The 72,089-nt window shown below is 29.7% G+C and overlaps 2 protein-coding genes, 1 long non-coding RNA gene, 1 other non-coding gene and 1 pseudogene across 4 annotated transcripts; 1 reads left to right on the top strand and 4 right to left on the bottom strand.

Moving 5' to 3' along the window:
* Positions 1 to 18,939: 18,939 nt before the first annotated feature.
* LOC140955216 (uncharacterized) lies at positions 18,940 to 20,259 on the bottom strand (annotated as a pseudogene).
* A 4,916-nt stretch (positions 20,260 to 25,175) lies between these two features.
* On the bottom strand, positions 25,176 to 26,794 carry LOC118055270 (uncharacterized). The gene is made up of 3 exons (XR_004688631.2): positions 26,605 to 26,794; positions 25,929 to 25,985; positions 25,176 to 25,366 (listed from the first exon to the last, which is right to left on the bottom strand). It is a non-coding gene; the product is annotated as an uncharacterized lncRNA (long non-coding RNA).
* A 7,355-nt stretch (positions 26,795 to 34,149) lies between these two features.
* Positions 34,150 to 35,976, bottom strand: LOC118055266 (7-deoxyloganetin glucosyltransferase-like). The gene is made up of 2 exons (XM_035067114.2): positions 35,416 to 35,976; positions 34,150 to 35,261 (listed from the first exon to the last, which is right to left on the bottom strand). Exons 1-2 carry the CDS (start codon positions 35,930 to 35,932, stop codon positions 34,327 to 34,329), a joined length of 1,452 nt encoding a protein of 483 aa, XP_034923005.1. The 5' UTR covers positions 35,933 to 35,976; the 3' UTR covers positions 34,150 to 34,326.
* A 6,987-nt stretch (positions 35,977 to 42,963) lies between these two features.
* On the top strand, positions 42,964 to 45,716 carry LOC118055395 (paired amphipathic helix protein Sin3-like 2). Its single transcript, XM_035067291.1, has 4 exons — positions 42,964 to 43,596; positions 43,907 to 45,023; positions 45,112 to 45,186; positions 45,622 to 45,716. The coding sequence occupies exons 1-4, from the start codon at positions 42,964 to 42,966 to the stop codon at positions 45,714 to 45,716; spliced, it is 1,920 nt and encodes a 639-aa protein (XP_034923182.1).
* A 9,865-nt stretch (positions 45,717 to 55,581) lies between these two features.
* Positions 55,582 to 55,662, bottom strand: TRNAL-AAG (transfer RNA leucine (anticodon AAG)). Its single transcript has one exon. It is a non-coding gene; the product is annotated as a tRNA-Leu (tRNA).
* Positions 55,663 to 72,089: the final 16,427 nt, after the last annotated feature.

The raw sequence follows: 72,089 nt of genomic DNA, 5'->3' as shown, positions 1-72,089 counted from the left end.
TTGAATATATCTATGTGTTAGAAATATTACTTTATAGTAGCACATAAAGTCAATAATTAGAATTGAAGTATGCAATGCAATTTATCATGGTATTAAAGTGCTTTTATGCATTATGCAAAAAACCAATTATTTTGTAATGGTTAAGATGAAGAAAGAAATGGACGCTTTATCTCTATTTTCTTCAAGGTTTTCTTCTTTTCTCAACTAATTCTCCTTGATGGAACTTGCAAAGGACATATGTACAGATTTGCCGAAACTACCTAGGATTATGAATCCAGATGAAGAAAGAAATGACTACAACTGATATGCTTGCAAAGGACATATACAGATTTGCAGAAACTACCTAGGATTTGACCATCTATTTCCTTGCAATGGTTTGGAGGGAATTAGCTTAGACATGTTCATAATCATCCAATTAGAATGATATGCTAGGGGTATGTTTATATTTAAATTATTATATATGAAATATATATATGTTATGTCATGTTTTGAATAAAATATGTTTAATTGATAATAAATCCATCATTAATATATTAAGTACATGTTGAGAATATGAATAATCGTCTTTTAATTTTATATGTATAAAACTAGAGTTCTATTCATGAATAATATGTTGAGTCATTCAAGATTATCATTAATCGAATATGTTTAATACTATAAAATTGGGTCTTACTTAACTAACTTATATAATTTGGATGTGTTACTTATGATTGTCACACGTGTGTAGTGTCGTAAGCAAAAAATCCACTCTCATAACCTATATTATCCGGTATCTATCTAGTAAATATGGAGAGACAAGGAATTCTTGTCTTTTATCTGTGGAAAAATAGAATTGGAGTCACCACCTAGTATTTTGGTAACTAGGAACTGTAATTGGTTTCAAAGATCGGGTATGGGGACTAGTTACGTAAAGAAAAGGTATTAACACCCTAAATACACCCTACCTAAGGTAGGTTGCATTGTTTAATTGTCTGATAAAATCTAAGGTCTTATCGTGTTTTTTAGTTGTTGGTATGTCTATGGTTTAACAAAAGTTCTTCTCAGTAAGGAGATCCTTATTTTATCGGGTAAAACCTAACCGTTTTGACGTCAACAAAAAAATTTAATATTCAAAATACGTCTTATGTATAAGGTTGTAACCCCAGTTATTAAAAGAAAACAAAATAATTTTTTTTGAATTTTTGAAAATATTGGCCTAGTTCTCGTGACTTAAATAAACTAATTATTAAAACCAAAATGCATGCTAATACATATTTTTGAAATTTTCTTTGTTATATGAAAATACAATATGATTCTTTTTTTCTTTTATTTTTGAGAGACTTGACCATATACATGAAAACAACTTTTTTTCCAGTGTTTTCACGAAAACCAGGTATTTTAATATTATATTTGTATCTTCACAGTATAAAAATGCAAACCAATTTTAATCAAAATGTTGTTAAAAATTTACACAGGAAAATCAAAAATTTCAAAATGAGTTTTTTGAATTTGTTTATGGGCCAGGCCTAGCCCAAAAGAAAATTGAGCCGAAATCTGCCAAAAATAAATTCAGGCCAGAATCGGCCGTAAAAGAACCTACTTGTGGCTGGACTCAACCCAGTTGCGTGGGCTGGGCTGATGTTCCAGCCCGAAGAACCAATATATTAGTTGCTGGTTACTGTGCTGAGCACAGTAAACAGTGAATTATAATTAGGTGATTACTGTGCTCTACACAGTAACCACCTAATAATATTTCATTTGCTGCAGAATGTGAATTGCTCACATTCTGCATGGAAATGAAGACGAACAAAAAAATAGACAGAGGAGCGGGGGCCTGACCTGCGGTGGCTGCTGTGGAGCTCACGGTGGTGCTCGCTGGTGGCGGTGGTTCCAGGTGGCGCTGCTGCAGTTTCTTTTTTCTTCTTCCCTGTGCAGAGGCACCAGCCTCTGTTTTTCCTCCTCCCCGTCTGCTTCGATTTGTTTCTCTCTTTTTCACTTCCTATACTTCTGTTTGGCTTTTCCTCTGGTTCTTTCTTTTCTTTTGCTTTCTCTAGCTACTGGTATATTTGTTTTTCTTCCCAGTTCCTCTGAGTTTGCTTTCGGAATGTTGGAGTTTTGAAGGAGGTTCTACAGTCCCTCTCCTCTGTTTCCGTCTCCCTGTGTTGCCCAGTTCTTCCTCACGTCTCCCTCTGCTTTTTTATTCTCCTTTACTCCCTCTGTTTTTCGTTCGTCTCAAAACCCCCCTGCCATGTCTGTCTCTCCTCTGCTATCCTCTCCTTCCTTACGCTCTCCCCCCTCTCTATTTCGCGTCCTCCCTCTTTGTCTCCTCTTTTCTCCCCCTTTCCCTTATTCTGCTCTCTTCTTTTTCTTTCTACCTTTTTTTTTTCTGTGTTTCCCTTTCCTCCCCCCCCCCCTCGTGTTTTTTTTAGTTCTTCCCCCTTCTCTGTCTTGTGTCTCCCCCTTTTCTTGTTCGTTCTCCTCTCTGCTTTTATAGCCAAAACTGCATGCGTTTTTTATAACAAAGACGTTCGGGACCATTATTGCAGTGGTAACGGTTGGCGATGGTAACGGTGTGTAGAGATATAGTAGCTGTGAAACGTTCCCATAACTGAAGCAATCTGCGGCATTTGTTGCTAAAACGGTTCCTGTCTGCTGAATGAGCGAAGAAGAATAGTGCCTTTGAAACGACACCGTTTTGCAACTTTAAATGATATTTCTGATTTGGTCCTTAGATGTTTTTTACAATTTTGTAATCAATCCTCCCAGATAAATTGTAATTGGATCCCTTGATTTTAGCATATTTTCGGTTTGGTCCTTGGTTTCAGATTGTTTCAATCAAGTCCTTAATTGGCCATCAAACTTCAATAATTATCCAATTAAGCCCCTAATTTGACCAAATCAACTCTTCAAAATTATATTTGGACCCCAGAACTTTTAATTTCTTCCAATAAAAGCCTAAATTGACTTAAAAATTTTGTCTTGTAATCAAACCCTCCATAAATTCAATTAAACCTTGGATAAAATTAAATTGAATCCATAAACATTTGATTTTGGACTTTTCTTCCTCAAATTGAATTTTCCTTGTTAACAAGGCTTTCACTAGTTACAAATATACTGTCAAATTTCAAGTTATGTATTTTTTAACCTCCCCAACCAATTTCTAGCCATTTTATGGGCGTTTTAGCATTCTCTTCTCACTCCTATTATTTTTTTGAATTCCTTCTAAATATAGTTTTTATATATGTATTACTTTGTTATATATTTTTTATTTTTTGTGTGGGAACACAAAAATGGGTAACAACAATGATTATATGAAGTTAGAGGCATGAGTTAGACAAAACATATAAGATATGTTTAGACAAAAAGTTTTCACCTAATTGATATAGGAGTCACATAAAGATGTGATTGATAAATTATGTTATCCATCTAATTTAATTTATTTTGAATTTTTGAGTCACTCAAAGTTGAATGAATCAAATGAGATCCTAACCTATTAGGAAAATATAATTGAGATTTCTTAATAGGAAGGGCTATTAATTTATATGAATATAGTGAGAGACCAAATTAGGATTGCATGCCTTGTCTAAATTTGGTTTTAAATATCTATGCATGAAACTTATCTTTATATAAATTGGTTGGTAGATGAAAATAAGTAGTAACATATCCCTGCGAAGCAAACTTGATACTAACAAATTGACTGGACCAAATTTCTTGGATTGACATCAAAATGTGATAATTATTCTAAAGCAAGAAAAGAGGTTTTATGTTCTTGAAAATCCAATTTCAAATGCCTATTTTTTTGCTTCAAAATAATGAAGAATAAGTTAAGAATGAACATCAACATCATATTGATAACAATGATTATGTTGCATATGTGATGTTAGAAAGTATATCACTTGAACTTCAAAGGCAACACGGAAATATGGATGCTTATATTAAGATTATGCATCTCAAAGAATTTTTTATAATGCTAGTATGACTAAAAGGTATGAGACCTCTAAGAAATTGTTTTGTTGTAAGATAACAAAAAGTTTTTCAGTGAACACTCATGTTTTGAAAATAAATGGCTATATCAAGAAATTAGGCCAAATAAGTTTTGTCATGGACCATGTTTCAAGTGTTGATTTGTTCTTAGAGTCATTACCCCAAAGCTTTTTACAATTCATTATGAAATATCAAATGAACAAGTTGGATAGTACATTGCCAAAATTGATTAATATGCTTAAAACTGTTAAGGGACCCTTAAGAAGGAAAACAACACAGTTCTTCTAGTTTGGTCTTCTAGAATTTCTAAAAAGAAGGATAGGAATAGTAAGGGTGCCTATCTCTAAAGCAAACAAACCTATTGAAGGCAACAAAAAAGACAAGGGCATTTGTCATCATTATGGTAAGCAAAGACATTGGAGAAGGAATTATAAGAAATACATTGCAACCATGAAGGAAAATAACCTTAATGAAGTGTCTACTTTAGGTATGTTTATAATTGAAAACTATCTTACTAATTTGTATTGTAGTTCGTAAGTATTGGATACCAAATCTGATTTTCACATTTGCAATTACATGCAAGAACTAAAGAAAAGTACTAGATTAGTTGAAGGCAAAGGGGACCTACGACTTAGTAATAAAGCGAGGGTTATTGTATTAGTTGTAGAAACTAGTTATGCATTAGTTGGAGGACCTAGTTATTTTATTTTGCCTAATAGGTTAATACTATAACTTAATAATTGTTATTTTGTTCTAGTATTTTAAGACAGTGTTTCCATTTTATTTAGTATTAAATGGATTTAAATTTATTATTGAGGACAAATGTTGTTTTTTATAATAATGATGTTTTTATGGATCCGATAATTAAATTAATGGTTTGTATATACCTGAATTTAAAATACTCATATTCAATATAAACTGTAATAAAATTGAAATACATATTGGATTAAGTATTAAGAAACTCCAATTGGATCGAGGTGATTAATATTTGACCAAATATTTCAAGGATTATCTAAGAAAGAATAAGATTCTTCTCTACATCTCTTATAACACTACATCCATATGAAATGTCAAACCTGCGACATCGCAGTGACCGATTAAATAATATCTCATGAAAAGAAAACAGTATCTGACATCTTATTCTTTGAGGGAAAATGTTTAGTTCAATGAGTCGTTACCTAGTGTTATGGTCACTAGGAACCCTACTTGGTCAACATTGATTCTTTGGCATGAGACTGGTTAGGCGAAAGGAAAAATACTATCACCTTTTAAGCGTCCTATTTGAGACAAACTACATTGCTGGTTTTCTCTTAAATTGCTACGAGTTTGTTGAATCATGCTACCGATGGTCTGCTTAGAATATTTCTGACTCTAACGCCAATGAATATTAACATATGAATATTTCTAAACCTGACATTAATAAATATTGCGTAACCCAAAAGGTGCGATGCTTTTAACTCTAGAGTTAGTGAATAAATCCGTAAAATTTTATTTTTACTTTGTGAAACTATTTTTTTAATTTTATAAGTTTTTTTATATTTTTTTGGGTCAGATCTAACCCAACCGTATGGGCTGGGCTGGATCCAGTGACTCAACCTAGTTACTGGATTAAACCAGAAACCTAATTGGCTAGTAGGAGAGCTGCATAAATGAACAGTTATTAGTGAATAAAGTTTATGCATGCATAGAGACGAGAAGAGCTTACCTAGTGTAGGGATGAAGCTGGTGCTCGGGGATGAAGATGATGGGTGGTGTCGACCGGGAATGAAGTTGGTCGTACCATTGGGCTGATGCTTTGACTAATACCTGCTCCCAATGGTCGAAGGGTTGCACGTCAGTGATGGCTGTCAGGGCTGAAGACAACTCCATAATTATAGCCAGTGCAAGACAACTGGGTTGTTAAGAAGCACTAGTGACGAGATTGCTGTGTTGAAAAAGAAGAAGAAGAAGTTGCATCGTTGGTCTATTGGTATGGACACCGCTGATGCATAAGGAGGAGGTGTTGTTATTGCTTTACAGAGCTCACCGTGCCTATGGAAGAAAAAGTTGCACCGTTAGGGGAAAAGAAACTACACCACATGACTTTTATGTGGTGGCTGGTCGTTAGGGAGGAGCCGAATGATGAGAGGACGGGGTGATGCTATCTGCAGGACTTCCACAATAGCAGGAAGAATAAAGTGCAACATCAAGTCCTTTATGGTTTTTTTTTTTTTTGGTCTAGGGGTGGGGATGTCCTTTAGATGATTGATGCTGAAAGGTTAAGTTAAACCACTAATAACTTTTCTAATATTTAGGGGATTATGACATATTGCTAGGCAAAGTACTTGATCTTCAAATATAAATTAATCAATAATTGAATTGATAATAAATTAAATTGTTTAATTTATTTAATTAGAATTTATATTTGAGCCAGCAAATTGGGAACCTAATTGGTCGCATATTAGGTATGACTTGATTAAAATATATTTTAGAAATTAAGGACTACAATATAATTAATACATAAATTATATCTATAGACCTAGAAAAATCAAGTAAGAACTTGATTGAGTTAATTTTTAAAATTATCATGAATTAATAAATGAATATTATCCAATGTGCAAATTGATATTTTGTCAGCTTATAGGGTTTTTAAGATTTTTCTATAAATAGTAAGTTACACCTCTTTTTTGTGGTTGTCTATGAGACATAAAAACTACCTAAGTCACAAAATAGAGAGCTAGCACTCAAGGCACAACAATATCTTTGTTCCAAATAGAGATAGTGATTCATGTTAATCACAGGTGCAAGCTGGATAATTGAAAGACTTGTGATTTGCGATAACCCAATCTTTAAAGAACTATTCAAAACTGAAGATCTTCAGTATCAAAGAACCATCTCAACCTAATAGTTTAAGCTATTAGATGAGGTCTTAGAATATGATTTATATTATTCTCTAACACATCCCCTCAAGTGAAAGCCCTTTGGGCTTGAAACTTGCATAGGCCCACGTTACCTTGTGCTTAATTTTTTTTTATCAAATAAATAGGAATGGTGAGATTCGAACTCGTGACCGCTTGGTCATTAAGGCTATGATACCATATCAAAGAGCCATCTCAACCCAATAGCTTAAGCTGTTAGGTGAGGTCATAGAATATAATTTATATTATTCTCCAACATTCAGGTAATAAATCCCTCAACAACTCTAGTCTATTTAACGGATTCTAAAAACTTCTAAAATTTTTTATTTTATTATTTCCAATGCGTTTATGTTATTTGGGAAATCCAATAATAGTACTATAGTTAAAAGCCTAAATTTAACTATGAATATTAATCTTAATGTATGGGTTGAATGGCTTATGCTTTTACACACACACACACATATATATATATATATATATATATATATATATATATATATATATATATATATATATATGTCTCATGTGTTGTTAATATAGAAACTATACTTATAGACATTGTTTAAAAGAAAAATAGTGTAAAAAAAGTCGGAAAGTGTCTGTGGTCAAATCTATACTCATAGACTATATAGGGATATGCTAATTAGTATATGATTTTTAATAGAGATTACATCCAAGTATTGGGATAGAGAAAACAAAAATGGCTTTGTTTTTTTGCATGTATTGTTATGAAAGCATTAAGGGATGTTATATAATTAATTTAGTTAATATTCAGTCTTAAAAATACATTAACCAAAAACATTTAAAAATAATACTTTGATGCAAAAAAAAAAAAAAAAACCTTATAATTATAATAATTTTATAATTTTTTTTATAAAATATTTTTATCCCTAAACTTTATTTTTTTTATAGATCCATTAATCAAATATAATTATTAAAAATAAATTTTTATTAATAATTAAATATATTTATATAGATAAATTTAATATCACATGTAAATAATTAATCGATTACAAGACTTACACAATCAAACATGATCCATGCGATGTCATCCATTGAATCATTGTTGGACCGGAGAAGTTTGCAGGAAGAGATTGCCAAATGCCAAGCATGATTGTAATATTACAAACATTAGCTGTAGTTTGTTTTATGTCACTAAATATATTTAAAAATGTATGCATGATTGTAAAAATATATATTTAAAAATATATTCATGGCAAAGTAAAAAAATATTTTTTTTTCGGTCAATAGTTCTACAATAAGAAAAGGAGATCCTTCTATCAGCACTTATGTCACTTTAAACTAATTGTTTTTTTATAAATCTGTTTTTTTTAAAAGATTTATTTTTATGATGTATTTAAATAATCCAATTTGAATCTACAAAAATTAAAAAATGAAATGATATCCCTGGTCAATCTGTTAGAATTATATATATTTTTTTATTTAATATTGAATATACGTGATGGGTTTCTTCCGGCGGTGGCCACCAATGTGACCAGATATCGTGGGATAGCGAAGATCATACATCTTTATCATTTTATTTAAAATATTAAGAGTTCCGGGCCTCCAGGGTTTTAATTTAATGGATATTTAATTTTAAATTCTATTCTTTAAAAAATGAATTATTCTCGGTTTGACCAATTCATAAAAATAAATCTATACAACCACGATTGTATGATCTAAGTGTCCAGTGCATTTATTGTTTGTCCAACGAAATCCTTTTAAATTTTTTTTTTGATAGTTACCCGTGTTGAATTGTTATTTTTTTTTTATTAATTATTTTCTGAACTTCATTATATATTATTATTGATTATAAATTAAATTTTATATTTTTTTTATTGTTTTCTTAGAGTTATTTCAAGTTTGGTAAGTTAACTTAAGTTGACTTAAATTATTTTTTGTCTTTTAGTTTTTATTTTTTTTCAATTCAATCCTTTAATATTAGATTAATTGAAAAATTATGCTTCATAATTATAATTTTTTATTTGTTTTTTATTGGGTTATTATGATCTGATGACTCATGTCACGGGTTAAGCCGTTGACTCGGGTTTTTTATCCTTTTTTAGATGATTTGTTTTTTAATTTTATCTTTTTATATTGGGTTAATTAGGAAATTAAACTTCATAATTTATTTTAAGTTTTTATTTTATGAGATTATCTTGATCTCATGATCTTTGTCACCTTCAACGTTAGGTTCTTTAAGATTTGAGCTTTCGTAAATTATTTCAATTTTTTTTTTATAGAGTTGACTTGGTCTCATAGCCCCGGTTTGATAAGTTAATCTTAATTGATTTGGATCATTTTTTTTTGTTAAATTTTATTTTTAATTTTCATCCTTTAATATATTGAGTTAATTAAGAATTGAGTTTAATATTTTTTTTATTAATTTTTTTCATTAAGATTACGAGAGTTTCATAATCTAGATAGTGGATTTGGCAGAGTAACTTAAGTTAATCTATAATGTTGTTATTTTAATATTTAAAAAAGATGTTATTTTGATTTTTTTAATTAAATCATATTTTTATTGGTTATTTGGGTTGTTTTTAAATTTGTTAAGTAGATCAGGTCAGATCAGGTTAATCTTTTTATATTAAAAAGAAATATTTTCACTAAAAAACAATTTAACAACATTTAAATATTTTTTTATATGAAAAAATAATAACTGATTCTATACACAATGTAGCACAGTCAACAACGTAGTTGCATACCTGGAACGTCGACAAGCACACAAAGACAAAAACTATGTTAGAAATAATTAAATAACATGACAGTATGTAATTGACGTTTATAAATTTAATAATGTGGATATCAAATGAATTGTAAAGATATACCATCATATTATTTAAAAAGTATTATGAGAAGAACATGTCATATCACTTAATAACAAAGTTTATTTTTTCTTTTTATTTTTCTTTTTTTTTTATATAAAAAAACCCAACTCTTTCAAGTATTCTCAACATTACCCCAAAAGAAATTAAAATGTTTGACGTTCATGAGTAACGCCCCACAATTCAGGTTTGAATCGAGATAACAATCTTCTAAAAATCATAACATTTTAAAATACATTTAACAATCCAGTCTATTCTTGTCTTCATTATATACACACATAAACACATAAAAAATTGTATACCATAATCTTTTTAAGTAAATAGATTTAATGATTATTTAAGTTTTTTTTTTATATAAAAAAAGACGGGTTGTAAAGTTGTTACTATCATTATTAATCATAATTCATTATTTATATTTTAACTTTTAAGTGAAGTCGTTTTTTTTATTGATAATTTTTATTAAGGTAGAAAAGTCAAAGAATTAACTATCCGTGATTCAATTATGCATTAGGAAGCATAGTTTTAAAATCTAAATCAGCAGGTATCCGTATCAAAACTTGAACCATTTCTAGTTAAAAAAATTGATAAGGTTGAAAATCTAGATTTACATGTGATATCATGGGCTTGAATAAAACCTGATGAAATAACTATAGATTTTTTTAATAATCAAAATAAATTTATTTTTAATTTTTTTTCTAATTTATCTAGAATGATGAGTCCTTTTTTTTATTATTCAAGTACCTTTATATAGTTCATATTATACCCAATGTTTATTATATCATTACATTGATTAAGATAATATGTAATAAAACCAAATCATAATATTTTTTTATATAAAATAACTTAATGATTTCAAGTTAAAAATCACTTACACAACCATCACGTGAGTCTTTCCATAGATGTAAGTGATATCTCTATATAGAATTCTCATGCGGTCAATGTAGGGCAGTGGCGGATCCATGAAAATTTAAATGAGGGGGAAAATTATAAACGCTTGATATTATATATTATATAAATATGTATTATAGAATATTTTTAAAATAAAAAAAACTTATATTATAAGTATTATTTTTTGTTTTCATATTTTAAAATTGCTTAATAATGACTTCATTATTAATTTTATTAAAGATATTCTTTTTTAATATATAAAATTAAAATTTTATTCATCTATTTCTAAATCTTCTAGGGACTAGTAAAATTATTGGCAACAATTATTTGTTGATTTGATGTTTTATACAAGTGGATTAAATATAAATATTAGTATATTTTTTTAATTTTTTTTATTGTATCCATAATTTTTTAAGTTGTTTAGTACTTCATTTTTAATTACTAATAAGTTGATTACTATCATTTTTTATATGAAATTCATAACAAAATACATATTAATTCATTACAACTCATTTCAATTCATATTCATATAATACTATACATACACGTATTAATTTAACCAATTCATAAATTATCATAAACTCTAATATTTTTAATAACTAATTATTAAGGAATATAACTAAAATTAAACAATGAAATAAATAGAAAAAAATAAAGGAAACTTATCTAAAATATAAAATATAAAGCATAAAAAATTATTTACTTATCTAATTAATAGTTTAGGACTTAAAGAAAAATTATGAAGAAGGAAAAGAGGTAGGAACAATAATTCAAAAAAGAAGAAGAAAACCTTGTTAAATTATTATATTAAAATTCCAATATAAAAATTATTTAAAAAAAAAAAACGATTAAGGGGGCAATTGTCCCCTTAATCCCCATTGTGGCTCTGCCACTGATGTAGGGTACGTGTTTTATGACAAGCATCTACATATTAGTTTTAGATATCCCTTATACCTTAACTTATAAGAATTGTTACTTCCTTTCATAAATGAAGGAGCAAAATTAATATATATTAATCTCCATGGCTCTAATGAATATCTCGTATTTAAAAGAGTATTAATCAGAAACATTTTAGAAACAAAACTTTGATGCAATATAAATTTTATAATTATAATAACTTTATAATTTTCTTTGTAAAACATTTTGTTTCATAAACTTTATCTCTACTATAAATTAATTAATCTAATATTATATGAATATTAAAAATAAATTAAATCTTTATTATTAACACTTTATTCCTTACAACGAGCCATTATTTTTCATATTACCATTTGAAATCTGATCAGCGACCAATTGAAGAGGACCAACAAGTGTAAATTGGAGGAAACATGGTGGAGAGAACATCCAAAACATCTTGTTCGAACGAGTAGAACGTGTTCAAAATCATGCCATTAGCTCTTGAAGCTCTCTAAATTTGCCTTATGAAGTAGCTGACCATGATATCATTTGGGTCTGTAGTTCGAATGAAAGTTGGAAGATCCTTCAGACGAATATTGTTTAAACATGGGATCCAGTCAATAATAGTTTCGAGGTACTCATTGATTAGGTAGCTGTCTTCTGCAAATCATAAGAAAACTAGTGTACTTCCCATATCTAAATTTTGAAGTTCAAGAACGATTTTTAATTTTCACACCTTTGGGAGGTGTCAAGCCTCTTTCTACTAGAGCATGTACAGTGTATAGCTTAAAAGATCACTGGCACTAGGAGTTCAGAAGAGTACTTTCAGAATTCCAAATTCTTCAGCAGCTTCAAGAGTGAAGGACATGGAACCATCAGAGACAATGAAGGTCACTGGAGGGATTTTGGAAGAGGGAGTACTGTTATTGAGCCTGTAAAGTAAATTGCGAAATGGGACTATGTACTTGTTTGAGGTGGAATTAATCAGCTCGAGAAGGGATGTCTTGAGTGACATCAGAATAATCTGTCCGAGGAAGGCCATCAGGTATAGCTTCAAACCGAAAGTCCGGCAAGCCATCCAGGGAGTTGGACCCTCTGGATTTGAGTAATCTTTTATGGTTGTACTCCGGCAAGCCATCCAAGGTTATGTGAAGTCTTTGTAATGTAGGAGTTTTGCTAGATTTAGCATTGGAGTTATTTATTTATTTATAATAGTCGAAATTTTATTAAGAAAAAGGCTACAAAGATCATAGCCTAACTTATATTAGATGAACAAGTAGGGGAAAGGAAAGCACAAAAGTTGTTGCATGAAACAGGGTAGAGCAACAAATGGGGGGAACAAACAAATCATAAGAAACCAAATCCTTCCTACCAAACGTTCTCTATATTAAGCTCTAAAGAGCTGGAATCAAGCCTCAGCCATAAAGCAATACTTTAGCGCACCATGGAGAAATAAATTTGGAGGTTAGGGGTTGCGTCATTAAAAATGACATCATTTCAGTGAAGCCAAAGATTCCAAATAACACACGAGAAAAGAAGTTGCCATGAGAGACTCTGCTGCTTGCCTTTAACCATGTAAGACCATTGGTAACACATATCATCAATAGATTTTGGAAAAACACTACAAAAGCCCCGATTAAAAAGCAGTTTCATCCATATATTCCAAGTGAAGTGGCAGTGGATGAAGAGGTGACTAGACGATTCCAAGCTTTTATTACAGAAAGCGCATCTTGACTCTTAAAGGGTGAGGTAGTCATGCTGGAATAGAAAATATCTTGTGGTTACTTTCACTACAAAAAAAAAAGCCTATTAGCAACAAACAAGTTCGTTGCAGATAATATTAAAATCTGTTGCTGATAAAATACAGCAACAGAATTAGTTCATATGCAAATAATAGATGCTAATTTTTTAGCAATGGATTATCCATTGCTGATTTTTTAGTAACAGATTATTCGTTGCTGAAATTTGGTTGCTGATTATATAAATTAGCAATGGATATTCCGTTGCTGATCCATTGCTGATCAGCAACAAATATTTCGTTGCTGATCCGTTGCTAATCAACAATGAAAACTTTGTTGCTGACTCGTTTCTGATTTGTATGAATTTTTTAAATTATTTTTCCCATCTATTGAATTTTTTTAAAAATTATTTGTGGATATTTAAAAAATTATAGATAAATATATAAAGAACATAAATTAATACTAGAAATTATTTTATAAAAAATAACAATGCAGATAAAAATAAATGTTATAATAAATTTCTAAATCTCATTAAACCTACATCAAAATAGATAAGTCACAATTTAATAAATATGTTCTATCATAAAGGTGGTGACTGGGGTGGTGGTTGAAACAAATCAAAACAATGCTGACCATCATAAGGTGGGATCGGTATATGGTGGTCGAGGCCTAGGTCGATATACTGGATTAGACGGGAGATACATAGATGTCATCATTTGTGAAGCCACATGTGACGGCATAAATGAAGCCATAGATGCCAACATACTTTGGTCCATATTTGATGCCCAAGCTTGGTATCCCATATTACTAAGAAATTTTTTGATTGAGGTCATCTCTTGTTGTAATGATAAAATATGACCATCTCTTTCCTTTATTTGCTCTTTCAATGCCTGAATTGATGAGCTAGAAGGTGTTGACTCCATTATATAGGATTGTGATGAAGTACTCGTACTAACCATGGATTTTGGCATACCAGGTGCACCATATATTCTACCCTTTGTAACTCCTCATATAGCCACACACCAAGCTGCTCCATTAAATGAAGGATGAATTTCCTGATCAGCTCCATATCTTGAAATCATCTCTTTTTTGTAATTCTCCTACAATACAATTAAATATAATAATAAATTCATTTAAATTTTAAATAATATTAAATTACATAAAAAAAATACTTACAACAACTTTTTTAGACTTGTTATCTATGAATGTTTCAAGTTGCTTGGTACTATGATACAACACCGAAAACACATCATCCCATAGGTTCTTTTCCACCTGCTTTTTCTTGCTATCAACAAACAAAAAATATTAGAAAATATAAATATAAAATTTGAAGTCCATTATAACAAATATAAACAATCGTCACCATGCTAGCTCGATATGATGCAAATGACACCGTACCTCTAGAATGAGTGCTTAATTTACCATCTGTTTCAATTAGCCGATTATTTTTTGTAGATTTTGATCTCCTTTGAAATTCCGGGGTGGACCAAATTTCTTTAATCATTTGATTCCAATCGTCATTGTGTATCCAAACTGGACCTTTATCAATGCATTCCATAATATTTGTGGTATTTCTGTCAGACATAGCTCTTTTACGAGCTCATGTCAATTGCTGGTTCAAAGGAATTCTAGTCTTATCTTCCCAAATCTTATGAACAATTGGTTCATCATCCTTAGAAAATATATATTTTTTCTATATATATAAATATAAAAAAAAAACAAACAAAGCTCAACATAGTTGTTAACTAGCCTATATAATTACAATCAGAAGTAAAAAAGATGAACAAAAAATATTGATAAAATAAAAACTTCTAAACTACATCATAAAATGTAATTTAATGTCTTATATTCTAATTATTATAATATGTTTTTTGGTATATACCTTACCATTTCTTAATATATTCCTAAAATATAATTAATTTGTCTTAAATCATAGTAACATGACATGTTCTAACCTAATTGAAGTCGTTAGAGATGCAAAAAAAATTATTTATTAATTTATGTCTTCAATCAATAAAAAACTATTCTTTATATTAACTGTATCTAAGAGGTTCGTATTTTATTTTGGTCTTCACTTCCATAAAAAAACTATTTTTTACTATAGTAATAATCCTTGCATCTAAGATATGGTGTGCATAGAAAAAAAAAATGTAACATCCTCAAATATAATATCATGAAATCTCAAATATTTCTTTACTAATGTCAACTATTGAATGATGTCTAAAATTATGAAATTTTAAAAACATTTCAGCAGAGTCTCCTCTATTTTTATTGGTACCAAGTATCGAACAACACTTCTATTATATGTCATTACAACTCCCATCTTGATCCAATCATCCTGGATCATATCCCATGGATCATATCCCATCCATCAAACAATCTCTCAATACATATATTTATTAATATATTCAAGTCTCATAATATTAATTAATAAGTCAACATAATTATGTCTAAAATAAAAATGTATAATCTCATACCTTAAACTTTTTAAAGAGTTCATCCTTATAAGTTGAACCAACTTTTTCCCAATTGTGCCATGGTCCTTTAAAATTTGATCTCAAAATAAGTCCGATCTCACGCCCACATGATGAGTTATTGAAGCTTAAAAAAATGACAAAAATTCATTAAATTAATAAAGCTTAAAAAATAATAAAAAAACACAATAACCTTATAAATTTCAACTTACTCTGTTGTTCCATATAAATGAAACTCTCTTTTTTTGGTAATTGGATCCTTATGTGTGTCAAAACCCTTCTTTTGAACTCGTTGCTCATGATGCATTGGAGAAGATGTTGAACCATGGATTGAAGGGATGTCATCTTGATCCTCTGAATCTCTAACATTACAATCATCCTCCTCATCACCTAATCCTCTTGCATTATCATCATCTCTCTCATCTTCATCATTATCACCATCTACTCTCTCATATTGTTCTTCTCCATCTTCCTCAACTCTCTCACATCTCCTCTAACATCCTTGCCCCTTCAAATATAATAACCCCCATCAACATTATATCCCCTAAAAGTATATGGGTGATATCGAGGGAAACCTTCTTGAGTTTGAAGTAAATCTTGAAAGCGAAAACCCTCGTACAATTGATAATCATCCCTCCACCCATAATCTTGCCGAGTAGGATTATAGCAATCATGTAACTCATGATGAAAAGGTTGATGAGAAATGGATGCTTGGCTATTCGGCCCAGATGAAGGGCCATTTGATCTAGATGAAGTGGTCTTATTACTCCTGGAAGCTAATATAGAACCACGTCAAGGCATGCTAGATACCTGAAATAGAATAAAAAATTAACATCAATAAAAACATTATATGAATAAATATAACTGAATTATTTTTAATTATTGAATATGAACTAATTAATACAATAAAAAATAAAAATGAACAAAATAATTAATTTTAATTAATACCATTAATACAAACACAACTTACATCATTTAAAAATAAGTCCAAATACAATAAATAAAAATAAATTTTACAATATATCATCATCATGTTGCTCATCATTATCATCACTCATAACCACATCATCATCATTGTAATCACCATTAACATCATCATCAAATTCTTCATCTAAAGCCCTTTCAACTTCTACCGAATTTGCTTGTAACTGAAGGAAATCACAATGGTTGATTTCTGTATAATATGATGCTTCAACAACCATATTTGGATCATCAAGTGTTTGAGTAGGAAGGACACGACATGGTTGAGAAATCTCATATGACTGAGCGACATCAAATGATCTCATATTGTTATCATCTTCAATAAATTCACTCATGTCAACATTATAGCGACTTCTAGCAATTGTCTTAATTACTGCCCACTATTTAGAAGATTTATTATCAGGTGGACATGTATAGTAGACTTGTGGACATTGTTGTGCTAGTACAAAATCTTCATTTCCATATAGTCGAGAAGTATGCTTGATTTCAACCAAACCATTTGAACGATGCATTCTAATTCCTCTTCTTGTATCATACCAATGTCATTTAAACATGAATACTTTGCACTTACTCCCCAAATATTTTAGCTGAACAACTTCTTCAAGCATTCCATAATAATCACATTCATTGTCATCATAGCAACATCCTTTCACACAAACCCCGCTATTCATCGTCTTTTTAAATCGACCATAACTTTGAGTGTGAAATTTGAAACCATTCACATAATACCCATTATAGCATTTAATTAAATTTGAAGGGCCCATAGCAAGTGCAAAGATTTGATTCCCAATTCCATTTGATTGATATTCAACCTACCATAACATTTAACACCATAATAAATATTTTTTTCAAAAATAAAATAATTTATTTAAAGAATAAAATTGCATCAAAAAATCATTATATAAAACTACTTACATTATTTTTTAACCAAACTGGAAAGATCTCTTTGCATAATTTTTCTATTTCAGCATCGCTCGCATGTGTTGTTGTGACTTTATCTCTTGAAGACATTGCCTAAATTATAAATAGTTTATTTTTAAAATTAAATTATTAAGAATAAAGTATATAAAAAAAATCCATACTTACTCTAAATAGGGCTTCAATTCTTCACAGTTGAAACAAATATAGTTATGTGCAATTTTCATTTCAGCATGTGACAATTGTCTTCTATACGATCTTCTGGACAATTTTTTCCTCGGGTAAGAAGAAATTAAAAGTTGTCCACCAAGACTTTTAAGGCCACCGTCATCATTCCTTGGAACTCGATTCCATATTGTTTGCACATCATCACAAAAATAATAAGATGCAAAATTGGTAATTTCATCAATCAAATATGCTTCACATATGGAACCCTCAACTTTAGCTTTATTGGTCACTTTTTTCTTCAAATAAAACATATACCTATATCATTGATATCAATTAGTTGGAGAAAAATGGAAAAGAATAAAAAATAATATGACATGAAAACATATTGTTTCAAATGGATACATCCATCGAATATTGAACGGAATCCTCTGAACTTTTACCTCATAAGGTAAATGTATTATCAAGTGTTCCATACAGTCAAAGAAGGATGGAGGAAAAATCTTTTCAAGTTTGCAAATAATTTCAATGATATTCATCTGCAACAACTCCATGTGTTGGACATTTAAACTTGTAGCACTAATGTCCCGAAAAAATACTAACAATTCAGTTAATAACTCCCACAGTAGCTTAGGCAAGTAAGGTCGAAAAGCAATTGGAAGAAGTCTCTGCATGAAAACATGACAATCATGACTTTTCATGCCTAAAACCTTACATTGTGCCTCTTTTACACACCGTGAGATGTTTGAAGCATAACCATCAGGAAAGGACAATTCTTTCATCCATGACAACACTTCTTGTTATTGTTTCTTGAAGATATAATAAGTGCCTTTAGGTTTGTAAACCCGACCACTTGCATCTTGTTGCAAATGTAAGTTAGGCTTCTTACAATACAACTGAATATCCAACCTAGCCTTTACATTGTCCTTGCTTCTATGAGGACAATCCATTACTACATAAAAAATATTGTCAAAGAAATTTTTTTCAATGTGCATGACATCAAGATACGAATCAAATTTGTATGCCAATATGGAAGCTCCCAGAAAATGTTTTTCTTCACCCAATTGTGTTTAACACCAAAGCCTGATATTTTGTCATTGTGAAATGAACTTCTAATATGCCCCTCCATAAAATTAGACACTTCAAATAACATTTCTGAACCAGATTGACAAGGTAAAGAAGGGAGCCATTATGTTACTCCTTTTAAAAACTTGTCTGATTGATATCTATATGGGTGATCCATAGGTAAGAATTGTCGATGACAGTCAAAAAATGTTATTTTCCCCCCATGCTTTAATCTAAAAGCTTTGCTATGCTCCATACAATAAGGACAATACAACTTGCCATGAGTACTCCAACCCGATAACATACCATAAGCTGGAAAATCACTAATGGTCCACATCAAAGCTGCCCTTAATTGAAAATATTTCTTCCTATATATATTATAGGTATTAACACCATCAAGCCATAGCTTTTTCAACTCATCAATTAATGGTCGTAGGAAAACATCAAGCTTTTTCCCCGGATTCTTCGGCCTAGGAATAATCATTGACAAAAACATGAATGGTCATGTCATGAACTTTCAAGGAGGAAAATTATAAACAGTCACAATTACTGGCCAACAAGAGTAGACATTTGAAGACATGTTAAATGGACTAAAACCATCAGTGCATAATCCTAATCAAATATTTCGTGGATCTGATGCAAAGTCTTGATGGTCTTGATTAAACTTCTTCCATGCCTCCCCATCAGATGGATGCACCATAACTCCATCATCGGACTTATGAAAATGATGCCATGTCATATCTTTGGCATGATGTGGAGACATGAATAGCCTTTGAAGTCTTGGTGTCAGGGGAAAGTATCAGAGTTGTTTCTCTGACTTATTAGAACCTTTACTAGTGGGATTTCTAGGTTTGTATCGTAAACTTCCACAAAAGTCACAATTTGTTTTCATTGCATCTACCCCATAGTACAACATACAATAATTAGGACACACATCATATTTATCATAACCAAGTCCAAGTGGCCGTATAAATTTCTTGGCATCATAGAAACTTGAAACTAAATTTCCATTATCAAGCATGCAACTTTTTGTAAATTTAGTAAATTTGTTGAAAGCAGTCTGAGTCAAATTTAGAGTTGACTTCATATTAAGCAATTGTACACAAGCAAATAATTTAGATTGCTTGGTACACCCATCCCATAAAGACTCTGCAACTTTAAGTAATTTATAAAATTTATCTGCCTCTAGATTTGGAAGTTCTTCTGCTACCATAGGACTAGAAACCTTATCATTAGAGTATGTATCACCAACCCCCATTGCATGCAGAACTATATTCCTATATGAATTTTCTTCAAAAACATCATTCACAAAATGACTGCACCCAACTAATGAAGGTCCAGCAATTATTGGTTCTGAAACATAAGGCTCTCCATGTACAGTCCAATTTTCATAATCAGGTAAAAATCCTCTTGAAAATAGGTGCTTATAAACATCTTCTTCCATTAAAAACTTCTGATTTTTGCACCTAACACAAGGACATCTAATTTTACCTCCAAATACATTTTCATCAATTGAAAATGCAAAATTGAAAAATCTTCATACACCCGCAATACATTTCGAACAAATATGACCATCCCTACGACGACGATACATCCATGATCGATCGTCCATATTAATCTATTTAACATAATTAAAACAAAAAAAAAAGAATATTATTTAATATATTTCTTAATCTATATTTAAAACTTTTATAACAAATTATCAAAATAACTTAATTAATATCTAGCTAATAATTTAAAAAATGAAAAACTTTTACAATACATCTTTTATTGCTAATTGTTTTTTTCATTCTCTAATTGAGAGATCATAAGATGTGATTTAATTTAACATTAACTAAAATATTAACTAAATTTGAGAAAAATCCAGTGTAAGCATTGTTAATAAAATTATCAATTGAGATATTTTTTTTGTTTGAGATGAAACACCGATATATTATTTTATTTTAAATTTATTAATTGTTGGTTGATGAAAATCTATGGATATTATGAATGTTTGTATTAAAATTTTAAATTATTTAAATTTTTACTTAAATCTATTAATTTATGTTTGCGTATGATTTTGGAGTTTCATATATACCTAGTTGTTAACTTCTCATCTCATGCACTACTCCCATATAGATTTTTTACAAGAGGATTATCCAAGAAGTTGTGTATGTATTTGCTTGCTTCTAGAAAATAAGGTTTTATTTATGGTCTGACTATGACTATATACTGGCAGTGAAATATACTAGATTTTATTGACCAACATTACTGTATGAAGAAATAATAAAACATGCTAAATTGTTGTGATGAATCTTATGTTATATTTTATATGTAACAACATTATTTAAGCATTGTGATCCAAGTAAGAGTAAATATTGCATTAGCATGTATGTGTTTAAGCATTTTTGCATTATGAACCAATATGCCAGGATAATGTTTAAAATACCGTAGCTATGTGACACTTCCACTTCCCCAATATTTTTAGCAAAGACTGTAGCAACACCAAATTAAGTAAGGGCTTCAAATATGCCAGGAAATTTTGTTTACAGGAAAAGGGGTATTGCCTCCCTCTTATAAGAAAGGCAAGCTGATTCTGACCCTTTGGAACTCAGAGACTTCTAGAGGTCCTGCCAAACTTGCAACCTGTAAAAGGTAGGATACAGGTTGTTTCCATATTCCACTTTAGAAATGCGAGAAATGTTAGGTAGTAGCCTCGATGCAATGCTTTTCTTTATCTGCATAACCTGTCCTATTGAGCTAGCTTTGGATTTGTGAATTGACCATGGCGTTGCCTTATGGCTTAGCAATTACTGCTGTATTAAGCATGGCCAGGTTCAGGCTAGATTATAAGCACATCAGCACATGGACGCGGAGATGAACCACCTCGACAGACAACATGCGCTATGAAAAGTTGATGGCATGTCTGTTGGAAAACTTAGTTAAAAATATGATTAAATATTGGTATATTAGAGGATAAATTAAAAATAAAGTCTATTTATTTTTAGGATTGTCATAACCTAATTTTTGATCATTTTATTTTAATTATTATTATTATTTTATTTACTGAAAGGATAAAAAAAAAATGATGATAAAAAATAATAATAATTGATAGAAAAACAAGTAAAATGAAATAAATGAAGAATTAATTAAAATTTGGATTAAGGGCAACATGATTGGAAGTTTTGGGGTTTAATTAAACTTTAGAATTAATCTAATTAAGCTTGGAATTAATTTAATTAATCCAATTAAAGGTTTAATTGGAGAATTGATAAATTTTTAGACTTAATTGAGCTTGGAATTAATTTAATTAATCCAATCAAGGGTTTAATTGGAGAATTTATTAAGTTTTGAGACTTAATTAAGCTTGAAATTAATTTAATTCATCCAATCAAGGGTTTAATTGAAGAATTGATAAGTTTTGAGACTTAATTAAGCTTGAAATTAATTTAATTAATCCAATCAGGGCCTTAATTAGAGAATTGATAAGTTTTCGACTTAATTGAACTTCGGATTTAATTAAATTAATGATATCAGGGACTTAATTGAGAGGAGAATCGGTTCTGCCATTGCTTTCATCCCTGCAGAAAACAACCCAAAAATCAGTAGAAGCCGGCACCTTCTTTCTCGGTTCCTTCATCATCTCAAAATCTATTGGAAGATGAAAGCAGACCGGACATAGGAACAAAAGGAAAAAACAGAAGGAAAGGTCTTAAGCAGGCGAGAGGCATCACCGCACTGCAAGTTTCTTCTCTGTTTCTAGAAGCAGGTACGTCGTTCCCCTCCATTTTTGTTCTTCATTCAAAGAAGAGTTGCAAGAACATTGTGCGAAGGTAATTTAATTACCTTCACACAGTTCAAGGCATGCGTGTGCTTTGACGCAGCCCAGCCGGGCCGGTTGGGTCCAGCCCACCCATGTGGGCTGAGCTGGGCCCAGCCCCAAAAAAATAAAAAATAAAAAACAGAAAAATAAAAAAATAAAAAATGTGTAATCATGAATAAAAATAATGTAAATTTATTGGTTTATTCACTGACGCTAGAGTCATGAATAAAAATACCGGTTTAAATTTATATTATTTTTATTCGTTGTATTTTATTTTATTTAGCTAGAAAAATAAAAAATATGTGCATGCATAAAAAAAAAAAATTATTCACTGACACTAGAGTAGTGAATAAAAAATATTGATCTAATTTTTTTTTCTTATAGCTACAAATTTTTACCAACACCAGAGTTGGAATTATTTGAGCTTGAATATTCAGTGGCGCCATAGTCAGGAATATTATGAACAAATCATCATAGCATAAACTAATAAACATTTAGCAATTTAAGACAAAACCAGCAATGCAGTCTGCCTTAGGCAAAACGTTTAAGGGGTGATAATATCTTCCATTTTATGTAACCAATCCCGAGCCATAGAATCTCTGTTGACTAGTTAGGGTTCCTAGTGACCATAATACTAGGTGGGGACTCTTCAAACAAGATTTTTTTTTCCTAAAGGAACAAGATGCCATAAATCTGTTCTTTTCCCATAATTCAAGAGAATTATTTTTAGGACCGTCGCGATGTCGGGTGCGAGAAGGATTATGATTTTATTGGAATTTAATCTCTCTTTAATATGAAATATTAACATGTTTTTCTTAGTTGGCATATTTTGGTTAAACCCAAAACCTCTAAAACAAACTTTATCTTACATAGAAAAGAAAAGAAAAAATCTTGGAGTTTATAAAATGAAAAGTTAAAAAGAATTTTAACTTGAGTCTGATCTATGAAAAATTATTTTTGATTTGTCCGGTTGATAAAAGGAAGAATTAGATTAGTTTTTCCAAGAATTATTTCAATGTTTTTGAGTTAAAAAATCACTTAATTTAAAGAAGAAAAAATCCATAGTTAATTCTGATTTCTTATAGGTAATCAAAGTTGTTAATGGGGAAAGTTCATCAACTTTTAATTCCTAAAATTCTCAATAAAAAGGAGCTAAAGAAAATTGTTTGGGTTTGGTTGATTCTGTATTTTTGGACATAATTTGACACTCTTTCTTCACATTTTTCTTATTTTTCTGCAATGATCTTCTAATTTTAAATCATTGTTTCTTCTCAAAAGTGCTCTTAATCCAGAGCTTATAATCAGTGCTTTAGAGGGATTCTTGAGTCCTATTTCCTTCATCTCCAAGAGCCAATGCAGCAACATATCCAAAGAATTAACAATACCCCCAGTAGCAATTACAAGTATATCACGATCATAGTTTTAAAACCCCGTCAGGCCCAGCGGGTCAACACGGGACCCGGCTAACCTGGGGCTGGAACCGGGCTGGGTTGATGAACAACCCGAAAAGGGAATTGGCCCGGAAAAACCCGGTCGAACCGGGTAAACCCAACTAAGACCCCGCTATTTTTTTTTTATATATATAAGTAAAATGACGTCGTTTTTGGCTTTAGCTTTTTACTATCAATTAATCAAACCATCTGCAACACGAAGACAAAATAAACCCAATCTCTTCAATCTTTGAAGCCATATCAGTTGCAAAGAAGAGCAAACAAATTTAAGCCACATGCAAAAGACTTGAAGGCAAGTCATACCAGATTTTGTCCCCATCTCTCTTTTGGCCCTCAACAAATACTAGATATGTTTTTGCAGGGTGTTTGTTTCTTTTTTTGATTTGGCTCTCTTTAGTTCAGATCTGCAAATCAAGGTTAGATGAAGTTTCTGTTACTTATTTCTCTAGTGGAAATAGAGAGATCAATAACCGGGATTCCTTCTTTGACACAACTTTAAACATTGAACATGGATAGTTTCTGTTGATTACAAGAGTGGAGTAAAAAAAGGGGGGAAAGAGAGGAAAGGGTGAAGGGAGGTGAGCAAGACAATTTCTGCAGCTTTTGAATGTAGAGAGAATTTCTCAATATTGTGGGGTAAGGTGCCGTGTGAGATTTTAAGAACAGGGATAAGAGGGAGGCATGGGCGTGAGTATAACACCCTTAAATTATGATGTCATGAAATCTCAACCATTTCTTTACTAATATCAAGTATTGCATAATATGTCGAAGATTGTGGGAATTTTTATTTTTTAAAAAACATTTCGGCAGAGTTTCCTTTGTTTTTTGATGTTACCAAGTTATCGACTATACTTCATTCAATCACAATACTCAAAACTTTCATTTTAATCCAAGCATCCTGGATCATATCTCATCTCATCTCATCATACAATATTCCACATAGCTATACTTCATTGTATTTTCTCAACCTTACATCATCAACATATAAAACATTAATTACAAACAATTATAAATTCAAAAGATTCATATTGAACTAATTATCACATTAACATGCATCCATCTTTTAAACATGCATGATTATAATTAATAAATATTCTTTTCGAGTAGTTTAATAATATTGATTCCTTACTCATACTTTTTAAATGTATAAGTACCAAAAGCAAACATCTTCATGACACATATATTACAATCTATGTATAATACAAATTACATATAAAGCAAATATATTACATCCCACAAAATAAACAGATTAAAACACAAAGCCTATATCTAACGCTCTGCATCACTTCGTGAACAAACTATATACATAACATTAATAAGAAATAAGGAAGATAACACATTAAAAATGATAAAGCTATTATGTGCACAAGTCTTCAAAATATATCAACATTAATAACCCATTTATGATTTATTAATCTTATACTTATAAGACCTCTGTAACCAACACTCATTGTTTAATATATATATATATATATATATATTTTGGTAATTCATAAATTTTACCTCAAACCCGACTAACCCTCTTAAATGGCCAACATCCGGCTATTCTCTATCAATAGCCAATATAACTGATAATTCCATACGAATTACCCAACATCTGGTAATTCTATACGAATTACCCAACATCCGGCTATTCTTTATAATAGTCAATCTAACCGGTAACTCCATATGAACCGGTAATTCCATACTATTCTATACTAACCGGTAATCCATGCTAACTGGTAATCTATACGAACCACCCGACATCCCCATTATAATACCAATAGTTTCTTCTTCTACTTCTTCCATATCAACATATCATAAACAACTCATAACTACTAATGAAACTTTGAATTTTAAAGAAAGAGACGAATCACCTACCGTCTGCTCGTGATGGCCCGACTCCTCCTGCCTGATGCCCTACTCCCGAAACAACTCCTGAATAAATCAAATTGCACTACATTATTATTTCTCCTACGTGCCTAAATTTGAAGCACGTAATATATATATATATATATATATATATATATATATATATATATTTTAATTGGGGTTTACACCAAAATTTTCATTCATTTATCACTTCATTTTCAACATATAGTTTTAATCAATTTTCTTCTTTTAATTCACTTAAAGAATTCTCCCATAAACTATTCCACCATTTATTTATTCCTTCTTTTCACATTCTCATGATGTTTCTTCACTTGTTCATATTTTGAATACTTCACATAAGATAAAGAACATCATTTCTCAAACATAAAACAATCAAAACTTCATCCCTATATTTCCTCATCCTTAATTACAAGTTCTTTTCTTCAAAATTATTCAATTTCTTTCTTAATTGCTACTTACATTCACTATTTCTATACTATTCTACCTCAATTCCATCATGTTTACTACTTTTCTCAAAACCCCCAAATTCTCATAAGAACCCTAATTTAACAAAAATCAAGAATATAAGAAATTAAATCAAATTTTATTGTCATTATTTGATAACTTACTCAAATAAACCCAAAAACACTTCATTCAAGTAATAATCTAACTTTTTCATGCTTACCAAGCTAAGTTCTCCCAACTTTTCTTCTCCTCCTAGTGTGGCCAGCCCTCCTCACCTTTCTTATGTCTTCCTTCACTTGATTCTTCCTAAATTTAATGTTCTAAGTCTTTCAATCTTACAAGTTTCAAAGCTCTCTCTAACTTTTTCTTGTTTTTCTCTTGATTTCTCACGTCCTTCTCTTATTTTTTTTTTTCTTTCCACTTTTGTTACTGCCCAGTCGGCAGTTCATAATAAAAAGGGGCTGCCTTGTATTAGTTTTAATGAAAAATTACCATTTTACCCTTAATGAGCCTTTTTGCTTCCATTTGACAGTCCTTATTCTTTGCTAGCACTACCGAGCTCCGTTCATCCTAAAATTTTAACCAGATTTTATTCAATATATTTTAAGGTTCCTCATAAAATTTCAGCTCAATCTGATGGCCATATTTAAAATTACGCTCAATAATGTAAGACTAGTCAAATTGTAATTTTTCGTCAACTTTTCCGAATTTCTCTAAAAATTCTGAAATTTTAACCAAAGCTAAGGAATCATATTAGAAGGCTCCAAGAAAAGTTTTAGAATTTTCTGATAACCCGATCGAGAGTTATGAATTTTTTTCTTTTTGTTTTACATGAAACTAGTCAATTTATAATTTTTTGCCTAGAGGTTTTACAGTGAGAGTAAAACAACCAAAGAGAGCCAAATTAAGTGGCTGTTTGGTAGTGTGGTGCGGGTGAGGTTCACCCGCAACCACACTACCAGGTGTTTGGTAAAGAAGAAAAAATGTGGTTGCCCACTAATTTTAGAAGGTTGTGAGAAGCAGCAAAATGCTGCTTCTCATGCTGAGTGCGCTTTTAAATTTTTGATCTTTGATCGCAATTAATTATGTTTTAGTTAAAAAAAAATTTAGTTTTTCTACCAAAAAATTAAAAGAAAATCACTTGATGACGTAATAAAGATTCACGGCAATATTTAAATTAAAATCGCAACTTTTTTCAAACACCTTGAAAAGAGCTGTTTAGAAAAGTAAATCATGCTCTGACAATTAATGAAAATTTCACCGGAAATATTTCTTTTTTTTTGTTGACCCAAGTTAACCCGAGTCAACCCATCTGACCCATGACCGAATCATTCTAAAACTACCGGGTCGGGTTTTAAAACTATGATCACGATATCTATTCCCCTAGGAAATAGTGAAATTAAACCTTCCTTAAAGTATATGAACAAGAAATTCACAAGTGATTCGACATTCCCGAACAGTCAATTGTAAACAGTAATCAACATTTCAAGATTATTTAGCAGCAGGAGAGGATATCAGAATGAAGAAAAACATAATAGCAGACTCAAAATTATATACAAAATGGTGTTATAGGTTGTTTTTTAGATGGAGTATGCACAGATTTTTGCCATGGGAGATCTACAATTGTTTTGGGCAAATAAAAAGCTATTATAGGCTTAGAAAAGAAACTAGGTATTAGACATTGTTTTCTAGCCATTAGAAGAACCAGCTAACTGTTTTATAATCGGTCTAATCGTTTTGAGAATCGATCAGATCTTTTTAAAATCGGTTTGATCGTTTAAAAGAATCCCAAGAAAAAAAAAATCAATGATCAAAACCAGAAAAAAAAAGGGATCAAAATTAACTCCAATTTTTAAAACAATCCTACCATTATTTCTTTGTTTCAATTTTGGTCCCCTCACTTTCAATTTCTTACAAACAACAAAATTGAGTTCTTTCTCATGAAATTGAGAACAAACTTGATGCCAACATGTTTTTTCAAGATAACTCTAGCCACATAAAAGGAAAATCAAAATAAACCATCAACTCTAAATCTTAATTAACATAATATCAAAGGATGAAATTTAAAATGAAAAAAATTAGATTACCAAAGAAAAAAATAGAAAAAAAAAACATTGTGCAAATCCACAATGTTTGTTCTTAGAGGTCACATTGTTTTCATGGTGAAACATTAGTTTTTTTTTTTTTTTTTAATTTTTATACTAGATAGGTGGCCTGTGTTACGCTGCGAGCCTTGCCAAACTTTTTCCAATGCTAAAATAGATGTTTAAACAACGATAGTCTTAGACAACCCAAGTTAAATTAACTAAAATGCAGCCTGGGATATAAGCCTGAAAGAACCCAAAAAAAAAAAACAAAAAAAAGTTGTAAAGTTTAAGGCCTAATAACTTAATGTCAAAGATGAAAAAAAAACCTTCAAAAAATACAAGGCCGAAGAAGAAAATCGGAGTCAGCTTGTGGTAACTTGACAAACCAACCACACATGATATGAGATCGGGAAAAAAAATTCAAAAGGATGACCTAGTAAGAAAACCAAAATTAAATAAAAAAAAAAACATCAAAAAAAAACACTAAGCCAATACGGGTTAACTTTACCAACCCACTTTTGGAATAACCCAACAATAAGAAAAGTGAAAAAATAACGAAGCTCAAGGGAAAATAATTTAATGCAGAATGATGGAATTGAAAAAAAACATCTAGGGAAAAATTCAATCAAGTCAAGTTAATTGGACTAACCCACCACACATGACATTAGATCGGGATAAAAAAATAGATCTCCAAAAGAAGGGCCTCACAAAAAAGGCCTAAGTTAAATAAAAAAAAATTGTGAATGAAAGCAAGATAAGTCAGGTTAGCTTGACCAACCCACTCTCGAGATAACGAAACAGAAAGAGAAGCGGAAAAATAACAAAGCTCAAGGAAAATTATTTAATGCAAAATGATGAAATTAAAAAAAAAAAGTCATAAAAAAAGAAGGAAAAAATCTAAGGCAATCATGGTTAATTTGACTAACTTATTACCCGCGATATGAGATTGTGATAACTCAACAAAAAAAAAAAACACAAAAAACAATGAAAGCTAAGGGTTTAATAACCAAATATCAAATGATGAATTTGAAAATAATAATCAATTTTGAATAAAGGACTGCATTGTTGAAAGGCAACCATGAAAAAATAACAAAGTAAAATATCCAACCGAAAAGCAATTTAAACCAAAACAATGCAGACAAAACATGACTTAAAAAAATTACAAAAAATAATTAGGGGATAAATTGAAAAACAAAAAAAAAAACCCCAAGAGTATATAAAAAAACATTATTGAAAGCATAAGGACTAAAATTGGATAAAAATTACCAAATGAAATTAAATGTTGATGGATAAATTTGAAAAAAAGATAAATCAAGAAAAGAATAAGAATATAGCAATTAAAAGAATGAGGATAAAAAATGAATTAAAAAAAAATGCAATAAAATCAAAAGGAAAAATTGCAAAAAAAAAATAATCAAGAACAGTATAAAGCACAACAATAGAGAATTTAAAAGAAGGACTAAACCCGATAAAAAAATCAAATTGAATAAAATGCTCAATGATGAAGTTGAAAAAATCCAAACTTAAAAAAGCATCAAAAGCCAAATAAACAATAATTAAAAGGTGGACCAAAATTACAAACTGGAGGATGCCATTGTTTTTTTGGAAGTTCAGGTGTGTTTTTCTAGGAAATGAGAGAAAAAAAAGAAAATAGAAAGAATCTCCATTGCAGCCCAACCAAACCTCATTTATGAGCAAACACCATATTGCTTGAAAGAGGACGACGTGTTGCTTCCAACATCATGGTGGAAGCAGGACTTTGACCACTACAGGGTCCCTCACGCGTCACTTGAATGGAGCGAAGGCCATGAAGCGCTGATGCGTGAAATGTGCATCAACTAATTTTTTTTAATAATATTTAAAAACTTAAAATTACCAAGCCGCTTTGACAAAACCTAAAAATAACAACAAAAGCAATTGAAAAGGATCAAAATACTCTCTCAAAGAGCCTTTGTTTTTTAAAATTGCAAGGTTAATTCTAATACTTTTATTGTTTTTTTTTTAAAGAAAAAGATGGAGAAGCCCTTTTATGCATGTATATTTGTTTTTTCTTCTAAAGGCATGACTATAACTTTATTGTTCAATTTTTTAAAAAGACAAAAAAACCCTTTACCCAAAGAATTTTTTTTTTTTGCTTTTGATGGCATAATATTCATTGTACCGTAACAAAAAAAAAAAAACATTTAGATTATTTTGTCCTCAATCAATTTTGCAATGACAAATGTATCTCATGGAAATGACATTTCTACCCCAATTATAGGCTTAATTAGCTTTTTTTTGGCAATGAAAAAAATTATATTTATATTGTTTCAATCTATAGTTTTTTGTATTTAGGACCATAGTAAGAGATGAGCTCATTTAGTTTTTTTTTTTTTTTTTTTTTTGTAATAATAATGAAAAGAGAATTATGATAACAAATCAAAATTAAATTATAATAATATAATTGATATTGATAATTTCCTCCAATGATTTTGTGGGATTTCTTAATTAATTTTAATTTTTTTATAATCATCTTTATATTATATTTTTCAATATTCTTAATTAGTATATGTGGGTCCATAACACTGCTATTGATGAAAACTGTGATTAAGGCCTCGTTTGTTCGAGCAGAAAGTGGTTTCTTAGAAATTATTTTTCAAACTTTTATGTGTTTGTTTGCTATTAGAAAAAATAGATCAACAGAAAAGACTTTCTAGTCAAAGAAAAATTTGACTTGGTTTCTAGGAAAGTGTTTTCTTTTTATTTTAGGAAGAAAACACTTTTCTAGAAGTTGTGAAAAATTTAAAAATATCATATTATTCGGTGATTATAAAACATTTGGTCTTCAAACTTTTAATTTCTATATATTTTCTTTTAAACCTTTTTTTTTTTCAATTTCACTACGTAACATTTGATTTAATTTGATTTTTATTTTAATTTTGGTCCTCATTTAATTTTATGATTGTTATTTGCTTTTCTCTTATTATTTTTTTTAATTGAAATTTTTTATCTATCAAATTTGGTCCTTATTATTTTGATGGTTACTTATTTTACTTGAAATAATTTATGAAATTGTAATTATTATTATTTTAATTTCATCATTTTTTAATTTTTTTTATCTTTAGATTTGATCTCAATTCTTTTGATTATTATTTATTTTATTTGATATAATTTATGAAATTAATTCTTTTTTTTCAATTTCATTCTCATTCAACCTTTTAATTTTTAATATTTGTTCCTTATTATTTTAATAACTTGAAAAAAAAATATTAATAAGTTTTTTTTGCAGCTCATTTTCCATGACATAACCAAACACTAAAAAGTATTTTTCAACTTATTTTTTATGACACTATCAAATATAAAAATAATTTATTTTTTTAGAAATTCATTTTCCAAAAAAAATTATTTTTTTAAAAAATTATTTTTCAGTTTAAAAAAGGGTGTAAGATGAAAAGGTAGCAAATGGTCACAGCTTCATTTGAAACTACAGTGAACAAATTTGCATGGACGGCTAGGAACAAAACGTGGATTGAATAATTGTTTTTGCATGTTAGAATAGAATAATTCACAATCAATTGACAATTTTATATGGAAGAAATGTCAACGCTTGAAGCAGGTATTTTTTATTATATCATGTTTCGTGCATTCTTAGTATTTTATTTATTGGTTAAAATTTTTGGATGGTTCTTTAATATAATATTTATTTATTTATTTTAATTGAAATGATTTTTCAATTTTTAATTTTGTCATACCCGGACTCACTCAACCCGTGATTTGACTTGATAGTAAACACTTGTGCTATGGCTGATAATTTATTGTGGTTTGTGCAGTCATCCCATAATAGTTCGTCAGAATCTTTCAACAAATCAAAAAACCTAGCTACATCTGGATTTGGTTCTTCTTCTATAATTGGACATTGACTGACATTACCTTGATTCATTCTCATTGCATCCATAACCATATTTATGTAAGGATTAGTGTTGTCATTTGACGCTTCATGCACGTTGCTAGCACCAGAAGTTGACCCAACCACCGTTTCTCCCATTCTCCTCTTACTAACAAATATATTAACACTGGTAATTCTCCATAAACCCTTTGTGTAGAAGATGCATCATTACAACATCTGGATGAAGATATTTTTTATTTTGACACTTCCTGCATGGACACCTAATATCGCCTCCAGTAAAATTTCTGGGAATAGATGTTGCGAAATTAATAAAACCCTAAACCTCGTTACAATAATCCATCCTCCGCAATCCTTGGGGTGAATATTGATACATCCATGAACAATCATCCATGACTTATATCAAACCTCTATAAAATTATAATGACATCATGTATTAATTAACTAAGTTAGGTAAATAAACTTGCAAAAAATATTAGTTTACCTCGAGATTATCCAACAAACCAATCACAACTTCTCATAAATATTAAATATTCATTATCATTTATTAACGTCCATACAAATTAATATATATAAATTTACAAAAATTAACACACCACAATACCATTGATAAAATTTAAAATGGACCCATTAAGCAAGCTATTAATTAATTCAAAACAACACATATAATTCGATAATCCCATAAAGTTTTAACAATTTACAAACAAATACAATCTTACAAAATCTAAAACAAACCATAACAGGTATAAAATTATACATTCATATACTACAAGTTTGTTTGAGAAATAACAATAAAACATGTACATCTACTAACAAAATACTTATACTAAAAAAATGACATTTAAATGTTAAAATTTAAAAAGATAGAATTACTTACAAAAATTGATAAGATCCGTCGGCAAATCAGAACACGGATGCTGTGACCATAAAACTTCAAGAAATATAACTTGTTGTGCTGAGATGAGGGAGATTTTTGTTTGGGGGCTTGTTGTTTGCAGATGGGAAGAGTTGGGATTAGGAAGAAGAAGGAGAAATAGACGAGGAGAGGGTCGACAGGTAGGGAATTATATTAACTTTTTTCGACGGTTTCACCAACGGATTATTTCGTCGGTGATTCCATCGGATATTCTGATAAAAAAAATCAACACGTCACCGTACGGATCCACCATTTCAAATTTGTCGGTGATTATGTCGATGTTTTTTAACGGTGAAACTAGTCACGTCACTGTAGGGAACCTGTTGTTTTGAATTCGTCAGTGATTCCGTCGGAAAAAACCACCCGCCAAAACCTCCACATAAGTGACTCACCTTTTTTTTTTAATTCTGAACTTTCCGTCCGTAATTCAGTCGATAACTATTGATGGATAGTCAGTCGATAACTATCGATGGATAGTGTCTGTCAGTAATTACTGACTGAATTACAGACATAAAAAATTCTATCGGTAAATCCGTTGCTATTAAATAAATTTCTGGTAGCGATGAAAGCTAGCAAATGGTCACAGCTTCATTTGAAACTACGGTCGACAAATTTGCATGGACGGCTAGGAACAAAACGTGGATTGAATAATTGATTTTGCAAGTTAGAATAGAATAATTCACAATCAATTGACAATTTTATATTGAAGAAATGTCAACGCTTGAAGCAGGAATTTTTTTATTATATCATGTTTCTTGCATTCTTAGTATTTTATTTATTAGTTAAAATTTTTGGATGGTTCTTTAATATAATATTTGTTTAATTTTTTAATTGAAATGACTTTTCAATATATTAAAAGCAAAAATTTTTAAAGAAACATTATAAATAAAAATCCATTTATTAGCACAAGAATTACTATTTTTTAATTATATAGCTCGATACATCGCCAATCAAAAGAAAGATACAAAGGAAATTGCTTCAACCAAAGTAAAATAATACTAATTTAGTAGGATTATCGATACTTGAAATTGCTTGCCATGCATTCGGGCTTCTAACTTATTTTTTTTTGTTAGAAAGAGTTTTTACCAATTGATCCAGGTTCCGATGAGAACCATTACCGTCCAAAGCTGCCTCCTCTGCCTTGGTTTTCCATTCCATTGCCTTCTTTTTCATTGCTTTTCCCTTCTCTCCCTCCATTAATTCTCTCACAAGTTTCTCCACTTCATCTCTTTTCACATTGTTGTCTATCTCCATGCCAATGCCCCATTGATCGGTACAGGCAAGCCTACAGTTGGTCTGTTGCTCAGCGAAAAATGGCCAACAAACCATTGGTACGCCACCACAGATACTGTCCAACGTTGAATTCCACCCCATGTGACTTAGAAACCCTCCTATGGAAGGATGCTTCAACACTTGTTCTTGGGGACACCAGCTTACAAGCATGCCTCTATCCTTTGTTTCAGATAAAAATTCAGGTGGCAACATTGCGGCTTCACCTACAACAATATCAGGTCTTATTATCCATAAAAAAGTTTGGTTGCTGTTGGCTAGTCCCCAAGCAAATTCTATCATTTGTTGGGGTGTTATTACAGTGATGCTACCAAAATTTACGTACACCACAGATTTTGGTTCTTTGGAATCAAGCCATTCAATACACTCTGGCTGTTCTTTCCAAAGATTGGAGCCAATATTTTTCAGATCACCATTTGGAATCTGATCAACAAGCAATTGAAGAGGACCGACAGTGTAAATTGGAGGAAACATTGGGGAGAGAGCATCCAAAACATCTTGTTCGAAGGAGTCGAATGTGTTAAGAATGACAGCAGAAGCTCTCGAAGTTCTGTCTATTTCTCTTTTCACGAATTGCAGCATGACGTCGTTTACGTCTGTAGTTCTGATAAAAGTTGGAAGATCCTTCAAACGAATATCTTTCATTCCAGGAATCCAGTCTACTGGTGTTTCTAAGTAGCCATTTGTTAGATCCCTCGAATCTGCAAATAATAAGTTAAGATTAATTTCATCAGCATATTTAATAGGAAATAGGTAGGTAAATTAATTATGCAAAAACTATAACTTATACTGCACTATCAAAAACAATTTATCGTAAATTCATGCACCAATTAATGTCTTAAGAAAGTTGTTTACCTTTCAGAGGTATTAAGCCTCTTTCGATGAGAGGACGATACTGCGAGTAGCCCAAAACACCACAGGCGCTAGGTGTCCAAAACACTGCTTCAGGAATTCCAAATTCTTCAGCTGCATCAAGACTGAAACTCATGCAAGCATCAGCGACAATACATGTCACCTGGGGCACAACACCTGAGGAGTTGAGTTTGGCAAGAAGATCACATAGTGGGGCTAAAGCAGTTTGGGAGGTGTATTTGCAAATAGATGGGATATCTTGAGTGGCATCAGCAATATCTGACGATGGAAGACCGTCAGGGATAGTCTCAAACTGGAAGTCTGGGAAGCCATCAAGGGAGTTGGTGCCTCTAGACTTGAGCAAGCGTTTGTGATTATACTCTGTATTAACAAAGGTTACGTGAAAGCCTTTGAAGTGGAGTAGTTTTGCTAGTTTGAGCATAGGGTTTATGTGACCCTGAGCTGGAAAAGGGACGCACACAGCATGAGGTTTAACGTCAGCCGGAACTAAGGAACCCATCTCTCTGTGTTTTCCTAATCACACAAAAGGATTGGATGGCTATTAAAAGTGGAAATACATGGCCTTTTATAGAAAAGAAGGGTTCATACTCCCCTTGTCTTCGAGTATTATTTTTTTTTTCATAAGAATATTAAAAATTGTTGTGTTAATAATATAATTATCATTTCTAGTAGAGTTGGGAAAGCGGGAAGGATCATGCATAGTTGTCATATATATATATATATATATATATATATATATATATATATATATTCAGATCAAATTAAGTATATTAACCTTCCCATACCGACGACACATGGTCCATTCAAGGGTTCTGAATTGGAGTCAAAATATATAAATGAAAGGAAAATCAAACTATAATTCAATATATCAATTAGGGAAAGATAAAAAAAAAGAAAAAAAGAAGGTGAATTGAACTTGGACTTCAGCTGGAATCCAACCTGTCGGTTCTAGTTGAAGCTGAATGTTTGGTAACTATAAATTGAACTAAACTTGCAAACACCAATAGTAACTCTTTGGTTTTCGAAAGAAAAAAAAAAAAGGATAGAGATTCTGGTCCGGCAAGCGCTATATAGAGATAAAAAATTGATGGGACATGTCTAATATAAATTAAAAATCTGGAAATAAATTGAACGTCATTTTATTTATGGCCGGCATGTGCTATATATATATATATATATATATATATAATACACCACTTCTTAGCATTTACTCAAAGCTCTAGGTTTGACTTAAGGATATCTCCTCCGCCGTACTCAACGGTTGCCCTTTCTAATAAATATTCTATTAGCAGGCTTGGCTTGTCATGCTTATCTGTTCGTCGACGTTCCTAGAGGCAAAGAAAGCAAAACGAGATGCTTATGTAATCAATGGTCACATATACAGTAACAGAAAACATATTATACTAAATACTATTATATTCATCATCGCTCCGCTGCTGCGGGTCAGACTGCTATAAAAAAAGTTAAGAGTTTGAAGATTTATTTGGCAGCAGTATGAAATATAATTAAGCGTTCAATCTTGAAATTGTTAAATTGATTTTTAATTTAGTCTAACAACTGTAACAACTGTTAAAAGTGAATTATTTAATTTAATGGATCTGAAACTAACTTGAATGACCAGTAAAAATATCTAATAATTTTAGAATAAACTTTAAGATATATATATAGAGCTAATTTCAAATTGAAGCGATCTTGGTTACTCTACGACCTAGATCATGGATTTTAATAGGTTTAATAACTTGTTTTTATAATTTATTTTTATTTAATTTTATGATAACATTAACTACTTTAAAAAACGAGCACTAACTCTAAAAGAAATTATTTGAGATTATGATAACCCTATAAAAAATAAAAATAAAAATAAACCATGAATTTCACTTCTCAACCAATCCAATATTAAAAAAGAGAAAAAAAATTAGAAAAATTAAAGGATCAAAAACTTAAATAAAAAACATATTAGGTTTAATAGGTAAATCCTCTAAATTTGTAAATTAGATAACCCAGGTTAATATGTCAAATCTGCAAACTGAGGAATAGATTTGACGGGGTTAATAACTTGTTTTGTTTCCTAAAATACTGTTTATTTAACTATATAATACAAAAAAATAGATGATTGCAAAATCGAGCTTCAAACACATACTAGAACTACTTTTTAAGAGTATGATAACCTCATAGAAATTAAAAGGAAATAAATCATGAAAATGAATTCTTAATTAGTCCAATATTTAATGGTGAAATTGAAAAAAAAAATGAAAAGTTAAACTTGTCATACCTGTCAACAAACCCATGGACTTTCTAAAATTTAATAAGTTTTTTTTTTCAAAACTATTTTTTTTTAATTATATGATACAAAGAAAAATAGATAATCACATAATCTAGTTCAATTAGAAAAAAAAAAAAAAAAAAAAAAAAGGTACCCTGCTAAACTCACAAACCGGGATAATCAGAGTTGCCTTGCCAATCTCGCAAATCGGGTCATTAACTTCACAAAATTTAATAACCTAGTTTTTAAAAAATATATATTTTTATTTAACTAAACTTTGTAAAAAACAAATAGACTATATCGCGATTCTGAGATAGTTTTCTGATACCAACCTAATGCTGAGATATCTTTTTGATACTACGATAACCATATGAAAGACAAATTAAAATAAATTATCAACTCTCAATTACCATAAACACATCATATAAAGACTAAATTAAAAAGAAAATCAATAACAAAAAATATAAAGAGGGGTCAAAATAAAATAAAAATAAAAATATTATGGATTACTATTGTAATCCCCAATACTAATGTGTGTGGGGAAATATTGTTTTCCTCACACCTTTTAACTTTATACTTAATTAAAACATGTGGGATATTCACTAGAGATGCGAACACTATTCACGCACACACAGATCATTGTGAAGGGCCATGTTTATTTTTTGACAATTTATTTTATTCCTTAAATTTTTATTTTAGGTGATTTGATCCTAATTTAAGACCAATTGCTTCAAATTTCTTAGTCAATGGTTATATTGGAAGAATAGGGACATAAATGAAAAATGGTGGCATTCTAGAAGTTTTAGGAAAGATACATTTTGGTCCTCTAACTTTCAAAATAACATAAATTATACGAATATCATGCTTCATTTTTTTTTCGAATATAATTTTGATACAAAAATTTATTTTTGTTATTTTAGTCCTGGTTGAGAGAGAAGAGAGAGAGGTTGTTGGATTCCTGGAAAAAGAAAAATATCATTGACACCGATTTATGCCATCAAAATAGTCGATGTTTTTTTGTCAAATGATTACATTTCATAATAAGAGTTCATATAGGTGGTTTTTTTTTAACCTTTATAGTTCATGAAAATAAACATATATGAGTTCAATTTGATTTTTGGTTTTAGTTTAATTTTGATTTTTGGGAAGATGTTTTGGTTTTTCTCGAGGCCAGGGATAGGTTTATAACAATTCAAAATGTGTTTTGGGTAAAAATGAGTTGAAAAAATAGTTTTTTTTGGTAAAAAAACATTAAGTCCCGGTTTTTAGCTACCATAATGATCAAAATTTGAGCAAATCAAATGAGGCGTTGTCTATTTTTTTTTTCAAAATAAACATCCACCGTAGTTGCAACTAAAAAAAGGCCTCGCTATGCGGGCCTTGACAAAACAGGTTAGACCCAACAACGTTTGGTGTTTGCTTTATTCTTCTTTTTTTTCTAAAATATTTTATTTCTAAGTATTTTTTTATATGGTTTTTTTTCTCTAAATTGTTTTATTTGTATTTACATTAATACTCATTCTCACTTTCATTTTGTTTAGAGAGCATATTTTAAATGACAATTATTATTTTTTTTGTTATACATTTAAATTTTAAAGACATTTTATGATTCATCTATAATTTGTTTTTATCTTTTGTATAGATGAACTTTATTTAAAAAAAAAAAATTATTTCCAAACAATATTTATAATATGTGCAACATTGCATAGTATTTGTTTTTTCTTTTATTTTATTCAATGAATTTAATTTATTTCCATATTTCTATTATTGTTTGTTTGAATAAAAATATAATCTTAATAGAAAAAGACCCAACAACGTTTGGTGTTTGCTTTATTCTTCTTTTTTTTCTAAAATATTTTATTTCTAAGTATTTTTAGATTATGTTAATGACTCCATCAGTGAGTATAAAGTTTATGAATGGATGTTAATCTGTCAATTAGTTCTAATCCCATGCATTTTCTGTCAGACTCTCTATAATTCTATGACTATTTTAGAGTTTGTCAGTGAGTATAAAGTTTAATAATGTATGCTAATTTGTTAGTCAATCTATCATTTGATTCTAATTTCATGCATTTCTTGCCAAACTCTGTAATTCTTTGATCATTTAATAATTGTTGGTGAGTTCATTGGTAATTTATTATTTTTTAAATCGTTGATTGATTCATTGATGGTTATTAAATAATTTATAATTTTTTTTTTATTTTTATCGGTGATTTCATAGGTGAAATTAAAAAAATATATATTTTATTATATATTGGTTATAATCCATATCCAGCTTAATTAAACAATAATAACAACAACAACAACAACATTCATAACTTATTCAATAACAACTTGTATTTATAACTTATTCAACAACAACTTATTAAAATCATAACCAAATAATAAATGCTTGATAAATATAAAAAATATAGTGCATTATAAAGTGACAAAAAATATGTTAATTACATAATGATGTTTCACATCTAAAATCAATTCAAATCCTTTTTAATTTAAATCCTCCTCATCTTCATTTTTATCTTCATGTCCATCACTATCTTCTTCGTTGAACTAAAGTTGTTTGATTTCTTTATCTTCATCCATTTTTATCTGTCTAGGTTATCAACGTTTATAATAAGAAAATATAGGCAAATTCCCACTATAAGACATTTCATATGCTAAATGTATATGTAGATACTTCATTGAATCGAAGAAGAATGAAGGGGAGATTATTTCAAGTTTGCAGATTATCTCAATGATGTTCATTTAAATGTTGCTTAATGTGTTATGGCTGCAACTTGTTCAAGTAAACATCTCTAAAAAATAATTAATCTTCGTGAGTGCATCTCATATCCCTTTTGAAAACAAATCGCCACAAGCAATTGGAATGAATATTTACATAAAGTCATAACAGCCATGACTTTAATCCCATGCAATCTTCATTCCTTCAAATTCATCAATCTAGCGATGTTTGAAGCATATCCATTAAGAAATCACAGACTCTTATGAAGCCATTCATACATAAGAAATAATACCTTTTTTTATCTAAGGTGATAATGGCTTTGGACTTTGCAACATTACCCTATTATTAAACCACACTATATTATGATAGTCACAAAATAAAGCTATATTTATTGTACCTTTGATATTGTTATTTGCTTTTTCCTTGACGTTCATGATCATGTTAAAAATATTTTTAAAAACATTCATCTACATGTGAACCTTCACCTAAATAACCATGATTCATTCTCATTGCATTCATCACCATACTCTTTTAACAAGTATTATTATCATCTACATCTTTATGTATGTTGCTAGAAGCATATGTTAAGTCAACAGTCCTTTCTAACATGATCTTATAAGGAACATAGGGTTTATCATATGCAAATGAACTTAATTATTTCTATATGAACCCTTTTTCAAAAAGATGCGTGATCACAACATCTAATTGGTAGAACTTTTGATTTTTATACTTTACAAATGAACATATAATTCCACCTCTGGTAAAAATATTTAGATTTGAAAGTGCAAAATTAATAAAACCTTCAACCCCTTTATAATAACTTTTTCCTATACAACTATTAGGTGAATTTCAATACATCAAAGAATAATCATTCATTACATATAAAATCTATATAGAATATCAATGACAATATTTGTTAATAATGTAACAATCAATTCAAATTTCAACTTAAATAATTAAAAATGAAATTATAATCTAATAACCAATTATCATTTGTATAAAAATTCAATAATGCATCAAAATGTGAACTAAACAAATCAAATTAAAAAGTAATTGGTTCCTAACTAATTATTTATTATTTTTTCAAATCAAACTTATTCAATCTAAATTCATAACATATAATTGTTATCAATTTCATAAAAAATTATTTTTTCTAAAATTTTCAACTTAACAATTAAATTGATTAAATGTGATTGGTACCCATTACATAACTCATCATTTCTTCTAGTATATCACACCTAAATTACAAAATCAAACTTAAAATTTTCAAATTACAAACAAATTCAATTTTCCTCAAATCCTAAACTAAACCTAACATATAAATCATATTTAAATATAACAAAATTGTCTATGAAACACTGTGAAATATATAAATATAAATATAAACTATAAATACTACATAAAAATATCAATAAATTAACTTAAAATATAATTGGGTAGGTTTGCTTACTTGGTGTAGTGAATATTTAGAAAAAAAAAAATCAACTAAGACAATGATGTTGACAATATTATGTGTTGGGGTGGCTAAATTTGTGAGGAAGTGGCCTAGATTTGTGGCAAAATGGCGGGGGTTGCTATTTTTTGCTATGAAAGAAAAAAGAAGAAAGAGGGATGGAGGATGGGGCTCCTTATAATACTTTTAAATTTACCAACCGAATTTTCGATGGAAACTAGTGATGAAATACTTTTTTCGGTAATTACATCATAAAACTATTTATGTGTTATTTTACTGATGAAATCATCAATAAAAATTTCTTGATTTTTTTAATTTTTTTTTATTATGTCATCAATTCCATCGTTAATTAGTGACATAAAATTTTACATAGCTAATTGCATTGTTATTTGACAAATTTATGGTGTAATGATAGAGAAAGCAATTAAAAATGATGATAATCAAAGCTTTCACTAATCAGAACACCATATTTTATATCATAGCTATAAACATTATTTACAAGTTTAACTTCAATTTTATTCATCAGGATCAGGTCAAGTTTCAGTTCTTCAAATTGTCATCTGAACTTGAATTTTTTCAAGTTCAGATGAAGTCTTCACATCTTGGTTGATGCAGGATGCGTTGGGTCTACAGGCCGGTAGGAATAAAGGTTGAAAGAGAGGAGAGATTCATTGCGATATTCGGTCGCCCTAATGCCATGGAAAAAATTCAACGAAGGATTTAGGGAGAGTCTGAAAATCTGAAGTTGGCAAGCAACTTCTCTCTCAATTCGGAAAATAAGTCCGCCACAATATCTAATTTCTCTTAGTCCTGCTCCTACCTGGATTTTATTCATATGGGTAATTGATATAAATCTTCTTAGCTGTCAAAATATTTTCTGAAATCCGGATTTTATTAGGATTAATCTCTTCCAATCCAAATTTTGGGGAAAAAGTAGAATAAATCATATATATAAACTATATACTCTCACAACATCCTCTTTAGAACGGATTCCTTAGAATATCACTATATAAAACCTCTCACCTTCTCCAAAAATTGCAGTCCGTTTACTTTTTATTTTTCCTCTCTAATACCTAAGAAAGTTTACAAAAGATGAAGAGACAGAGAGAGCACAGTGACCACTATCGTTCCCTCCTCTGTCAGTATCCTCGTGAAGAAGTTGAGCCTGCCCTAAACTATTCCAAGAAACTGAAAGCCTGGTTTCAATATGACCAGCCTGAAGAAAAAATCCGCAGCCTTGGCAGGATCTTGGAAAAGTTCATGGATACAGCGGCTGCACATGATGGTTTGGTAGGGGGGCTGACTGTCGTGCTTGAAAATTTTTCAGCAAGAGTGAAGGAAATTCTTGGAGGTAATCATGACTTGATTGGTGGGCTGAACTCCTTTTTGCGGCTGGAGTTTCAAATCAGCCTTGACGTTGAGGAGAAGAAGGAAACTGAGCCAGCCATGAAGAGTAAGACAGTTGGAGACGGAGAGCGTATGGATTTCGTGAAAAAGATTGATGGCAAGTGTGGTAAGGATGTTTGTGGAGCATTGTTGAAGAATTTCCGTTTGCGTAAGGAAGGATCTATGAGTTTGGCTGATGTCTGCGATTTTGGTCATAGGGTAACAGAAGGCCATCCTGATTTGCTACTAAACTTTCTTTACTCTACGCCAATTACTGAAGCAACATCATTGGTCTATTATCTTCCTGGTTTGGAATCTTCAGAACTCAGAAACTGCAGGGTTGATGAGTGTCAAAGTACCAATTCAACCTAAAAGCTTAAGCTCTTAGGTGAGGCCTCAAGATATGATTTATAATATTCTCTAACACATCCCCTCAAGTGAAAGTCCTTTGGGCTTGAAACTTGCACAGACCCACATTACCTTGTACTTAATTTTATCAAATAAATGGGGATGGTGAGATTTGAACTCGTGATCGCTTGATCATTAAAGCTCTGATACCATGTCAAAGAATCATCTCAACCCAATAACTTAAGCTATTAGGTGAGATTCCAGAATATGATTTACAATGTTCTCAAACAATGAGCTACAGAAAGAGAGTTCTGAAAGTTTTGAAGTTTACGGAAGGAACAGGGAATCAGAATTTGTGAAGGCAGGTGGATCTCAAGTGAAAGGCGGTAGCCACGGTAACGAGGAGGAGAAGGAATCTGAGACAACCACAGAGAGTAAGACATTCCGACAGGGTATGGATTTTATAAACAAGCTGAAGATCAAGTGTGGTGAGGATGGTTTGGAAAAATTCTTGAAGATTTTCAAATTGCTTAAGAAAGGGTCCAGGACTTTGGTTGATGTTTTCGATTCTGGTCTTAAGCTAACCGAAGGCCATGGTGACTTGCAAGAGGACTTCATTAAATTTATGCCACTTTCTGAATTAGAAAAACCACTGGCTTATCATCTTTCAGATTTGCTATCTACAGACCTCACCAACACTAGGGCTGCTGATGTGCCGCAGAAAAAGAGGCAGAATGATAAGGAAACAAAACTTATCATGGGAGATGAAGCTGAAGTGAAAGCCAGTGACAGCGAGGCGGAAAAGATTAGAGAAGGAATTGGATTCTTCGAGAAAGTTAAGAAGAGGCTACCTTGTGAAATGAGTCACAAGACATTCTTGAAGCTTTTCTTTTATTACAGCAAGGGAAAAATTGGAAAGGCAGAATTGGTAAAAATGGTTGCCAATTTGATAGGAAACTATCCTGATTTGATGAGTGATTTTTATAATTTCTGGAGGAATTGTGAGAGTGTTAATGTGCTTGAAGTAAGGGGATGTAAGGCAAGGGACAGGAGGAGGCAGAAGCAACCAAGGGAAGAACTTGATATCTCTAGCTGTAAAAGGTGCACTCCTAGGCGTAGGCTTCCAAATCATCATGAAAGGAACGTGTTCAAATGCGCAGATGAACAATATGAGCTGGACATGTTAGTGGAATGGTTCAAATCAGCTGTTATACATGCTGAGGAAATGGGAGGAGGCACAGTAAAAAATAAAGGGAACAATATGACTGGAAGAATCTTTCTGAGGTGTATCGAACGTTTATATGGTGATCAAGGTCTGGAGATTCTGAACATATTCGATAAAGATCCTCAACGTGCACTGCCTGTCTTGAGATTGCGCTTGCAGGAGAAACTAGAGGAGCTGATTCGATATCGTCAGAGTTTTGAAAAGCACCACGGCTGAAACATATGCCACAAACTATCACAGATCACCTGGACTTTGACAACAATCTGTAAAACCGTTCGTAGGTTTAAAGGGTCTGCTCAAAGATGATGTTCGAAGTCTGTATCAGATCAGCTTTAAGCATTTATTTGAGTGCATAAGTATTCTTTTCTATGCTTATTTAGAGCTCTTCCTATTTCTGTTCTAAAACTGCTGTTCCTTCTTCTTGCTAAAGACTAGATGCAGTTATTTATTGTTTCAAGCTCAAGTGGTTGGTTCTCTGGTGCTAATTTCTATGTAGTTTTCCCTGCTCGTTAGGGCCTCCTTACCTCTTTTTCTTAATGATAAATTTGCATTATTTTTTAACACAACTTCTTGTAACGCTCATTATATTCTTCATACTACGTTGCTACATTCAATTTCTTTCGCAAAATTACAAAATCTTTTCACCATTTAAAGGGTCTGCTCAAATTGATGTTTTAACTTTCATGTATTCAACTATAAGCATTTCCAAGACCAAGCATTCATTTCTTTCCTTCATGCGAGCTCTTCGGAGCAAGCTATCCCGTTCTCTACTGTTGTTTCTTTCTTTGCAGATGTTGCAGTGGACTTGGTTCTTTTTAGCTCTAGTGCTTTTGTAATCCAAAGTGCTTCTTTCTATGTAGCTTTCTCCAGCTTCAGGGCATTGTGACACTCTTTCTTAATAATAAATTTGAACTATGACACTATTTGTTTTTGTGTTCAAAACTGTATTTGATTGTGTTAATTTTGAAAAAACATTAAATTAATCAAATTGATCAAATTAATTTTTTTTTTTAGTGTTTTTTTGTAGTTTTAATGTGCCATAGTTAAAAAAAAAAATAAAAAAAAAATCATTTTAATATATTTTTAAGTAAAAAATACTTTTAAAAAACATCTTACACCACAATACCAAACACACATGTCATCTCCTCCCTTAACAATCTTAAATGTTTTTATCAAAAATAGTTTGCACTAGATAGGTGGTCCATGCTATACCACGGACTAACTTTTTTCTTGCAATGTTAAAAAGAAAGATATCACAATTATTTAAACGTTCTTAAAAAAGGAAAAAAAATTATGAGATTTTGGTCATTGATTTAATTGGATTTAATAAGCTTAACTAATTTAATAGTATGATTAGAAAAAAAGATATCAACAATAAATAAAGCAAAAAAAAATACAACAATGATTCAATGCTAAAGATGAAACTTTTTTCAATATTATAGAAATATATCTTTATAATATTCTTAAAAGATCACAATGATCTTATTTGTTAAAAAAGTAAAAATTAAATGAGAATGAGGTACTAGCAAAGAAAGAAAAATTAAAAAATATATATGAATTTCAATTCCCAGCAAATAAAACATCAAGTGAAGACATTGAAAAGAAAATAATTTTTAAAAAAAAAAAAAAAAATTTGACTTGAGTCTATTTGAGTCAGCATGTTAAATCTATAACTTAGTCGTGAAACCGGGATAACTCTATGAAAAGTAAAATGAATAAAATTATGAAGCTCAATTCTCAAACTAACAAGTATGAAATTAAAAAAAAATTAAAAAAAACGGCTTGAGTCAACCTTGATGAACTTACCAAATTAATAACGGCATAAGATTAAGATAACACCAAAGAAACAAAAGTTAAAAAATAATAATGATGTCAATCTCCAACCAACAAATTATTTAATAATGAAATTGAAAGAAAATAATTTTTAAAAAAGGACATAAAAAAATCAAAGTTAACCTAGGCTTTTCTTCTCTGTGAAAACTCGTGATACAGATCATCAAACATGAGGGGTTACACCATAAAAGTTGTAAACTTGAAAATATAACAATGCCAAATTCTCAACCAACCAAAATAATTATAGTTTTGAGATAAAATAAAAAATGTTTGGAAAAAAATTAGAAAGAAAAAAAATTATTTGAAAAGAATGAAGAACGAACAAAAAAAAAATGAAATCAAATTTTATGAGGGATGTAGACCAAACTTGATATAAAAATCAAATATCAATGGATTAAATTTAAAAAAAAATCCAACAAAGAATTCAAAAAAATCAAATATATTACAATAAAAAAAATAAGGATCTAATTTACTTCAATGAACAAATGACATTTCTTTAAGTTTTTGCAATGCCAGTGTGTTTTATGAGGAGGGAGAAAGAAATATGGGTGAAGAAAAAACAAGTCTTTGAAGCTCAACCACCACTTATTTGGAGGCACACACCGCAGCACCTAAAAGGTGGCATTTAAAGTCTTAACAGCATTATCCAAAGGGCTCAAGCAATGCCAACTTGATGCACCGTCAATTTTTTTTATTTAAATTATATATTATATATATATATATATATATATATATATATATATATATATATATATATTAAAAGACTCAATTACTCCTAATACCACAGGGTAATTAAAAATAAAGCCAAAATAAAAGATAAAATCACCCTTGTAAGCAAAGCTAAGAAAATTTAATTTTAAGGGACATTTAAGTTATTGCACCGTGAAAAAAATTAAAAAGTAGGGGAAAATATTTCTTGACCTAACTTAAATAACTGTTTTAAGAGTAATTTCACAGTATAGCAAAAAAAAAAAAAAAAAAAACTAATTTATCCTATTTAATTTTATAATGAACAAATGGATCTCATAGAAAAACTGTATTGCACCTTATATCTAGAGAAGATGAATCACTTATTTTTTTAGCTTTTTTTTTAATGTCAATAGATACTGATTTTTTTCCTTTAAAGCGTACCCTTTACATCACCGTAATATATTAAAAACATTACTAAATTACTCTAAATATTGACCTCAAAGTTTAAATTTCACGAGTTCTATGAAAGAAACCTGATTGTTTGATCACCTGATCTTCTTGAAATTAGTTGCTTTTTAGACTAGTTTATGTATATTATCGGTTACATTTTCATATACTAGAATTAAAATATTCAAAAAAAATTGTAATTAAAACAATAACATGAAAAGTTGTTTAGGGATGAATAAGGGAAGGCTTAATTCCACCATAAAAAATATCCACATAAAACTAAAGCATGCATAGCGATTTATTTGTCAATAGGATCAAATTCATAAACTGCATAATTCTACAGTTTGGCATATAAATACTATTATTTTTGCCTTATTTTTTTAGGTTAAAGGCTTTCACTATACCAGCAGACCAAGTCCAACTCCAGCTTATTGGGTCAAGCTTTGTTGAACATTCTGGATCTGTAAACCTTTGGTGCCTGTAGAAGACTCTTCGCCTCTTGCTGTCCAGGTTTTTAAGTAGGTACTAGATAGGCCCTCGGCACAAAAGAAAAAGGGTCTTTAACAAATAAAACCAAATATATATATATACACATATGTCATTGGGGACATCAAGGTGAGCTATGGGTAAAACAAGTAAAAAAAAAATGTTAATTTTATAGTAACTAAGAACTTTGACTAGTTTACAAAAATTTTGGATAAAGAGCTAGTTATATAATAAGAAAGATAGACATTGTTATGTACATCCTTTTTAAAATAAACTTTATTTTTATATATTTTCAATAATATGTGTATTTATATGATCTGCCTAAATTAATATATTATCTGAGTACCATCTTTATTGTCCACTAAACAAAGTTCAAAGAACATTATTCAATTTTGAACCTTACCATTTAATTTTATTTGGTGAATAATATGGCTATATTAATTGGTTTTATTATATGTTAGTTAACATCAAAAGAACAAGGCCTCAACATCGAACCAGTTTATCATAGGTTATTTAACATATGATAGGATCATTTAATATACTAGATTGAACACTTATGATCATGGTCCAATGACTACATGCTAAATAACATTGACCAATATTAAAACATTCCATCCCAAGTTATTTAGTATATGATGGGAATATCTATGTATGAGACTTAATATGGTTTGAAAGATTCACATTAGCGTTCAAAGACCAGGGCTCATTATTAGGTAATTCTTTCCTGGACTATTTAATAAATAATGAGAATATCAAATTGATTTGAAATTATGAAATGAAATGATTATACGGTGACAAATATGTTATTCACTAATATCTTAGAGTTCATGTATTAATTGATACTATTATTCATTTATCAACATCCAAAGAATAGGACCTAATATTAGACCATATCATCCTGACTTGATTAATAATTCATAAAAACAAATAATTCAATGATCCCAATGCTCAATAATCAATATTCAAAAGATAGGGTCTAATACAAGACCATTTCATCTTAGGTTGATTAACAATTAATAAGAACAATTAATTCAAAGATATTTTTATTATTTTTATTTTCTTTGTTAATCAACATTTGAACTACAGGGTTTAAGTTCATATCATATCATCTTGAATTAATTAATCAATTAATTTTTTATTAATTTTTTTATATATACACTTTTATTCATCATCATTATTTATCCACAATAATATATCCACAATGTGCTCACTACATCATTTTTCCATAAAAACAAATTAAAAAAATACAATATTATAGTTACATCTAAACATTATCACATTCATCCAACCAAAACAACTCACATATCTTTCATGGTTTTAGTTTCTAATATTACATAACCCACATGTCTTGCATGATTTTATTTCTAATAAGCACATAACCAAAAACTTATTATCTAATAATTTCTAATCAATAATATTTCTAAAAACAATATACACATATTATCTATCATATTTTCAAAATCACAATTCAAACTTGTTAGTCATTTTTTGATCAAAAGATCAAACTCACATACTTAAAATTTTAAAAATCTAATTACATAATCACAATTGAATCAATAATGTTCATTTATTATCTCCACATGATACTTATATCAAAATCATATTTATAACAAAAGCCAAAATCAATCCACTTCCTCATTACCTCAAGATCATGTTCATACAACCAAACAACATTAATAAATTTTCAATTTCATCAACAACTCCTCACACAATCAATTACCATTCAAAAACTAATTTCATTTTCAAGTCATTTCTAAAACATGCTAACACACAAAACTTGATTAACATCAACATTTTTATTTATCTCAATACATCATCCATTTCATTTTTTAATTACAACTCATCTACTAATTTCAAATTCCCCTAAGAAATTCACATATTCATATACTTAGAAATCATAACAAATCCATAATCAATTAAGTATCACATAACCATCATTATTTAAAAGATTATTATACTACTTACTCAATCAAACTCAAAATGAAATCAATTCATATTCAATTTCACAAAACCAAACCAGATACTCAACAAATTCAACAAGCCCATTATTCAACAACATGAACCTAATCATTCAATAATTAACTCTTCAATCAAATCCTCTTCTAAAGTCTCATAACCAATTCAATACTCATGAAAATCATCTTAAAAATACAAAAAACAAATCATAAAAACAAATTTGAGAGTTCATGCTTTGAAGGCTTGAGAGTTGAACCTTTAATGGGGAAAAAATGGGGAAGCAAGGCTACTAAAACTTAGAACCTCTACTACTAGAAGGTTGCACTAGTTTTGTTACGAGGATGAACTAGTCTGAACTACTGCTCTCGACTTAGAATGGCTTTGTTGTTGCTCTTGGCTAGAATGGTTGTTGTTATTGACTGGAGAGGCCTATTGTTGCTCCCAAACAAACACTGGTGTTATTGTTACTCTTTGTCATCTCTTATTTTTTACCTTTAGTTTTCAACGTGTTATTCGAAAAATCCAAAAAATAAAAAAAAATCTCAAAAATACATTTTCAGTATGATTTGACTAATTTCTAGTAATTTCATATTTTTTTACCATTTTACATATTTTTTTTGTATTGAAAAAAAAAACATTTTAAAAAAATCAAAAGAAAAGATAAAAAGAAAGAAAATCAATTCAATAAAAAGATTTTTTTATTGAGTAAAATGTAATTGAAAAAATAACAAGGAGTAGTTTAGTTTAAAAATAATAAGCGTTAATAAAAAAAATGGAAAAGCAAAGTTTTCTTATGTGAGAGAATTAAAGGTGAAAAAACTCTCTAAAAAAATTAGAAAAATGATGAAAAGATGGAAGAGTTGAGAATATTCATCATAATATAAATGGACCTACATACCTACACCCCTCACACACTATAACATTCCAACAAAAGACCTCAAACCAAAAACACTCTCCTTCATCCTCTCATTTTTTATCACATGCACGCATATTCAAATAAAATAAAAAAAGAAATCCATTGCCTTTCCTTCACTATTCATCATCTTCTTCCTTAAATATCTAAACATAAAAAAACCATAGCCACTCTCTCATCAAACATGCAACGTCCAACGAGCCACTACCCAAACCATCATACACAACCTTGGATTCCTCTATAGTCAATGGTAAAAGTAGCAACTCACAGTGGACAGAGATGAAGAGACAAGGGAAAAGAAAGACCATCATTCAAACCAACGAATCTCTCATATTCGATGATTGTGAGTTGCACTGCCAGTTTCAGTACGAGGAGGAAGAGCTAGTCTACTAAACGAGACCATCCACGTGCCTCTCAAACCTTGATGGCATAAGCAATGACATGTGAACAACAGTTGCTCTTTTCTTATTATGAGAAAGACATGTTGTCATGGTTCCTATCAGATTCCAGCAATTCTGGCAACCTTCAGCTCCTCCATTAAAGGTTAATTTTTAAGATTCTAAACCTTAAAATGTTAGTCTGATTTTTCATGATTAGTTTGTATTTTAATTGGATATTTTTGTGTAAGTTCATTGATAACACTTTGTATGGTTGATTTTAGTGTTAGGTGGTGATTTATGTGTATGATTTGTGGTGATAAATTTCTCTAGATTGATTACATTCAGTGTTTGAGATGTTAGTAAAAATTTTAGTTTATGAAATAGATGAAAATCTTTGATTTGAATGTGTTGATGATTTAAATAAAGCTTGTTTTTGTTCTTAATATTGAAGAAACAATCATGATATAATGAATGTGATTTGTGGTTGATTTTCGTAAAATAAGTTGATTGATAAGTTGAAATTTTATTAATATTATTTAGATCTTTTTAGGTGGTTTTGATGTTGCTAGCATTGTTTGGATTATGATGAGTTAATGAAGTTGAGGGTTGAAGTTGAACTTTTAAAAAATATGTGTGTGAAGCATTGCTAATTATATTAGAAATTTGTAGTGTTGTTTGGTTATGTTATTGAGATATTGAGACATTGAATTGATTTTGGATTAGTTATAAAAACAATTAATGTAAGCATTGTGTGAAAGAATTTGATTTGGTTGATATTTTGTTATTAGATTTTTAAATCTTTAAGTATGTGAGTTTGATTGTTTGATCCAATAATGGTGGACAAGTTAGTAAGTTTGAAATTTGAGATTGAATAGTGCTTTAAAAATGTAAGGTGAATTATTTGAGTATTTAAAAAAAACACAATTAATGATAAGGGTGAAATTTGTTAGTTTTGATTAAGTTGGTTCCTTAGAAGTTGATGTAGAAATGATAATAAAATTGCTTAAAAATATATAATATATTTTCAACTCATAAATATTTATTTATGATTATATTATCATAGATTGATATTGGATAAAATAACCTCAAAATGGTTTTATCTTTAGAAGTTCAACAAGAAAAGATAATAAAATGACTATCCTTAATTTGTTTGATTGTGTTTTTCTTATTCATGGGTCTAAATAGGATAAAAAAAACCCTCAAAGAAATTTATCCTTTAAAAGTGATAAAAAAGATGATAAAATTACCTGGCAAAAAAATTTTCTTCTCATCTTTCAAATAAACAATTATTGAAATTTCGGTTAAGAATTTTATAATTTATGATCAAACAAAGGATAAATAAATTAGCATTTAGTATTATCTTGAAAAGTTGATTGAAAGGATAATAAATTTTTTAATATAAAATTCTATCATAAATATCGCATGAAAAATATTTTTGACATGTTAATTGTATTTATATGTAAATGCAATATAGGATAAATAAACTATCATTTGATATTATTCTAGAAAATTACTTAATGGATAATAGAAGAATTAATATTTGATTTTATATTTCATAATAAAAAATAGATGTACATCAATTTAGGCATTAATGTATTTTGTATAGCTGTTGCTGGTGTAGGCTTGTTGGAAAAGATGATGGTCGGTAAATTGCAGATGGTGCTGGAAAAGCATTTTAAAAAACCCATTAATACAATGGTAAAAGGAATTTTATTTCTAAAGAAAGCACATTAGTTCAATGGCAAAAGCATTCAAGAAAAAGCCCATCAGTCTGATGGCAAAAGCATTTGAGAAAAAATCATCAATCTGATGGTAAAAGGTATTTGATTTCAAGAAAAAGCCCATTGGTTTGATGAAAAAAGCATTTGAGAAAAATTCATTAGTCCAATGGAATAAAACATTAGATTTCAAGAAAAAGCCTATTAGTACAATGATAAAAGCAGTCGAGAAAAGTTTTAAGTGTGTGTTTAAATGGGAGGAAGTTTGTGTTTTTTTTTCTTTTTTTATAAAAAACATAGTTTCGATGGCAAAATATTTTAAAAAGAAGCTCATCAGTTCGATAGCAAAAGCATTTAAGAAAATGAGTTTTTTCTTGTCTTTGCACTATAAATATTATAAACAGAAGACAACTGTAATCATTCGTTTTTTACCCTTATTTAACATATTTTTTTTTAAAAAAAAAAAACCGGAAAAATACATACAAATACCAAAAATACATTTTTGACATGATTTTCCCTTTCCTTTTTTTCTTTTTGTAATTTTTTGACCACTTCAGGGACTGACATTTGAGTGGTAATAACATTATGATTACAAATATTACAAGAAAATTCTTAGCATACCAAATCTTTTGGATGATCGTGGCAGTGATATAATAAGAGCTTTACAACTAAGTTTTCATATCATATGATCATATGACATAATTTTTTGCTGTTGTGTTTGGTTAATTTCTTGTGATAAAAAGAAATTAAAAAAAAAATAGATAGATACAAACATGATAGAGATAGAGATAGAGATACAAAATAATTTATTTCTACAACTTCTTAGAGTAAACTTTTGTTAACATGATATATCATTTTCATCTATATTGTGTGTTTTACTTCTATCTATCTCGAAACAATAATTGAGCAGCTAATTTGCCAATAACTTGTATAAAACATAAGTCAAAGCAATAAAAAAAAAACAAAAGAAATTTTTTTGTTCACTTCGCTCAGTTAATTGTCAACAACTTGTTAATCAATGTCTGGATTGGTCCCAGATAGTGAAATAATTGTCTGTTTATTTTACTTTTTTCCAGCTTAGTGACTGATAAGCATGAACTAGAACCAAAAGGCTATGGATTTTATGGCATTCTTGTCCTAAGTAGATGTCATTTCAAGTTGCACTACGACATTGTTGTCCTCTGATGGGAAAAAGAGGTCGATTGAAACAATTAAAGACTCAAGATAGGAGACCTGTGAGCCTGTACAGGTGGACTGTCAATTTTTCGAATAGATTGGTTTTGGCAAATATAAATGCCCAAAATCCTTATAATTAATAATTTAAAAAATATATATATGTTAAAAAAATAGATAGAAAATGAATCTATAACCTAATCCTTACAATAAGTTGCCAAATTTCAATGAACTTTATCATAGAAAATGCAAATAATGCTTTACATCCAAGTCTGAAAAAGCTTTGGTCAATTGTTTTAAAGGAACAAGATCCTAGCCAAAGATTTAGAGAAAATGAGGAAGGATTATAATAAACTCTCAATTATTATACAGTCTAAGACCCGTTGAACTCATCATCATCATAGTCACCATCATCATGAAGAAGAAGTCGTGGTGGGGTATTCTGCTAATTATTTTGATTGAAACGTCGTCTATTGTTTTGCATGGCATGGCCGACATTGCCCGTACCTAAAATAATTTAAAGCATTGCAGCAGAATAATGCCAAATTAGAGTATTTATTGATTGACTTTTAATGTGGCCTAAAATCTTACTTGACACTACAAATATAGAATTAAACCGTGTCGGTAGCTTGTTGTTTAAGAGTATATTTATGGTTATTTTTTAAATTATTTTTCATGTTAAATTATATTAAAATAATATTTTTTTTATTTTTTTTAAATTATTTTTTAGATCAGTGCATCAAAATTATCCAAAATATATAAAAAAAATTCTACAAAAATAAAAATAAAATATTTTTTTAAAAAATACAAATACAACCATATTTTCAAAACGCTAACTTAGTACCATTAACAATTCAGCCAAAATTAGAAAAAGGTTGCCTTAGTACTGTGAATTAACATTTTTGGAAATAGGAACTGCTTGTAGATAAAATTAAACCAATTTGGTTGCTAAACATACAACTAGGAATGAAAATGGTTAGTAATTGCCCTGAGCATTCATAACAACAAATAAATAAATCATGTTTTTTTCTTAAATCGGGGGGGGGGGGGTGAAATTGGCATCTTAGGGGAGAAAAGGAGTGGATATTGTAATTATTTTCTGATATTTATTTCAAATTATTGTGTTCCAAGGAAAAACAAATAAAGAAAAGAAAATGTTGAGAGTGGGATTTGAACCCACGCCCTTTCGGACCAGAACCTTAATCTGGCGCCTTAGACCAACTCGGCCATCTCAACATTCGCTGAAGATTTTGATACTTATATTATAAGACTATAATAGCCTGACATTTGAATAGTGTTCATGGACTTTTGGTCCAAATTTTACTCACGGTTTTGCATGTACTTGAAGATATAATAGATACCTTTATCATCATCAATGAAATAGTTTTTTTAAAAAAATAAAATAAAATAAAAATTACTGCAATAATCCTAGAATGAGAATAACGGGTTAAGTACTCGATTTTTGGGCATACATTTTTAAGATTTTAAAAGCTGAAAAAGGAGAAGGCAATTATGCTAGTTAATTCCAAGATTAGTTACATGGGTGCTTTCTTTATTATTCTTGGTAAGAATATTTTTATTGTATTACTTTTTTTATTCTTCAAATTTTCTAGATTTTAAAGATTTTTGAATACATTCAATGTACAGTTTTATAAAAACTATTTTAAATTATTATTCAATTGTTAAGTCGTGCGGAAATTTTATTAGATTATTTTAAAAACCTTATTATATAGAGTTAACTAGTTGTTTTCATTTTAGATCCAAATTAGACATAGAAGATATTATTTTAAACTTTGTTTTTGTTTTTTTTTTTAATTTGTTTTCTATTTAAATTGGGATTTCAACTTAATTATAATTTTAATAATTATAGTATTTTTTTCTTGTATTTAAATAGTTTTATATAATACTTTTTTATAAAAAAAAAATTATGAAAGAAACCTTTTAGAATACATTAAATTAGTTTTCTCTACAATTTCTTTATCGTTAAGGACTGTAAATTTAGATTTGAAAATCCTTTTTCTTTTCTCTGTAGTTTATAGCTATAAAACTTTAAAATTAAAGAATCTTATCCACATTACATGTTGCTAGATTTCTCTTCCACGTCAAGTTCAGCTAAGACGTCCTTCTCACACGTGAAGCCTAGCTAGCTCCATCATCCTAAATTGTGCAGCCATTAAACCATAAAATTAATTTAGTAGGTTTTGACTAGCTGTGGAATATAAATGTTGTCTGTCTCGTCTTATTCAATATAAGAAAGACTTCACATGCTAGAACCACAATGTGTGGAGATTGTAGTCTCTCTTTTTTTACCATTAAATTGTTAATTTTGAGTGTTCCATCAAAACACAGAGTATACAGGCAGTTTCGTATACGATTTATGTAGACTAAAATGATATCATATATATAGAAACAAACCATATAATCTAGACAGTGATAAATCACAAAATTATTTTGAAAACACTCATTAAACATAGGGATTTTTCTGAATTTGAGGAGAAAGCCTTCTGTATTCAAGATTAAAAATATCACTTCTAAAAGAATCCCAGTTGCTATCCAATGGTCAAAAAGCCACCAAGTTTTACTTGGATTGAGTTCCACAAGTAGTTTTTATTCTAGTTTCATATATAATCGTCCAGAGAGGACGAAAAAAATTAATACAGCGGCTGCATTTGGTGATAGGTTCTTGTAGAGGAAGCTGTGGCCTCTATCCACATGAACAGGCGGTCCCGATGGTGGCATTCAAATATTTTGAAGGTAGAGAGGGACGTTACCAAGTGTGATAAAAGCTATGGCAATGGGCTTAAAAAGTACTTTTATCACAAAATTAACCCCAACATTATGACCTCTTATCACCATGTTGTTTGTCTTGAGGTTATCAACTCTTCGTACAAACAATTGTTGTGTGCTTGTGCACGTTCACGCATATCTATCCAAGGAAAAAAAATGGATACATCACTCTCTTAATTTGTACAAAGTGTGATTGTTGTCGGAATTGGGAAAGTGATAGAACATAGGAATCGTATATAGGGCAGCATATGACTACTACTAGTACGAGCATTATTCATGGCCTCGTTCTATGTTCATATACATATGCTATCTCTACTAGTTCAACTTAACACATTATTCGAGGCAAATGTTCATATAATTGTCCTCAAATTTAATGCAATATTATTATGCTACAAGAAAAGTTTCCCATTTACAGGGATCCTTGACAAAAGTGATTGCTCTCTTACATCCATCAATCGTTTAAGTACATTTTGGTGTACAATGGGTGTTAAAGATATTATCCAATCTACTGAAGATAATACTAATACTGAAGATAAACATAATCAAGGATTGATATTCCTGACCTGATCATACCTGAAGAAGAGAGATTACTATCAAAATCAAGGATCACTACTACTGAAGATAATCGTGATCTCTGATCATATCTACAATAAAGATAATATTGATATTGAAGATAAACATGATCAGGGATTACGATAATTATCAGAAAGTCTAGATACTGGAAAGATCATGATCAGGGATTGTTATCCCTGATCATACCTGCACAAGAGGTATTTGAATATAAAGATAACGTGATCACATCTACAACAAATATTAGAAAATAAGTGTTTATCTTATCATTAATTGTATCCTTGATTATAGGATTATTTTGAATTTGAGATGGTATTATATAAGACCATCATGTAACAGTAAATAGTATCAAGGAAAATATATTTTTCTGTATCCCTTTAGTCTTCCCGACAGCTCTTCTCTTCTCTTCCCATTCTTCTAATTCTACAATGGGCTTCATCTCCCTTAGAATGCACAAAGAAACCAGTAGGGTTGAAGAAAGCCAGATACCATGTTTCCTTTTGGACTTGTATAGGAATCTTTGCATTAATATAATGTCATATTATACCCCATTTTTCAAGCTAAATTTCCACTAAATTGCATGCACATTAAGGATATTTTGCATCAGGAATATTGCCATACAAAATTAGCAATTAGCAAACATGTCCATTTGAAATTCCTAGTGTTTGATTACTCTCAAGGTTTGCAATGGGAAAACAAGGTTTAGTGATTCTCTCTAACCGTCATTCTATTTAATTTTCCGGCTTTGTTCTTAAACAATTCAATCTTTGGTGGTATTTAGCTATTGTTTATTTACTATTTCAAGATAAAAAAGACATGAATAAAATGAACATGTTTTTCTGTATTTCATGTTTTAAAAGTATAAAAAATTATAATATTAAGTAGTAGAAGAAAAATAATAAAAATGATGTACATAAAGAAAAAATTTAAAAAAAAAACAAAAAAAAAAAACATAAATACATAGAATGGTTACATTAATGGAACCCACAATCATAGGAGAAGCCACCTAATCTAGTTATACTCTCAAAACCTTCTTTATTCCCTCACCATCTATGATCATAGATACTTCATGAGATGCCTATAGTTTATTAATTATATATGGTAAATAATTTTCTTGTGGAACATCTAAGAATAATTAATTGGCATGATGAGTTGGAAAGGAGGCTCCAAATCATTAAAAACCCAAAAGGATTGATTACTTTTTTTTTAAGATAAGCTTGAAAGTTTTTTTTGCAATGGTGTCGGAAAGTAAGATGGCAAAGATCACTTCATCAGCCGTCAAACTGGCTGGAATCCTCTCTGTGGCGCAATATTAATTGAAGTATTGTTATATAATATTCAAGTCTTGAAACAATATGATCAAGAATTGAGATTTGCAAGAGAATAAAAATCTAACTCAAGTTTGAATTACAGAAGCTCTTGGATAACGCAACAATTATTCAATTTTTTTTTAACATGCAAACATGGTTTATACCCATGTTAGACGTGTGATACAATAACGATTAATAGTATTATGTTTGGTTAATATCTTAAGATAAAAAATAAAAAAATATATGTATTTAGTTGTTAAGACACAAATAAAAATATTAAAAACTTTTTTTTATTATTTTTTTCAAAATATGAAAGATTAGGAAGTATGTTTTTTTTGTCCTAATTATCTATAACTTTTAATTTAATCTTATACAATAATCAAACACTATATAATAGTATAAATTTTAGAAGAGAACTTAGCCGAATATAGAGTTTTTCTAGGTGACTTGTATGATATGTGTGACTATAAAGACATATATATGCTACATGCGCGTCCAAAGGTTGTACATGTACTATATGCATAATTACTGGTAGTGCATATACTACAAATGCATCCTTAAATGTCATGCATATATTACATTAATTTTTACATATGTAATTTTGATATATTAAAGTCTCTCTCTCTCTCCCTCCTTCATTGTTGATTCTCTCTCTAGCTATCTACCTGCGACAACCACCAATCCTTTGTCGCCGCTGCCACCCACGAGAGCCTTATTTAGCCCCTTTGAGGTGTACTCACCTTCCCCTCTATTAATTTGTTATTTTTCTTGGCCAATTTGTTATTAATTTGTTATTTTTCTTGGTCATTAAATCAATGGATATTTATTGTTTTTACATATATAATTTGATTTTATGTTCTATAAAATATTCTTTTTTAAATATTTACAAAAAAAAAAAAGTTATTGTGAATATGAAACTATGATATTGGTTGTCTTAAAGTTTGGAGAAATCAGTTATTGGACACAAATATAAAAAGATAACTCTCAATTGGAGCTTGATAATAATAATTATGAACACATTATTAAATTAGATTTTCTATAAAAAAAATATATCTAAATTAACCATTTCTCATGTTATTTGGGTTGAGAAGAGGTCTAAGCATTTTACATAAAATCCCACCCTTGTTCACGAGTTCTATCAAAATAAATTGGATTCACATGAGTTTCACCAGGTATGCGTGAACTCAATTATTTATTTTCTTATTTAACTTACGTTTTTTGTGAATGTTTTTAATATATATGTTTTATAGTTTCATAAATGATATAGATATCTTACATTGATGATTTGATTGGAAGATCATCTTCATTTGCATAGAAGGAGTGCTTTATATCTATCAATGGTCACTGTTTGGTCATATTTGAGGTGCATTACCCTAATTGAGGAATGCATCTGTTTGGATTATATCAACACATACATGATGATGTTGACACGCTTGATGACCTACATGTTATTATTAATCTTTGAGGTAAAACGGAAGACAATTAGTTTGTGGTTCATGTATAATATTTCAATCTATGGCATGTAAATAGAGATCACATATTTACATAGCATATCCGAGTATTGAGTTAGATTTATCTTGATACATGAGCATAACAAGACGATTTATAACACCATCATGGGCGCACGTTACGAGACATCCATGTGATACCTGCATCAGCCAACATAAAATCTGGATAATTATGAGCCTCATGCATTAAGATATAATAGATTGGTATGTATGAATTTGTTTTTTTACATGTAATAAAATTATTATTCATATCTTATAAATGATAATATAATATTTTTTTTTCATATATTAGGTTATTTTTTTAATAGGCAAGGGTCATAGAGCTTTGGTCGTAGTTCATAATGCAATCAATGATGTTGTGCACGACGCTTTCAATACTTGATTTTCATTGTATTGTTCTTAACTTGATGAAGTTAAAGAGGCTTAATGTTTAGACAATGCAATAAAAGAGGATGATGTTGTTTATAATGTATAACAATGGCATATTCGTGATTCTAATAATGTAGACCCATCGATAAGTTATTTTGTTAGGTGTTGTTTAATTATATAATTATATAATTTATCAAGTGATATGGTTTATTGTAATAAGTTATTTTGGTGTTGAGATTAAGTTTTTTTTTTTTAATTTTGAAATTAAGTGAATTTTTTTAAATGATTGTTGAATTTGTTCCAACAAATAACTTGTAGGTTTTGAAATTATGTTTTTGATGGGCAAAGAGCTGAAAGTGTTAAGACAGGTAATCAAGAACATTTTAATTGATTGGGCATGTAGTACATGCATGATTTATGGACTCACATGTAGCACATATATGTCTCTATACACGTGACTTCTGTTTTTATGTTAGAATAAGTATTATTTTCCCAACTATACTAGTATGGGAAAATAATGTAGCCAATTGTGCTAACATGTGAAAAAAATCTTTTAGGATACCCTTTTGTGTTCGCGATAGTTTGATTGAATATGTACTTTGGTCCCAGGCCTAAGAACTTGAATGCTTTGCCGGTCTGCAGCAAGATGGTGTCAAATTCGTGTACTGCTTGTCTTAATTAGATGAGGTCACAAGTGTTCTCAAAAACAGTAAACTGTCATTCTAAGTTTCTAACCTATAAAGATTTTTCTAGTTTTAACTATTGGCTTTAGAGTTTAGAGTTTTCAGAAATTATTATAATTTTATCAACCTCAATTTCCCCAAATTTAAATATAAAAAAATATAACTATAAGATAAGCTTTTATATATTTATTAAGAAAACTAGCTTCAGCAATATATACATTATCATTAAATAAAAACACTGAAAATACAATTCTTTAATTATTAGAAATCGGTGCTAAATTTTAAATCAGGTTTATCTTCATGAACTAATTGTCAGTATCATAGACTCATAGTTGCATCCTTTGAGCTGTAATCCTACAATCACAACCCAAAGAGTTAGACATGAATCGAACTGGAACCTAACTAGCAATTAACAGTGACGGATCGGCTACATTTGACAAACTCGCAAAATAACAAGTTAGACTATGACTGCTTTGACTTTGAATCTTTGACTATATATATATATATACTGTCACGAATCTGGAGAAATTAATGGTCGAGTTTATCCCAAGTACCTAACACTTTAAGATGACATGCAATATCTTCTATCTTCTTACAATTATTCATCGAGTCACATTATCTATGTAGCTTAATCCTTCACTAATTCACATGTTACTAAGAATTTGAAACTAAATTAAGTTCATTCTACATTTATAATTATTAAATCTGATTTAAAGGTCAACCAAGATAAAAACTATGGTTATAAATCAAGTAAATTAACTCAAATTAATTTAAAAAATTAAAATATTATTATTTTCAAAAAAATCAAGAATAGATTTTGAAAAGTTTAATAAATAGCGAGTGAATTTGAATTTTTATTAAAAAAAAAAACTTTTTTTATTTGTTACGAGACTTGGCATGTACCAAGATATAGATAGACCGGATTCCAAGTCAACTTTTAAGGCCATAATGGGTTTAATAATCAGGGCTACATCAATTCCTGTATATTGGGCACAGTACAAAATGCCTCCCGAATCCCGATGCCCACCTTCCATATATATATATATATATATAGCCCCGGACCCTCAATTCTGACGGAATAATAAATTGTGTTATGCTTTCTATTTCAAATTGATGAAAATATTTTCATGTGAGAAACTCAAACCTAACTTAATTTATTAAAAGAAAATCATAGAAAAAAATGAGTTTAAAAACCATATGACAGTTCATTTTTTAAAAAAAAAATTAGGTGGGTTTGAGTTTTTCAAGTAAGGGTATTTATGTTAGTTTTTATATATAAATAAATGTTTTGTAGAATAATTATCAATTGGAGAATTACCTAAAATAGAAAGACACTTGAACTTGTAGAAATATATTAAAGACTTAATTTAAAATATAAGGATAAATTTAACTGATTATGTTATATATTTATAATCAGAGAAGCAAGCATGTGTTTTACACAAGCCACAACTAGCATAAGTGCTAAAAACTTGAGACAGGGAGATAATTTGATATTTTGAATTCAAATATTATTGTTAATATTGAGGTGAAGTTGGAGTTGTTTTTAGGTTGAACACAACTTTAAAATTAGATTCCGTTTAAAATTAGATTCCGTCCAAAAATAATAGTAACTTTAAAATTATACTTATATCATTAATAATATAAACCATGTTTGTTTTACATTTCAAAAGCATTTTGAAAAAAATTTAAATATTTTTTTTATTTTAAATTAATATTTATTTAGTGTTTTTAGATTATTTTAATGCGTTAATATTAAAAATAATTTTTTTTAAAATATTATTTTTATCTTTTTAAAAAAACAATCACAACTACATTATCAAACAAGCTCTAATCATTTAGATCAATATGTGCTCAACAGAAGGCAATCAACATTCTCCGTGCTTAATTTCCTCTATTTCTCCACCATCACCACCTTCTCCAGCTATATTTCTTGACTGTTTTGTTGCCATCACTTTGTCCATGCATATTTGCAGCCAATATAACCAACAAATCAAAATTTAATCATCACAAAAAATATAGTTCCCTAAAATGCCATACTCAAACAACAACAACAATCAACATCTTTTAGGTGATTTATGCCTCTGATTTAGGTTTTTTTTTTTTCCTTTTGATTTTGGTTTTCTTGGGTTCCATCAAATCAAGAGAAAGCAAGAAAAAGTAAAGAATGTGCAATTACATTGTGTAGATGTTTCTTTTATAAGAAGGTAGTTTGTTCTTTTTCATAATTCAATTAATTCAATCAATAAACCGCCAGTAGAGGATTATATATATATATATATATATATATATATATATATATATATTCAAGAGAAAGCTTGAGTAGGATTATTCCTTGATGTCTAGACTCTTAGGTGGACGTTATCCTATAGATAATCAATTGACGTTTGCTAGCTACCAATCCCTTTCTCGAGCCATATAGCCTTGTTATTTTATCGTCTATGCGGGCAGTGCGCCATGTCCAGATTCCTGCTTAACCTATTCAGAACTTTGGTGCTCAGTCGACGCAAATTAATTAATTAATGAGCAAGTTGGTGGACTGTATTTTCCTTCACAGTTGGCTGAGTTCGGCCTAACCATAACCACACAATTTGCTATTGGCATTGTTCACTGTATGTTCTTAGTGGGACAAAGTACATTTAAGATGGTTTTATTACAATTGATGGAACGATAATGACTCCACAATCACATTACATAGCACACATCCGTTTTAAACCTTTCGATTTTCGATTCAAAGTCATAACATGATGCACATAGGAAAATAAAAGTAATTTAATCTTTTGATTTCGATTAATATTTGTATACGAAAGTTGCCTGTATGTGTCCAGAATATCATGCCAAAAAAAAAAACTTTAATGATAAATCATTGATAGGAATTGTTTAGATCACAATTAGTTTATTTCCTCTCAATAATTGAGTAATTTACAAATTACTTATTTGTAGATTGTTAGAGAATAATATATGTTATCTCACCTAAAAGTTTAAGTTATTAGATTGAGATAGTTCTTTAATATAATATCAAAGCCTTGATAATTAAATGGTCACGAGTTCGACTCTCACCACCCTCATCTATTTGATAAAAATTAAACACAAGATAGTGTAAGTTTGTGCAAATATTAAACTCAAAAAGCTTTCACTTGAGGAGGGTATTAGAAAATAATATAAATCATATCTTTAAACCTCACCTAAAAACTTAAGTTATTGGGTTGGGATAATTCTTTCACATAAATTTTCAAAACAAACTAAATAGTCCTTCTAGCTTTATAAGTTAATCAATTAGTTCATTGATCAATGTTGATTTTGCTCAATTTAATATTTAATATTTTGTGTGAGAACTCTCTTCTTTTCTCATCAATATTTAGATATTATTTATTTCCTTTTTTATTTCTTAAAAAAACAAAGTACAATAATATAAAATGGATGGAAAAAAACAAAGGTACGTACACATAGATTTAAAAATATAGAAACTAATTAATTAGTTCTTAAAACTAAAGGGACTATTTAATTCATTTTACAAACCTAAAAGAGATTCATTTATAATTAACTCCAAATAATAAGTAGTAGATATGCAATTTTTCAGTACATACAAGAAACTAATTAAAGAGGTTCCTTCCTTCATGTTTTGGCAATTTTTCTCTTCCACGCCAAGACCCAATCTGTAAATGCACGTCACAGTCACACGTGCATGATCTTCAGCACCATCATAAATTTCCTAGCCATGGAAGTAGGGCAAGGCTTTGCATTAAATGTCTTACGTCTCATCAATTCACTAAGGTCATATATACATAAACATGGGGTAAACTATCCACATATGATCTTTCGATCTAATCTTAAATTCGTATTCATGAACTCGATGGTTTTGGTTCTTAATAATTTTGAGAAGTAATTGCACGATGAATCCTATAGCCACTTTATCTATGACATTTGTTTTTTACAATTATTTTTTATGTCTGTTTGGCTGTTTAGCTCAGAAGTGTGATAACCACTCTTCCCAATTAAAGTGATATATTTTTAAATTTTTAACGAAAATATTTTCCTGCAGCAGAAACAAAAACAAATAATAGGATGGTATTGATGGGGAAGCAGAATTTTCAGGTAACGATCAGAGGAGCTGAGCCCATGTAGTCAGTGGTTTTGCAGACCAAAGTCACACACACAAGCAACCATTATAGCTTGATAAAGTTAAAAAGGGGAGCTGAGATAGTTTTTGAAGAGAAGAATATATGCAGTTCGTGATGGAATGCAGCTGTGATCAGGATGCCTATAAAACGAGTCAAGTGTGCATTAAAGATAGAAAATTAAAGGGACATTTCCTGGAGTAGAAGGTAATCTATGGCCATCAAAACCAAACCCTAAGATACGACCTCTACTTCCTGCATTATTGGCTTCATATTTTGTCGTTGCACAACATTCTTTTTCATAGCCAAAGCCAAATTAAATCTTTGTATTGTTTTATCGAACCCCACTCCCAGCGACCAGCACGCAAATGATTACTATTCCTGTATCTACCCATTCATGCATCTGTGCAAGCAAATTCAACACATCGTTCTCTTTGGAAAACAGGCAAAGTGGTCCAGATTTTGGAAAATGAAAGAATACATAGACTTCTCATGTCTGTTTAGAGTTTATTTAGTAATGTAGTTGTGGTTACTTTTTAAATAATTTTTTATATTAAAATACATGTTAATGATATTTTTTTATTTTTAAAAAATTATTTTTTACAATAATATATCAAAATAATTTGAAAACACTTAAAATATATTAATTTAAAATTAATAAAAAAAATAAAATAAAATTCAAATTTTTTTAAAAAATATTTTTAAATCACAGAAATTCTTATAATAAAATCTTGGTTATTGGATAGAAATCTTGCCACGCATCCAAGAATATAAAATCGCAATTACTGTTATGCACAAGAGAATAACATTAAAGAAAATCAAGAGTTATATGTACATAAACCATTAGCTATATAGATCACTACGAATTAATCATCAACAAATCTCAAGTTAAGATCACGATCCAATAACCAGCTCACAATTTTCCTGAAGTTTTTTTCTCGTTAAATATTTATGATTTCCCGACTCTCTCCCAATTGATTTAAACATGCATCCCTAATCCGTTGATTGATTATGACTTCCAATATACAGCTCGTTGATTGAGTGAAAAAATAGGGAATTTATATCTAATTTTTCTTCTACAATATTTTCATAAATAACTTAAAAGGAATTTTAACTTTAGTCCTGAAAGTCTTGAGTATTTTTATGTTGAGAAATGCCTGGTATTGTAGGAGCATAGTTAAAAATGTCTTAGTTTAGGGATCTAATTGAGAATTAGTAGACTGATGGGAGTAATCTTAAGTTTTTATTCAAGTCTAGATTCCAGATATTTATACGTGTCTTATCCTTAAAATTTCATAATGCATAAAACTTTGATATCTTACATTGCATTCGTTTTCGTGGAGAGTATTTTTCTAGAATTTTTTTTTTTGAAAATTAAGTTATATTCTATTGTTTAGATATTTTTAAAAAATAATTTTTTTAAAAAAAATAAATTATTTTATATTGATGATTATAATAGTAAAAATATAAGAGAAGTGATGGAGGTTATAACAAAATAGTGTGGTAGTTATGGTTATATCGGTATGTAGTTGTCGGAGGATAATGATTATTGTGTAAGTAATAATTCATAATTATATTGATTTATGGTAATAGTAGAATGATGGTTGTTATGACAATAGTAATTATAATAATGGTTATAAAATAATGGCTATTATAGTGGTTGCATCGATAACAAATTAATGGTGGCAATGTATAATGGTAATGATAATAATGATAATAAAAATATTAGTTTTATCAATGGTTTCATTTATAACAAAGTGGTAATAATGCACAACGGTCTCATTTATAACAAAATGGTGGTAATGGATAACGACAATGGTAGGGGTGGTGGTTGTCTCATATTGTCGTCAAGGCAAAATAAGTAAGAATATGGGAAAAAAAATCATTATCTATTTTAATGATAACTAGAAATCTTAACTAATCTTTTAGAGGTTTTAGGTACTGAGCTGGTTATGTAACAAGAAAAATAGATATCACTATATATATCTTTACTTAAAATTAGTTGCATTATTGTTTGTTTTTAATGATAACATGTGTTTAATGTACTTTCATGCTAATGTTTGTCTAAACTAATGTATATGTATTTTTATTATGAAATATAAAATTACATATTAATTGCTCATATTACCCATTAAGAAATTTACTAGAATAATATCCGATGATCATTTATCATATATTGATATTACATAAAAATACAATTAATGCACCAAAAAAAAATAAATTCACATTGATATTTATGATAAAACCACATATTAAGAGATTTTATTATCCTTTCAACTAACTTTTCAAGATAATATGAAATGTTGGTTTATTTATTTTTAGTCAATGATGAATAATAAAATTCTTAACCAAAACTCCAATAACTATTTATTTGAAAGATGAGCATAAAATACTTTTATCAAATAATTTTATTATCCTTTTAGTCAAATTTTAAGAATAAAACCATTGATGGTTTATTTATTCTAAGTTGATCTTGAATATTAAAATCCTTGACAGATAATCAAAACTTCGATAATTATTTTATTTGAAAGGTGGGTAAAAAATATTTTGCCAACTAATTTTATTATCATTTTGGTCAATATTTAAGGACTAATCTCATTTAGAGTTTATTCATCCTATGTGACTTATAAATAATAAAACCATAACCAAATATTTATGATTTGGAAATATTTTTATTTCAAGGCAATTTGATTGACTTCTAAGGATGAAACTTGGTAAGGGTTTATTTATCCTATGTTGACTATAATAAAAATTATGATTTAAACATGTTTTTTTTTTTTAAAAAAAAAAAGGTTTGATTATCATTTTTTAGGAAAAAAACCCATTTTGAGGTTTTTTTTCACCTAATATCAATTTATGATAATAAAACCATAAATGAATATTTACAAATTGAAAAAATATTTTGTTTTTGAAGCGATCTTATTATCATTTTTTAATTAACTTTTAAGGCAAAAACCCACAAAGGTTTCCTTTTTATCCTATGTTAATATATGATAATAAAACCATAAACAAATATTTACGAAGTTGAAAATATATTTTTTAAAGACAATTTTATTATTATTTTTAAATTGACTTCTTAGGATAAAACTGTTGGTTTTTTTTATCCTATGTCAACAAATAATAATAAAACCACAAATACGCAAATGACAAATACACAATGAGTTGAAAATATATTTTTTGAGGTAAACTTATTGTCATTTTTAGATCAACTTTTAAGGATAAAACCATTTAGGTCTTTTTTTTTTCTATATTGATGAGGTTATAAAAATTCAAGGAATGTTTTATGATTAAATATTCCTAGAAATTCCCCTACGTCATTTATGATAAATTCAATGACCTCTACTTCAAGACCACGTAGGCTTTTTTTTGGGTAAATCTTTCTTTAGGAGAATATCAACTCTTCTAGAATAAATGTCTGCACAAAGTCCCTAGGGGGTGTTAATGAAGGACCCTCAAAAGATCAAGTCAGTATCAAGAATATTTGTGTGAAGAATGACATTAATGGAGATATTACATAGCTTTTATGAATGTGTAGAAATGGTTGAAGAATAAGATCTAAAGGTGAGGAGAGGAGAACTCTGTCCTCTTCCTCCTCTTTTTCTCTTCTTTTATATCACCTGATTTTTTTACCTCATACAATGTAGAAGAGGTGGAAAAGTAATCTTGTATGATTAAAATAATATTATCTTACTGTTTGTACAATCACATCTAATTAATGTCATATGAACGACCTGTTAGTATTTAATGGAATTATGATGGGCATTATAATTATTAACCTAGGCTCAAGGTAGAGTGACTCATCAGTTATGCACCCAATTTGAGGGATATTGGGCTCAATTCACGCCTGGAGCCCAGGATAAAACGGGTCTAGCTCGTGGCTGCACCAAAAAATGATCGAGGACTGTCACGTCTAGCCTAACATGGGGTTGGACATAGACGCGTCCAGGTCTAATATGGAGTTGGACGGGACCTGGTCGTGTCTGGACCCAACGTGGAGTTGGACGCGGTCGCATCCAGACCCAACGTGGGGTGGGCTCAATCAGTCCCCCCCTAACTTTAAGTTGGGCGCTGCAAAAGACATAATCTCACCTCGAGTTATGACTTTTGCATGTTAACTCTTAAATGAGGTTGATTTGGGAAACCATGATCCATCATATACCAATCTATGATAACAAAACCACAAACAAAATCATTTGTAAAAAATCAAACCCACAAAATCAATATCAAAATCAAAACTCACAAAATAAAAATCAGCAACAAATTATATCACCATCATTTCAACTTTAACCCAACAAATCCACAACATTGTGATCTAATGCAAAAAATCAAGAACATCATTCACATAATATCCATAAACAAACTCCACACTTCGATCATTTCATCATCATTCAAAATAACATGAATTAAACTCAATACATATTAAAATTTTTCCAAATCCTATAAAATTCATTACAATACTCATCAAAATCAATATGCAAAAATATTATTCAAAAAAACATATTTAATGTTTGAAATCAACCTTTAATAATGGACATAGATGTCTAGAACTAAAAGGGATAGTGTTGGAAGCAATGGCGCGTGGCATACACGCGTCGCCAAGGTTGTTGGCATGTGGATCAACCTGCAAATGAGCTGGAGAAGCGTGATCAGTGGGAACTGATGCGACTCCCTTTCATCTCCTCTTCTATAACAATAGTGAGAATCAACGCTACTTTTTAAGAGAGATTAATGAGGGGGAAGTTTTGAATTCTCACTTGTTTTCTCTTTTTCTCCATTGTGGGTTGGTGGTTGGATCAAAGGCTACTTGGGGTTAATCCAAAGCTGGGTTTTCTTCCACAAGTGGTCATTATGGTGGTTGGTAAGTGGAGAAGAGAGAGGAAATATATAGAGGTGTTCTTTGTTTCCTTGTGAGGAGCTATTACACGGTGGTCGATAGATGGGTTTTGTCATAGTAGAGATGAAGAGATCGATGCTAGTGATGATTGGTGGAGCTGGTTTGTGTCCATCTTGAAAATGGAAAGGTAAGGGAGATTGTGCTAGTAGAATAAAATAAATGAGGGAAACATGTTTTATTTTGGGTTGAAAGGGACTGGGTTGGTTTGCGCTTTTACAGGTGGGTTTGTGCGGAGCTTTACTGATGGTGAGTTAATGGAAAAGAGAACAATTATGGTGGAAGAATAAACAACGATGATGCTAATATAAGATATATTTGTATGGGCAAGGTTTTTGTATGTGGGTATGTTGAGGTAGGATATGAATAATGAGGGAAAGATGATGGGACTAGTTTCTCGGCCAACAATAAAATGGTGTTGTGTTGATAAAAAAAGAATGAGAAGGAGGAGAAGTTTTTGTATGCCTTCATTTAGGTAGGTGGCAGCTTGGTAAAGAAAATTAGAATAGGGTTTTTTTTTTTTTTTTTTTTTTTGTATTCGTGTGTTTTTGGGAGAGAGTGTCTCTTTTTTTTCTTGTATTTTCTGGTGGGTGGTTTTTTTAGTGTTATCCTCCTTTATGTTATTATTATTGTTTTTTGCCTCCCTTTTAATTTTACACTCACTCTTATTTATACTAACACCAAAACTCTTGTCCTCTTTTAGTCTCTAACTTTCCACAATCTTCTTTTTTATTCTTGTATTTATCCATTAATATTTACTTTTATTATTTTCATTTTTGAATTGCTTGGAATTGGGGTTGTCAAAATTCAAATTGGTCCTCATACCTTCCACAACTACATTATACTCACTAATAAAAATCTTACTCATTTTCTTCTAATTAATTTTTTTCTTTTTTCCTTCATGATTGATTTTTTTAAGAAGTTCATTAACATGATAACAATAATGAAATGATTGAAAACTATGAAAAGATAAAAAAAAAACTAGCTTGCTCGTGTTGAAAATATATTTTTTTAGGAATTTTTGTATTTTTACAATTTTTTTCATTGATTTTTTTGAAAAATATATTGAAAACAAGAGGTTAAAAAATGAGTTATGATAGTAATGGTGGTGCTAATGAAATAACAATTGTAACAATGAAAATAAAGTAGTGATTACAATGATAATTATATAAATAAAAAGGTGATGATTGTGATAGGCAAGCTAACAACAATAATGAAGTGATGATATTAGTGAATACATGTGTTGATAGTTTTGAAGAAAAAAAATTTCTCTTCAGGGTAGTAAATTGTTTTGTTTTGTTTTGTTTTTTTTCTTTTTGTATTAGCATTATTCAAAAGTTGTTTAGGAAATGTTTTTTTTTGTATATTAAGTCTTTAGTGTTTGTTTTGTATTTAAATTGACAGGTTACTTTTTTGAAAATATTTTATAC

Source organism: Populus alba, chromosome 1 (genome assembly GCF_005239225.2).
Source record: "Populus alba chromosome 1, ASM523922v2, whole genome shotgun sequence".
Taxonomy (NCBI): domain Eukaryota; kingdom Viridiplantae; phylum Streptophyta; class Magnoliopsida; order Malpighiales; family Salicaceae; genus Populus; species Populus alba.
Note: the sequence above shows the minus strand (reverse complement) of the source record. Positions and strands in the feature narration are given on the sequence as shown.

Coding starts and splice junctions, on each gene's coding strand:
- LOC118055266 (XM_035067114.2), bottom strand. CDS start 35,932: ATGGGTTCCTTAGTTCCGGCTGACGTTAAACCTCATGCTGTGTGCGTC. Junction 35,262..35,415: donor AGGCTTAATACCTCTGAAAG/GTAAACAACTTT, acceptor TATTATTTGCAG/ATTCGAGGGATCTAACAAAT.
- LOC118055395 (XM_035067291.1), top strand. CDS start 42,964: ATGAAGAGACAGAGAGAGCACAGTGACCACTATCGTTCCCTCCTCTGT. Junction 45,024..45,111: donor GCTGATTCGATATCGTCAGA/GTTTTGAAAAGC, acceptor AACCGTTCGTAG/GTTTAAAGGGTCTGCTCAAA. Junction 45,187..45,621: donor GCATTTATTTGAGTGCATAA/GTATTCTTTTCT, acceptor CTTTCTTTGCAG/ATGTTGCAGTGGACTTGGTT.